The sequence below is a fragment of the Mesoplodon mirus genome (assembly GCF_964341445.2).
Source record: "Mesoplodon mirus genome assembly, chromosome: 18".
Lineage (NCBI taxonomy): Eukaryota > Metazoa > Chordata > Mammalia > Artiodactyla > Ziphiidae > Mesoplodon > Mesoplodon mirus.
This window is the reverse complement of record NC_138994.1, coordinates 18,263,196-18,331,376: the sequence shown is the minus strand read 5'-3', so window position 1 is coordinate 18,331,376 and position 68,181 is coordinate 18,263,196. Positions and strand designations below refer to the sequence as shown.

The window sequence follows — 68,181 nt, the reverse complement described above, 5'->3', positions numbered from 1 at the left end:
TAAAAATTATAAATGTGTAGGGAATTCCCTGGTGGTCCAGTGGTTAGGGCTGCACCTTCATTCCCGAGGGCCTGGGTTCAATCCCTGGTCTGGAACTAGGATCCCACAAGTCGCACAGTGCGGCCAAAAAAAATAAAATAAAATAAAAATAAGTGGATATTATGAACAACTTTATACCCCCCAAATTTTTAAATTTAGAAGAAATGGACAAATTCCTAGGAAAACACCATTTACCAAAATTGACACAAGAATAAATAGACAACATAAGTTCTGAAAGAAATTAAATATGTAATTAATAACCTTTCCACAAAAGATTTTCTGGGCCTAGGTGGGGTTTTTTGTTTTTGTTTTTTTTTTGTCTGAGTGGCATGTGGGATCTTAGTTCCCTGGCCAGGGATCAAACCTGCGTCCCCTGCAGTGGAAGCATGGAGTCTTAACCACTGGACCACCAGGGAAGTCTCCAGTCCTAGGTGGTTTTACCAGTGAATTCTACCAAACATTTAAGTTAGAAGTAATATCCATCTTATTATTCCGCATAAGTGATAAAGAACACTTCCCAACTTATTTTATGAAGCTATCATAGCTTAACACCAAAACTTGATACGGACATTACATAAAAGGAAAATTACAGGCCAATCTCATTGGTGATCGTAGTTGCAAAAATCCTAAGAAAATAGTAGCAAATTGAATCCAGCATATATAAAAAGCACAGCATGTTATGGCCAAGAAGTGTTCATTCCAGAATGCAAGGTTCGTTTAATAATTGAAAATCAATAAATATAAATTCACCACATCAGCAGAATAAAAGAGGCAAAGCTTATAATCATCTCAGATGATGCAGAAGAAGAATTAGATAAAAGTCAACAGCCATTCCAGATGAAATCTCTTAGCAAACCAGGAAGGAAAGGGAGTCTACAGAATCTGATACAGGTATCTACAAAAAACTTAACAGCAAACATCATACTTAATGGAAAAATGCTGAAAATGTTTCCTCTGAGATAAGGAAATGAGAAAAGGATGCCTTCTGTTTACCATTCCTATCCAATAAGTGGGATCAAGCTAACATTTTGGAGGAAAAGAGTGATATATTGTAAACTTTTCAGGGCATGTATCCTGTTGGGCTGGAAGGACTGGGAAACAGAAACACTGACAAGAAGGTATCACAGTGATAAGAGTCTTCCGCTTCATTCATCCCTTTTTTCCTTCTGAGGATCAGAGCCACAGTGGGAAGCGACAGTCTTCAGGATGACCAATCAGATAATGTTTGGATCACTCAACTTCAGATCAAGGAGACTTGAAGTATCTTCTACAACAACCCTGTTGATTCACAAGAGAACCATGGTCCTGAGAGATTAAACCAGTTGCCCGAGATCCCACTGCCACTTAGTCGACATCTTCCCTCTCTGGTTGGTAATGCGAGTCCCCCAAGTCCACTGCAAGGGGCCCCAGGTGCAGCAGTGGCTCCGCCTCCTGGGATGAAGCCTCTGGAGCAAAGAATCTCTTGGGCGGTGCAGAACGCATCAGCATTGCGGAGTATCTGGTGGCACACCTTTTGCCCTGCGGACATCACAAGCAGAATGCTGGGGCTGGTCACGGTTGAATTGTGAGAGCAGGGAGCAAAATTGCAGGCAGTCTCGAGGAGGGGGGCCAACTTGATGGGGAGACCGCAAAACAGCAGCCACAGGGAAAGGTGAGAAGGTGGTCATCAAACCTCAAGAGATGTAAAGGGCTGGGGTGAGGGCACACTGGACTGGTGGGGATCCTCCCCGCACTGGTGAAGTGCGGGCAAGGCCCCTACGCCTGAATGCCCAAGGGTTCTTTTCTCTCCCTCCATAGGGCAGCCAAGCCTCTGGCTCTTCTTGACATACAGAGAGTTTCACGTAAGTACTTGTGTTTTGACCTTTCTTCTGAAGGGCCAAGGAAGTGGTTCCTTTCCCTTGTCACGATGTGACTTCTTCCTCCCATCCACCTTCTTGTCCAGGAATTAGAACAGGGACAAGGAGAACACAGGCCCCAATTTATGCCCCCATGTGGGTTGACCGATGGCACAGTCCCTGTACCCCGTGGGCAGACAGCTGCTTCCGAGAGAAGAACTGGTGTGTCTCTCAAAGGGCCCGTCAACTCCTGCCTTGGCTTCAACACAGCTTTGCTCTATCTTCCCAGGGCCAGTCCAGGACCAAGTCCCAGCCCTGCAGCCCCCTGCCCAGCCCTCAAGACGTCCCCAAGGCCAGTTCCTGATGAATGACAACAACAATCTCCCCACATTGGAGGACCAAGTTCTCTGCCCCATTTACCTGGAGGTGTTCTGCAACCCGGTCACTGCTGCCTGCGGGCACAACTTCTGCAGGACCTGCCTCCAGGGTTTCTGGGACCACCAGGCAGCTGTGGGAGAGATGCTGTGTTGCCCCCAGTGCCGAGAGAGCTTCCCCTCCAGACCTGTTTCACCCAGGCCAAGGGCCAGGCCTTGGGGTCCTCACAGAACCTGGCCGGGCCCAGAGACATGCCCTGCGACTTCTGTGCCCTAGAGAAGCTCAAGTCAGTCAAGTCGTGCCCGCAGTGCATGGCCTCCCTGTGCGAGAAGCACCTGCGCAGCCACTTCGAGGACCAGGTGTTCCAGGGCCACCAGCTGCTGGAGCCCGTGTGGGACCTCAAGAGCCAGCTGTGCCGGAAGCACCGCAAGCTACAGAGGCTGTACTGCCGCACGGAAAGCTGCTGCGTGTGCGGGGCCTGCCTGCTGAAGGAACACAAGAACCACGACACCATGCCCCTGGAGGAGGAGCGTGCCAGCAAGGAGGTGAGGCCGGAGCTGGGGGGCTGGGGGGAGGGGGAGGGGAGGAGCCAGGGCACTCGGGAGTCCTCTGTGGAAAGTGAAAGTCTCTCAGAAGCTCTGGGCACCCCTTTCCTCGGAGGAAAGTTATGCAGCCATTACAGCGATGGTCACGATGGGGCTTCCCCGGCGGTCCAGTGGTTGACACTCCACACTTCCACCGCAGGGGGCACAGGTTCCACCCCTGGTCTGTGAACGAGGCTCCCACATGCGGCGCTGCGTGGCCAAAAAAAAAAAAAAAGATGGTCACAAGGGTCCTGCCAGGACATGAAAAGTGCTGGCAAGTTGAATGAATAAGGATCCAAAATTATTTGTGATGAATCCTATTTAAATTTTTTTGCACAGAAAAAGGAAAGGCTGAAAGAGAACATATCAAAATACAAACATGTCATGTTCAGTTGGGCGAATCCCTTCCTTTTTTCTTATTTATTGATTGATTGATTGATTGATTTTTGGGCTGCACTGCACCTTCGTTGCTGTGCACGGGCTTTCTCTAGTTGTGTCGAGCGGGAGCTACTCTTCATAGCGGTGCACGGTCTTCTCATTGTGGTGGCTTCTCTTGTTGTGGAGCACAGGCTCTAGGGCACACAGGCTTCAGTAGTTGTGGCTCGTGGGCTCTAGAGCGTAGGCTCAGTAGTTGTGGCGCACGGGCTTAGCTGCTCCGCGGCAGGTGGGAATCTTCCCAGACCAGGGCTCGAACCCATGTCCCCTGCGTTGGCAGGTGGATTCTTAACAACTGTGCCACCAGGGAAACCCCCTTTTTTCTATCTTCAAATTTTGTTTACTGTATTTGTATTGCTTTTATAATGGAATACTTATATTTTAGACATTCTATCATGTATATTCTAGAACTGTGCTATTCCAACGTAGCCACCTGTTGATGGTCCCTGGCAAGAATGGAGCTTGTGCCCGAATGTAAGCCAACTCATCACACTCTTCAGTTCAGCTGATGCTTTTTTCATAGCAAGACTTTCTCAACAAAGGAAGCAGCGCGTTGATTTACAGTCTGGCAGGAGCTTCTTCTGTTGTTGTGGGTCAGCAACAGTTCATAGACAGGCCCTTGGAATAGCACTGTCCTGTAGTAGATTGTGAAACATGACAATGCCCACCTCTGGAATAGGTGAGACTAAAGGCTTATGTGGAACTTGGAAACATAATGCTGCTTGGGCCTGGCAGCGCTGCCCAGGGAGCCAAGTGCTCCATATCTGATGGGCCCCTCCTCGCCCCACTGCCTCTCAGGCTTCTCGAGTCACTGAACCCTCCACAGCAGCTTCTTGTGATCTGAAACCCCATGGTCATCACTGTCAGGAACAAAGAACCTGATACCTAAGAACGAGGAGAGAGTCTCTCAGGGAGTGAGAGAACAGGAGCAGAGGGGTGGCCCTCAGGGAATTCCCTGGTGGTCCAGTGGTTAAGACTCCACAATTCCATTGCAGGGGGCACGGGTTCGATCCTTGGTCGGGGAACTAAGATTTCACATGCCATGCCACGTGGCCAAAAAAAAAAAAAAAAAGAGGGGGTGGCCCTAGGCCATCTACCCTTCAGCTCTGCCCATCCTCATTCTCATTCAAACCTCTTAAGAATGTAAGAGGTGAGGACTTCCCTGGTGGCACAGTGGTTAAGGATCCACCTGCCAATGCAGGGGACATGGGATCGATCCCTCGTCTGGGAAGATCCCACATGCCGCGGAGCAGCTAAGCCCTCGAGCCACAACTACTGAAGCCTGCGTGCCTAGAGCCCATGCTCCGCAACAAGGGAAGCCACCGCAGTGAGACGCCCATGCACCGCCATGAAGAGCAGCTCCTGCTCGACGCAACTAGAGAAGCCTGCGCGCAGCAACGAAGACCCAGCGCGGCCAAAAATAAATAAATTAAAAAAATTGATTCTTTAAAAAAAAAAAAGAATGTAAGAGGTGCGTCTCTTCTGGGCTTGACGTGGGACTGCTTACAGAAGGGCTTCTGCTGGGGCACCTCTCTGAATCAGTGGCTCTCTCCTCTTCCACCCCACCCTCTCACCCAAGGTCAAGGTTCAGAAGGTCCAGGCCAACGTGGAGAACCAGATGCCGGTCATCACCTCTGACAGCCAACAGCACCGGGGCCAGGTGGCTTTTCTCTCGGTAAGGTTGGTCCACCCCCAGCCCCGGCCCAGACTGAGGGGACCTCTCAGGGCTTGGAGGGAATGGGGTGAGGCCAGGAGGACAGAGATGGGATGCCTGGGCAGAAGACAACGGTGGTACCGGCTTGGGGCTCAGAGGTGCCTCTCTATACGCCTTCCACCCCCCCCAGAAATTGATCCAGACAGCTCGGGATGAGGTGAACACCTGCTTTATGGAGATCATCCATGAGATCAAACAGATGCAGATGAAGGTCTTGGATTTCATGGAGAAAGAGGAGGCGGCCGCCCTGGGGAAGCTGGGCGGCTCCATCCAGCAGAGCCACGACCGCCTCCTGAAGCTGGAGGGGGACAGCATCTGGCTTCACACCCTGCTCACCAACCAGAGCAACCAGCAATTTCTGCAGGCAAGGCCCCACCCTACCCCCACCTCTGCCCCAAGCCCATCACAACCTCCACTAGGCCACAGTGGCTGTGCCTTTGACATCCCTAACCTAAGATGTCCAGAAAACCAGGAGGAGGGGAGAAAGATGTCCAGGTTTGAACATGGGCAGCTTTTCCACCTGCCCCATGGTTCTGGGGACCGCTAAGCCCCTGGCATAAGCAGGAGTTCCTGGAATCTGCTTGGGGCCTGGCTAACAAGTGGTATTGCCAGCCCTGCCCTGCATGCAGGAGTTCCCCAGGCTGAAGCACTTCCCGGCCTGCATGGAACCCCTGATGGGCACCAAGTGTGAGGAGAAGCAGAGCTTCCTCCAGCTGCCAGAGACCTTGGCAGAGCTCCGGACCCGGCTGGTGAACGTGGGTCTCAGCTTCATCAACCAACTCTTCCTGGAGGGTTAGTTAGTACCTGGTTGCCTGGGACTCCTGGAGACTCACCTGCATTCTGGGTGCGGGCCGGCCCTACAGGGCAGCGGTTGGGATTCCAGGCACCTGTAGAGAACCCTGCCTGTCTGTGTGCACCTTCCCCAGGTAACTCAACCTCCTAGAAGCCCATGCCTCTCTCTGGAAAGATGCTGGGCTGTGAACGTGTCCTCAGCAAAGCCCCTCAATCTTTCCCAGGCATCAAGATGAACTCCTGTGAGGTGCTGCCCCCAGTTGTGGACAGGGAAACACTTCTCAAGTGTGAGTCCTCAGTACTGGGGTCCAGCCCCAGGGGTGGGAAGGAAAGGAACAGGGCCCTTGGGTGCCTTGACTTACCGAGCCCCACCTCCATTCAGGCCAGGGCTCCAGAGAGGTGCCAGCTCTCTCCTGCCCTGACCTCGCACTCTGGACTGGAGACCTCAGAAGGACTCGGCCCGTGACTCCAAGGCCCTGATAGGAAGGGGAGAAGGCTGTCCTGTCCCACCCCCATGGGTGGGCAAGGCCTCACCTACTACCCAGAGGCCAGCTCTGCACCGCCCCCACCCCCCGTGGCCCTGATATGGCACAACCTCTGCCCTCAGCTGGGTGCCTGCCGACCTCCCCTGGACTTTAGCCAAGCCAGCTTGGATGACCCAGCCCATTTCTTCCTCAGCCAATTTCCCTTTTCATTTAATGTCCCTGCAGCCCCTCTCCCAGGTTGGGCTAGGGGCCACGTGATTCTCTAAGAAATAATCGGTGATTTCTCTGAGATCTCCAGGGTCAAGGTTGCATTGCCTTCGATGAACCTCCTTCAGGAGCTCTTGACTCTCCCGGAGTCCCACTCAATCTTGTGTCCTGAACAAACAAAAAAGATTATGTTAGGGTTTTGGCAGAGGCGGGCAGATAGGACTCTTGGTTCTCAGCTTCTCTAGGAAGGCAGACCTTTGGACAGCACCCAACTCATCATTCCTCCCGACTATGTCCGCACCCCCAGGGGGCCACAGTTGGAGACTTAAAGGGGGGGGTATAGAGGGGCCACTTCTGGGAGCTGGGGGCGGAAGCATTTGGTGACTTCTGTGCAAAAGCCATGCGGCTTCGGCCCGTCCCGCTCCGGGCCTCCAGCGCTCTGCGCCCGGGGCCAATGACCCTGGCCTCCTTTCCCATCCCCCTTGCCCCAGGTTATTGCAACCTGAACTTTGACCCCGCCACGGCCAGTGAGGAGCTGCTCCTGTTCAAGGAGACCCACTCGGTGCTAAACTTGGGCATCCTACTGGGGCCCTTCGCCGCGGGCGGCCCCTTCCCGGGCGGCTTCAAGCAGTGGCCTCAGGTGCTGTGCTCGCGCGGCCTGGCAGAGGGCCGCCACTACTGGGAGGCCGAGGTGTCCAACTCGTGGGTGTGCCTGGGCGTCACCTACCGCCGCATCCCCCTGCTCAGCGGCCGCCCGCGCCGCAACATCATCCACCTGCTGGGCCGCAACCCCTACTCGTGGTGCCTGGAGTGGGACTCGCTCAAGTTCTCCGTGTGTCACAACAGCACGCAGACGGTGCTGCACAGCGGCTACCACCGCACGCTCGGCGTGGCGCTCGACTGCGGCGCCGCCTGCCTCTCCTCCTACGGCGTGGCGGGCGGCGTGAGCCTCATCCACCGCTTCCTGGCCTCCTTCCTGGAGCCGCTCTACCCCGCGGTCACGGTCAGCAGCGGCGCCTCGGTCACGCTCAAGCAGCGCCCGGAGGCGTAGGCGGCGGCCAATAAAGCTGGACTCGAGCGCTGGCTGGCCCGCTGGGAGGGGCGCGCCGGGGAGGGTGGCCAGCCCTCGGGGACCCCTGGCCCGTGGTTGAGGGGTGGGCGGGGAACATGCCTCCCGACCCGCTGCCTGGACTTGACCTGCGGCGCCTGCCCAGTGGTCCCGGAAGGTCCTGGGAATCCCAGAAAACAGGCCGACCCCTCTGGCCTAACCGTCATGGGAGAAGGGCTCTGAACCAGAATGGAGAGCCCCCGGGACTGGGGACAGCCCTGTGGCCTCCGGGGCGGCGGGGAGTTTTCCTGGCCAGGATGCACGGTCTCCCCCGCCCTTGAGTTCCCAAACCCCATCAGAGGTTCTCCAGGTTGGTCCTGGCTACTCAGCACCAGGGCCTTGTTGCCCGAGAATGGGCGGGGCTCGGACCAGGTGGCTTCTCGCCGGCTCCTCCCCCGCAGCAGTCCAGACTGAGAGTTGGCACCTGACCCACCAGGGCAGAGGTGTTCTGTCTGTGTTACTGGCTTAATTGGAGGCTGGGAAGTTAAGCCAAGGAATCCATGACTATCCCAGACCCCATCCCACCCCACCCCCGAAAAAAAAGGCTGAGGGACTAGGTCCAGGCGGGGCTGGGGCCCCTGACCCTGCTGCCCAGCAGACTTTCTCACACAGCAGGTGTTTTACAGCATGGAGAGGATGTGGAACTGAGGCTGTCTGGGTGGGAAAGCCTTAACCACCCTGCACCCTCCCCAGTGTTCCTGAAAGCTCTTTTCCCCGCCCCCATCCCTAAGCAGAGGGCACTCAGCTGCCGTGGGTAGCACTGCCCGAAAGCAAAGGGGCTTCGTCCACATCCAGGCCTCTGACGTCTGACCTGCCCAGCAGGGTGTGTAGAAATCAGCAGGAGAGGCTGGGCCTGGGCTGGGCCCCTGCCCTGTGATCCTGGCAGGAGTGTGACTGGGGACCCGGCCCCTCTGGGGAAGTAGCCTGGGCATTTATTTCCAGCCTCAACCAGTCACTTGTTCCTGTGGCTTCTCATGTGAGGGCCTCGGTAAGGTTAATGATTGGCTCTGAAGAGGAAATGATACAAGTCACGGGGGAGAAAATCCCTGGGGCCACATCATCCAGAACCAGGATGTGCCTGAATTCCATCCCCGCCTGGCCTGTTCTCAGAGAAATTAGTGACCCTAGTTTCTCACTGGAGGGGGTGCCGTCATTGTGGAGCCTGGCAGGGCGGCTGCGCAGCAGGTGTTGGGTGCGCTCTGATGGCCTCGCAGGGTAGGGTGCCCTTTGGCTGCCTTGAGCCTGGGCTGCGGCTCATGTTGACCTTCCTCCCTGGAGGCTCCGCTCAGCACCAGTCCAATCACTTTCATCCTCACAGGCTGCTACTGGTGTGTATGTGTAGGAATGAAATCTAAACTTTTTCCCGTTCAACAGAAAGCTTGCACGCCAAAATGCTCAAATCTTGCCTCCCCACCCCCAAAACTTATTCCTCCTGGGCAAGAGGCTGCACGCTCTTCCTAATCTATGGGCTGAGGTCAAGAAATGCTGAGGGGACTTCCCTGGTGGCACAGTGGACAAGACTCCTTGCTCCCCATGCAGGGGGCCTGGGTTCGATCCGTGGTCAGGGAACTAGATCCCATGTGCAAGCTGCAACTAAGATTTCACATGCCACAACTAAGGAGCCGGCAAGCTGCAACTAAGGAGCCCACCTGCCACAACTTAAGACCTGGTGCAACCAAATAAATATTAAAAAAAAAAAAAAGAAATGCTAAGAAGGTAACTGTGTAGCTGCGTGGATCTGAGTCCTTCCCCATCAGGGAGCTGATGAGGGGGGCTACCCTCTCCAGTTCCTCCTGGTTCTGAGGGACACTTCACGTGGTGCATGATGCTGGAACGGTGATGCCCTCAGGCACACATTGGTGTGAAATCCATATCAGAAGCATGTCATTTGCTTTCTTAAACAGTTCCTGATTTGAAGTTCCTAGGCCCCTAGGGATCCACAATGGTAGTTCTGGGGGTCGTCAGATACTTGCCAATATTTCAAAAAGCCAAATGGCAAGTAGGCCTGCATGTCAGTGAGGCTGGCCAGCAAACCAGAATGTCAGGGTTCCTGGCTCAGCATTTGCCTCCAGGGGAAAGTATCAAAGCGGGAGCTTTGGGATGCAGGATCAGCCAGTGCTGATAATCCACATTGGTGAATCCTGGCCTTGCCCTTTCCCCCACTGTGGAGAGAGCAGGGAGGGGATTGTCCCTGGAATGCCACCCACACACTTCTCATGCCTTCCTGCTCCTGTCTTAGCACTCAACTAATATGTTTTTCAGGGACTTCCCTGGTGGCGCAATGGTTAAGAACCCGCCTGCCAATGCAGGGGACACGGGTTCGAGCCCTGGTCCAGGAAGATCCCACATGCCGCGGAGCAACTAAGTCCGTGCGCCACAACTACTGAGCCTGTGCTCTAGAGCCCGCGAGCCACAACTACTAAGCCCGCATGCTGCAACTACTAAGGCCCATGCGCCTTGAGCCCGAGCTCGGCAAAAAGAGAAGCCACCGCAATGAGAAGCCCGCACACTGCAACAAAGAGTAGCCCCGCTCGCCGCAAGTAGAGAAAGCCCGCGTGCAGCAATGAAGACCCAACGAAGCCCACCGCAAAAAAAATTTTTTTCTTTTAATGTGAATCCAGACAGGCTGTAAACTAATCTCTCCCCAAGGATTATTTCACTTAAAAAATTCCCATGTTATTCCTTACAAGAAGACTGTGTTCCTGTATTACTTGGATAATTTTTTTTTTTTTTTTTTTTTTTTTTTTTTTGTGGTACGCGGGCCTCTCACCGCTGCGGCCCCTCTCGCCGCGGAGCACAGGCTCCGGACGCGCAGGCCCAGTGGCCATGGCCCACGGGCCCAGCCGCTCCATGGCACGCGGGATCCCCCTGGACCGGGGCACGAACCCGCGCCCCCCGCATCGGCAGGCAGACTCCCAACCAATGCGCCACCAGGGAAGCCCTTGGATAATTTTTAAATTAACCTTTTTGCATATTCTATAAAAGTAATTTTGCTTTTTTTTAAAGAATAATCTGTATTTTTAAAAAATATTTATATTTGGCCATGTCGGGTCTTAGTTGTGGCCCGCAGAATCTTTCGTTGCTTCTCTCTAGTTGTGGCATGCAAGCTTAGTTGCCCCACCGCATGTGGGATCTTAGTTCCCCAACCACGCATCGAACCTCTGTCCCCAGCATTAGAAGGCAGATTCTTAACCACTGGACCACCAAGGGAATTCCGAAAGTAACTTTGCTTTTATTTAACAAACACATAGTGCCTACTACGTGCCAGGCCCTGTTCATGGCAAATATGAACTCATTTAATCCTAACAACCCTATAAATAGGTATTAATTCTCCCCACTGTATGCAGGAGGAAACTGAGGATGAGAGGCTAAGTGGCTTGTCCAAGGTCTTGAAGGTACCTAAATTGGAGAGCCAGGATTTGAACCCAGACAGTCTGCTTTTTCAATCACTATGCTATACCACCTCTTCTATGACAGTCATTATAGAAAATGTACACAATATAGAAACACAAAAGAAAATAAAATATCCCTATCATGATCCTACTGAGGCAGGAGATAGGTGGGCCCCAAGCTAGACATTTATAACTGGCCTCCTATTCACACTTCTTGAAGTGAGAAGAAGATGGGCTCCAGGCCAGACATTCATTACCAACCCCCTGTTTACATTTCCTGAGGCAAGAGACATACGGGCTCCAGGACTACATATTTATTTACCAGACTCCTGTCTATATTTCAAGATCTGCACTTCGATATAAGAAACAACAGGTATAGGGTAGATAACTGGACATTGGACGATTTTATGGCAGGGACAGAGAGGGGCTAAACCCTGTTAAAAGATCACGAGGTCATATATTTCCCATCTTTGGGGCAAGGGAAACATTGCACATGTGCAGAAAGGCTCCTTGGGGGTCAAAGAGGAGGGAGCACCACTCCATAATATGTGGTACTAAGGCCGTCCCATAGGCCCCTGGGCTGTAATCCATCTTGGCAAAAGAGTTGCGCACGCATGTTGGGGAGGGTCCTAGGGCAGGGCAGGTGTGGTGGCTGGGATTCCTGGTTTTCATCCAGGCTACCCAGGTTCAATTCCTGGGCAGGGAACTAAGATCTCACTTCATGCCACCATTCACTGCTGCCTCTCCGAGATCACCTTCCCCCAGAGATAACCGCTCCTGGAGAATCTCCTCGCAGTCTTTTTTTTTTTTTTTGGCCACGCTGCACGGCTTGTGGGATCTGAGTTCCCAGACCAGGGATCAAACCTGTGCACCCAGCAGTGCAAGTCCTAACCACTGGACCACCAGGAAATTCCACCTTGCAGTCGTCTTCTCTTATACAGATGTAGATGTTGAAGATGTAGATGGCTAAAAGATACTTACAACTCGTATCGTGCATTTTCCAAAGTTACTTTCAAAATACAAACATGGCTTGTTCACTCACTGGCTGCATAATATTACATCCTACACATCTGTCCTATATCTTTGTTTCGTCTTTAACACCTTCCCTGATTCCCTCTAGAGGTGGGTGGCAAGTGGCAACCCAGCCAAAGCCACAGATGTTGCTTCCTGGATGTCACCGCAAGTTTGACTCAGGAGGGGAAGGGTTAAAGTACGGAGCTGAAGGAGGCTGGCAGCATCAATTGTTTCCATCGTCTCACCATCCCATCCCACAGGTGAGGACAGAGCGGGAAGCAGGATCAGATGGCAGGAGCCTTGGGAAGGAGCCTTAACCCTTCCCTCCCCCAAGAGAGGGTGTGCTCAGGCTGGAGGTGGAAGGGGGAGGATGTTTGTGGGAGCCTCTGGCAGAGGCCCTGCCTGGCACGCAGTGGGTACCTGATGCTGTCGGGAGCATCTCACCCAAGAGGGCTTATGCTCAACTCCTCCCTCTTCCCACGAGGAAAGCACCTGGTGGTAACCTGGACCAGGTCCCACCCGCTCAGGAGAGGTGGACCGTCTCCAGCCTTCCGTGCTAGCCCAGGCCCACCCCACCCCACCCCCGCTCCTTGCCAAACTTCAGTCTTCACTAGTTTTCATGGGCTTCATCACCAGCCCCCACTCCATTCTACTCTCCAAAGCGCTTGCCTCCTGGCCTTTGCACCTGCCATCGCCCCTGCTGGGAGCCCTCTTCCACCCTCATCCCCTTCCTTACTCCTCCTCATTACTTATTACTTTCTCCTCCTTAGTCCTTAAGTCTCAGCTAAGACGTGCTGCGTCACAGCCACTCTTGAACCCTCCTCTCCCTAAGCCAGGTGGGCTTCCCCCTCTCCTGCCATCACCTTCTGCATGCATCCCTCCTCGCACCCACCTTGTTTCATGTGGGAATTCCCCATCAGACCAGCGCCAGGCCGGGTGTTTCATCTCTGTCTCCATTGCTTAACCCCTGGAGGGTCGGAGGCCACTCAGATCCTCTACTGGGTCAGGCCAGGCTGGGTGCAAGTGGCCCAGGCATGGCTGCTCACCTGCTTCTCCCTTTGCCATCCGTTTGCTCCCTCCTGAAGCCAGTTCCGTGCACCCACTGCATCCAGATAGATGCAAAGGACCTGCCTATTCCTCCCAGGTTTCCATCTCGATCTCCCCTCTAGCCTGAAGGTTCTTCTTTATATTTATTTATTTATTTATTTATTTATTTTTGGCTGCGTTGGGTCTGCATTGTTGCGCACGGGCTTTCTCTAGTTGCGGTGAGCGGGGGCCACTCTTTGTTGTGGTGCGTGGGCTTCTCATTGTGGTGGCTTCTCTTGTGCAAGCTTCAGCAATTGTGGCACGCCGGCTCAGTAGTTGTGGCTCACGGGCTTAGTTGCTGCGCGGCATGGCATGTGGGATCTTCCCAGACCAGGGCTTGAACCCATGTCCCGTGCATTGGCAGGTGGATTCTTAACCACTGCGCCACCAGGGAAGTCCTGCCTGAAGGTTCTTTGAGGCTGAGGACCCTCCAGCAGGTGTGTGAGAGGAGAGACACAGACCTCTCCAGCCTCTGTGTCCTGATCTATAGAAAGGAATGGATTGGGACTTCCCTGGTGGTCCAGTGGTTAAGGCTCTGCGCTTCTGATGCAAGGGGCATAGGTTTGATCCCTGGTCAGTGAACTGAGATCCCACATGCTGTGCAGTAAGGCCAAATGAATGAATGAATGAATAAATAAATAAATAAAATAACATTTTTTAAAAAAGCATGGATCGAGATATCACCCATATTTGCTGAAGATTATATGGTTCCCAGGGCTTCTCAAACTAGGTGGTTAGGGAACAGGGGCGTTTCAGGTAGAGCCAGGACTAGGGTGAAGCAAGTGAGACCCTCACCAAGGGCACAACATTTAAGAGCAGGTGCCAAAAAACTCAGAAATCAAAGTAAATGATATTTGAAGGCAATATATGACAAAATCAAAATTAATGCAAAAATCCATGATAGAATATCAAAATTGTAAATAAAGACCCATCTTTTGGGAATTCCCTGGTTGTCTAGTGGTTAGGACTCCGCTCTTCCACCGCCAGGGGCGTGGTTCAGTCCCTGGTCAGGGCACTAAGATCCCACAAGCCGCACAGTGTGGCCAAAAAGAAGAAGAAAAAAAAGACCCATCTTTTATGACCTGACCCATTGCTTGTACTACCTGTTCCGTACCCCTCGCACTAATCCCAGCCCTGATTCCAACAAAATTTTACTCATGAAACCAAGTGACCACTCCATTGGCCATACTTTATTGGTCTGATTTTCTAAAAATGTTACCTTTACATTATTATTAGGTTATCATTTATCTTGATTACTGAGTTTTGCTGGTGTCCCAGTAAATTTTGAGCTCCAGGCAGGTGCTTCACTCATCTCACCCCAGACAGGGTGACACATGTCTGGAATTTCATAGCTGGACCAGGGCGAGGTGTCAGGGATGCCAACTGTCCTGCAAGCTCAGAACAGTCATGCAGCAAACGCCTATTATGCCCCGTTGTTAGTAATGTGTATGTACACCGATGCTTCAAATGATAAGTAATGTTTGCTTAGCCGCTCAGCCTTGCCAATATCGCAATCGAAGTGTCAGAAGCCCAAGCGCACCCATTAAAAGGGTTTTGGTTCCCTGCCAAGTGTTTCTGAAAGCTGAATCTTCTTCATTTACAGCTACAGATGCTTCCTGCCTGGAGAGTATGAGCCTTGGTGCCTTTTGTGTTTTACATGCAATTGGAGGTGACACCAATGGTTAGGTTTCTGCCCAGTTTGTTCCAGTGCTCCACAGATGTGTCTTGTGTGGCTCCTGTGCGCTAGGCACAGGGCTCCTGGGAGGAGAGGGGCGGAGGGGGTGGTGGGAAGCAAGATAGACCCTGTCTCTGCCCCGGCACAGCTTGGTGGGTAGAGGGGACAGACCCTAAGTTCAGTCATGGTGGTAAGTGTATCTAGCCACAAACTGAGATTAAGGCTCCTCAGGGGAAGAGATGACCAAGGAGCCATCCCACACCAGGTGTCCCTAAAGAAAAGAAGTTGACCTGAGATGGGGAGGGTGTGCCAGGTGGAAGGGGGGTAGTGGCTGGTGGAGGGCGGAGACCGGTTTTATTGCCACATCGTTACTGAGCTTGCACCATGACAGTCCTCAGCAAACATGATGTGCTGGTTAAGCATCTGGACTCCAAAGCCAGACGTCCCGGGTTCAAATCCTGGCTCTGCCACTTACAGCTGTGTGACCCTGAACAAGTTACTTAACCTCCCTGTGCCTTAGATCCATCATCTGAAAAAAAGCAAAATAACAATAGTACCCACCTCTGTATTTTAGGAAGCAAAGAGAATCCCAGCATGACAGGAGCTTAGGGAGAGAGGCTGAGAATGGCCGAAAATGAATCTGAGGAGGTGGGTGGAGCCAGATGGCGCACGGTCTTGTAAACAGCCTCTTTGGACTTTAGGGTTTATCCAGGATCAGTGGGAAGAAACTGCGGGGTTTCAGCAGGAGATAGCTAAGCGGATCTGGACAGAGCGCTGGCCTGGAGGAGGGAGGGGAGCATCAGTTAGAGCAGGAAGAGTGGTCAGGAAGCTGATGCAGCCGCTCAGGGAGAGATAGAGACAGCCCACTCTGGGCTGGGCAGGATGGACGGAGATGCTGCAGGTATGAATGGCCAGGAGGCAGCATTTGATTAAGTGTGTGTGTTGGCAGGGGTGGGGGGTGAGGGGTTGGAGGGGGCGGGCCAAGGGGAGGGAAAGGGCCCCAGTGGCCCCAGTCTTCTATGTGGAAGGCAGCACTGTTCTCAAGGACAGGGGAATCCCAGAGACAGCAGGTTTACAGGCAGCATGTTGAGTTCACTTTGTAAAATGATGCAATATTTGATATGTACAGAATAATTGATGTCCAATATACATAAGCAATGGAGTGAAATAATAAACACCCAACTTGAAAAAAAAAAAACAATAGTACCCACCTCAAAGAGGATTTAGCGAGTCAATCTACATACCTGGCTATTTTTACTCATTCAGCAGATATTCAGTGAGCTGAGGTGAGGGGTGGTAGAAAAAGAGGGAAGAATATTCCTCCCATAGGTCAGACAGTGGGGACAAAAGGGATGAGCTGAGACAGACTCAGTCCCTGCCCTCACGGAGCCTATGATCTAGTGTTGGCAAGAAAGAGATTAATCACAGAATTGTTTAAATCCAGAGTCGGTACACTATGGCCCATCGCCTGTTTCTGTACAGCTTGTAAGCTAATAAAGGTTGTTACATTTTTTTAAATGGGGAAAAAATCAAAAGAAGAATTAGATTTGGTGACACCTGAAAATTAAATTACATTCAGGGAATTCCCTGGCGGTCCAGTGGTTAAGACTCAGCGCTTTCACTTCTGGGGCCCGGGTTTGATCCCTGGTTGGGGAACTAAGATCCTGCAAGCCAGGCAGCACGGCCAAATTTAAAAAAAAAAAAAAAAAAAAAAAAAGATAGATAGATAGGTGACATTCAAATTTCAGTGTCCATAAATAAAGCTTTATTGGAACACAGCCATGCTCATTTGTTTTCATATTGTCTGTGGCTGCTTCTGCCCACGATGGCAAAGTTGAGTAGTTTCGACAGAGGCTCTCTGGCTTGCAAAGCCTAAAATATTTACCTGTTGGCCTTGAAAAAGTGTGTAACTCCTGATTTAAATCAATATAAACACACCGTGGTGGACAGGGCCAAGCGGAGCAGTAGACCTGTTAGGGGAAGGAATAACCAGTAGCACCAGCCCCAGCAGGGAAACCAAGGAGGGCATCCCGAAGGAAGTGACGCTTGAGCTTCTATCTGAGCCTCTATCTGAGGACCCAGGCACAGAGGGTCAGGATGGGGCTCCAAGCAGGGGGGAGCAGCAGAGGCAAAGACCCCTCAGCTGGGGGAACATGACAAGCAGAGAAAGCTCAGGTGTCTGGAGGACATCAAGTGAGGGAGAGCTACTTGGGGCTGGAAGGGTGGGCAAGGGCCAGGCTTTGAGGGCCCTGTGGCCACACCAGGGGCAGCGGGGGCCAGCGTTGATGGCAAGTTCTGGCTGATGTCGGGCTTTAGGGTTGTTGAGGCACACACATGAAGGTGCCAGCTTGGATATATGGGCTGGACATAGAACATGTGGAGTGATCAGTATAAAGGTGGTGGTTGGAGCTACAGATGGGGAGTGAGAAGAGGAGACGGTGAAGGTCAGAGCCTGTGGGACTCGGCCATTTAAAGGTCAAGAGCAAACAGCACGAGTGGCCAGAAACATGGGAGGAAACCCAGGAGAGAATGATGTTCTGCAAGCCAAGGAAAGAGCAAATTTCCAGGAGGGAGGGATCACTGTGGTCCGATGCTTCAGGCAGATCAAGACTAAACATGCTTATTGGATGTGTAACATGGGAATGACCAGAGGGGCAGAAGTTTTCCTTAGAGGGCGGAGGGGGAGGGGAGGTGTGGACCCAGTGAGAGGAGATGCTGCTCCCACCAAGTCACGTGGAGGGGTGGGGGCGGGAACCCAAGGGGGATATGAGGGGAGGGAGGGTAGATTTTTGTTCTTGTTTCATTTTAGGAGAGACTCGAGCTTGTTTAAATGCCATGTGAACTCTTAGTTGCGGCATGCATGTGGGATCTAATTCCCCGACCAGGGATCGAACCCGGGCCCCCTGCATTGCGAGCATGGAGTCTTAACCACTGTGCCACCAGGGAAGTCCCCCCCCAGTTTGTTTTTACATGGACAGTTTTGAGGGTATCAGGGCAGCCCAGGTGGGGAGAACCATGTGTGGCCTGGGCACCAGGGCCAGGCTGAGTGGGAGTGAGTGGAAGTGTGCTGGAGGTGAAGTGAGGACTCGGGAGGGGATGGCGTAAGAGCAGAAATTCACACGGGGGGGCCTCCCTGGTGGCGCAGTGGTTGAGAGTCCGCCTGCCGATGCAGGGGATACGGGTTCGTGCCCCGGTCTGGGAGGATCCCATATGCCGCGGAGCAGCTGGGCCCGTGAGCCATGGCCGCTGGGCCTGCGCATCCGGAGCCTGTGCTCCGCAACGGGAGAGGCCACAACAGTGAGAGGCCCGCATACCGCAAAAAGAAAAAAAAAAAAAGAAATTCACACGGGGAAGGGATGGGTGAGGAGACGAACCCCAAGGGTGAGCTGCCAGGCACGTGGGCTGGGAGTATTGGGAAACGAGTGTGCAGAGCGGAGGCCTGCCAGGGTGTTGGCAGAGTGATCTGTGAACTCAGAGCCGGAAGGCCTTCCAATGCAGCCCTGAAAAGTGGTGGTGGTGGGGGGCTTTTGCAAGATGGATCTGGTATTTCAGGCAGGGAGGCTGAGGAGAGAGATCTATCAAGGCTGAGTGTGGTCCTGGAGTGGCCCCAGCATCAGGAAGAGAGAAGACAGCTGAGCAAAATCGCAAAGGGAAGAGTCTGTAGAATTGCGATCAGCTGGATATGAAGATGAAGGCCGAGGGGTGGGAGGGAGGCCCTGGATGGGATCGAGTCAGAGAACAGAGGAGGGGCCTGGTCTAAGGGGAAGATGGTGTGAGCAGTATGGGGACAGGCTCAGTTCCGGTGACAGTGAGAAAATCTCAAGGAGAAGAGCTTGGAGCTCCAGAGAGGAGGGTGGCACGGAGGAGACAGTCTGGGTAAGACAGGCAAAAGGAGAAAGAGGGAGAAGGAAGAGGGGACTCAGAGTGAGGGGTGGCCCAAAGCACTGGGGGTCTCGGAGCAAGGGCTGTGCCCAGGTGATGGTTCTAGCAGTGCCTGCCTGCCTGATGACCACTGCCCCTTCCCACACACCCGAAATCAGGGCAAGGCTCAGCACAGGGATGATCCCAAATCAGGGGGCAGGAGGTCACCCTGTGGTTTCTCTTGTCCTGCTCCCCACGCTGGCCCCAGCATTGGGCGATCTGCTGCCCCTCGATGGGAGCCATCAGGGCATCTCTGCTCCCCCAGGAGGTGGGGGCTGGAGTGGAGGAGGCCGGGGTACGATGTACCCTAACATTAGGCCCGCAGCCATGGCCAGCCCTGGGAGAGACTGTGCACCTCAGATCTGAGTTCAGGGGGTCTTTTGGGGAAATAACCAGCTGTGTGGCATGGCCTAGGCCTCTGGGGCCAGCTGACAAGCTGCCGCATGCCCTGGCAGAGTAGGACAAACAGGCAGAGGGGTGTGACAGGCAGAGGGTAGAAACAGGATAGAGCTGGTGGAGAAGGAAATGGGCCCTCGAATAGGAAGGCACCCAGGGGCCCAGAGCCAACAGCATCCAGAAAAGCCTGCACAGACTGTCCCCCTGATCCCAGCAGTCGGCACTGTGTCCATGTCAGGGACACCACAGGGTCACTGCCGGAGGCCAAGACCTGGAGAGAAGGGCAGAGGGGCCAGAATCACATCCTGGCGCTTTCCAGTAATTAAAATATTTTTAAAGGATGCCAGGTCCTGGGCTTGGGGTGATAAGATCCTAGAATGGGGGAGTGACTTGGACGGGCAATACTCCATTCCTTCATTCAGCCAATGAGGCAGTATCTGGACAGCACTGACAACCTCCATCCATACGTGTTGACCCTTCTTTTTTTTTTTGTGGTCCGCGGGCCTCTCACTGTTGTGGCCTCTCCCATTGCGGAGCACAGGCTCTGGACGCACAGGCTCAGCGGCCGTGGCTCATGGGCACAGCCGCTCCGTGGCACGTGGGATCTTCCCGGACCGGGGCATGAACCTGCGTCCCTGGCATCGGCAGGCGGACTCTCAACCACTGCGCCACCAGGGAAGCCCGACCCTTCTTATTTTTTTATTTATTTTTTTAAATTTATTTATTTATTTATTTATTTATGGCTGTGTTGGGTCTTCGTTCCTGTGCGAGGGCTTTCTCTAGTTGTGGCAAGCGGGGGCCACTCTTCATCGCTGTGCGCGGGCCTCTCACTGTCGCGGCCTCTCCTGTTGCGGAGCACAGGCTCCAGACGCGCAGGCTCAGCAATTGTGGCTCACGGGCCCAGTCGCTCCGCGGCATGTGGGATCTTCCCAGACCAGGGCTTGAACCCGTGTCCCCTGCATTGGCAGGCAGATTCTCAACCACTGCGCCACCAGGGAAGCCTGACCCTTCTTATTATAGTTATTATTGTCCTGTGCTACACACTGTGCTAAGTGCTGGGTGGTGTTGACCAACTGGGCAAGAAAGCTCCTAAGCCTCAGGGAGCTTAGTGGGGGAGATGCACAGCACTCAGCAGATTAATGCCTCAACATGGGAGGTCTGGGAGGCCATCCTGGAGGAAGGAGATTCTAAGCTGACACTTGCAGGCCAACCAAGGGCCAACCAGGTTAAAAAAAAAAAACAAAAAGGATCATCAGGACAGAGTGTTTCAGGGAAGGGGAACAACCATGCAGGTGTAAAGATCTCAGGGGGTTTGGCAGATGAGCAATGAATGTAGTGGTTGTTATTCTTAGAGATGTATGGCAATTGTGTTATTAACTACTAATTACTTACTATTGATTCTTAAAGATTTATGACTTTGAGTAGGTGCCTCCCTCTCTCTTTGAGCAGATGCCTCAGTTTGCTTCTCTGTGGATGAGGACCTTTCCAACTCTGAGTCCCTTTTCACCCTCCCCTCACTGACAGCTGTCATGGGCCCTAACAAAACTGGGCCTGGTGACCAGGCTGTGCACTCAGACCAACACTTAGGGTTCAGAGTCACGCACTCAGACCAACACTTAGGGTTCAGAGTCACAGAGGAAGGCTGGGGAAGGCTGTGGGGACTGCCTGTGGGAACCACAGACCCTGGCTCTGGTCTCTGCAGCCACAGTGACTATGCCCCAACCTGGTGGGAGCTTCATTCTGGAGAAGTACCCAGAGTCCAGGGTGGTGGAGGGGGTATCCCCACAACTCTCAATTTCATCTTGATGAGTAGAGGTTGAATATTAGGGTGGGGCTCCCTAGGGAATAGTAAAGTCCTGGAAAACTTCTTGGTTTGATTTTTTCAGAGAGGGTAAGAGCCTCCAGGAAGTCCCTGGGTATTAAGTCCCTGGGTCCCACCAGAGTACCCAGGGATGGGGTGGAGGGCTACATCCAGCCTGTTCTGAGTACCTGGGGCAGGTACTGCTGTTGCAGGAGAAGGGGGCACGAGAGAATAGTTGAGTCCCAGGTCTCGGGCAAATTCCTGGGACGGGCCGCCAAGGGAAGGTCCTTGGCTTCATGCAGGAAAGAATTCAAGAGTGAGCTATAGTAAAGTGGAAGCGAATTTATTTAGAAAAATACACATTCCATAGGCAGAAAGCAGTCCCTCTCAGAAGGTGAGAGGGGCCCTGGGGCATTGGGCTGTTAGTTTTTATGGGCTGGGTAATTTCATGGGCTAACAAGTGGGAAGATTATTCCAGCTATTTTGGGGAGGGGGTGGGGATTTCCAGGAATTGGGCCACCGCCCACTTTTGGCCTTTTATGGTCAGCCTCGGAACTGTCATGGTACTGGTATGTGTGTCATTTAGGCTGCTAATGTATTACAGGAAGTGTATAGTAAGGCTCCAGGTCTGCGAGAAGTCCTTGGGCCTAGTTGGTTCTAACTAGTTTTTTGGTATCCTCAGCTGTGTCATTCTTTTAATGGTTGTGCCCTGCCCCCTTCCCTCCTGTCTTACTGCCACTCGGTACTGGGCCAGGCTGAGATAAGGGGTGACGAGATGGTGCAGACCCTGGAGTATGATCCCTGTTGTCCCCACACTGGACCTCTCAAGGCCTGGGACCATCCCTATGGGATCATGGGATAAACCTTAATCCCCTCCTCCCAAAGTTTGTATCCAGGGAACCTCAGGCTAAGCTGAATATGCCCCCAATAAGAGGCAACCCAGCGCAGCGACTGTTGGCAAGAACATGAACCACAGTTACAACAATGACTTATGTTTAAAATGGACTCACAACCTGATAGGGTATCTCCTACATCATTCATCCAGAAGTTAAGCCATCCCAGTGGGTGGGAAGCGGTACCTCATTGTGGGTTTGATTTGCATTTCCCCGATGAATAATGATGTTGAATATCTTGTCATGTGCTTGTTGGTCATTTGCATATCTTCTTTGGAGAAATATCTATTCATATCCTTTGCCCATTTTTTTTTTTTTTTTTTTTTTGTGGTACACGGGCCTCTCACTGCTGTGGCCTCTCCCGTTGCGGAGCACAGGCTCCGGACCCGCAGGCTCAGCGGCCATGGCTCACGGGCCCAGCCGCTCCACGGCATGTGGGATCTTCCCGGACCGGGGCACGAACCCGTGTCTCCTGCATCGGCAGGCGGACTCTCAACCACTGCGCCACCAGAGAAGCCCTCCTTTGCCCATTTTTAATGGGGTTAATTTGTCTTTTTACTGTTGAGTTGTGAGAGTTCTTTATATAGTCTCAATACAAGTCCCTTATCAGATGTATGATTTGCAAATATTTTCTCCCATTCTGAGGGTTATTCACTTTCCTGATGGTGTCCTTTAGTGCACAAAAGTTTTTAGGTTTTTTTTGGGGGGGGCATGCCACGTGGCTTGCAGGATCTTATTTCCCCGACCAGGGATTGACCCCGGGCCCTTGGCAGTGAAAGCGTGGAATCCTAAGCACTGGACCGCCAGGGAGTTCCCCCAAAGTTTTTAATTTTGATGACATCCCATTTATGTTTTTTTCCTTTGTCACTTGTGCTTTTGCTGTAGTGTCTAAGAATCCATTGCCTAATTCCAAGGCCGTGAAGAGTTACTCCTGTGCTTTCTTCGACAGAATTCAGTGATTTCCCTGGTGGTCCAGTGGTTAAGACTTTGCCTTCCAATTCAGAGGGTGCAGGTTTGATCCCGGTGGGGGAGCTAAGATCCTACCTGCCTCCCAGACAAAAAACCAAAACATAAAACTGAAGCAGTATTGTAACAAGTTCGATAAGAACTTTAAAAATTGTCCACATCAAAAATCTTTTTAAAAAAGTTCACAGTTATAGTTTTTACATTTCTATCTATAATCCTTTTTTTTTTTCTTTTTTTTTTCTTTAAATGGTATGAGGTGGAAGTCCAGCCACAACCACTTTCTTTTACATACAGCTACCCAGCACTGTTCGCTGAAAACACTAATCTTCCCACCCCGGATCGTCGCAGCACACTTACGGAAAATCAACTGACTGTAAATGTAAGGGTTTATTCTCAATTCTAGTCCACCGATCTATATGTCTACCCTTATGCCTGTACTGGTTACTGTAACTTTGTACTAATTGAATACATTTTAAACAATGCATATCAAGGGCTGGCTAGGTCGGGGAGAGGCGCACGCGGAGGTGGTGGGCGCCGTCTGACCTGCCCCAGGGTTGAGGGGTCCACGCTCTTGTCTGCTCCGCACAGCTGCCTGCCTGGGCTCCCCTGGATGTGGCCCTCAAAGCTCTAGGTTTTCATTGGAAGGACTCCTGGGCAGCTAAAGCCCCCAAAGAAAGAATCCTGCACCCTGGCCTCCCACCCCGCTGCCGCTGGGAGGTGGAGTCTCTTATCACACGCTTTCTCCCTTCCACTCCTGGCGCCCCTAGAACCCAGAGCGGGAAAATCGAGAAGCCGCAAAGTGACAAGGAGGGCTACGCAAATGACATGCTAACGACATGCAAATAAACCCGCCGAGCCGGGGTCGGGGCCACTCAGACGAGGGGGCGAGGTTGACAGAAGCGGCTGCGGGCCCCGGGCACGCCCCTCCGCCCCGCCCGGAGGCCTCCCCGCCCGGCTCCCTGGAGACGCGGAGGTGGTCCCGCCCACCGGAGCCCTGCGGCCCGCCCCTCCGGTCCCCGCCGCCGCCCGGCGTCCTGCCGCCTCCACCGCTAGCGGGCCGGGCCGCAGGAAGCCGCGCTCCGCTGGAGTGGAGCCGCCCCTCCGCCGGGCCCGGGCGAGCCGGTGAGCAGGCTCCCCCCACAGTCCCCAGGGTGCCGGGGTCCCTGTGAGCGCCGTCGCGGGGCCGCCCCGCTGTGGGCCTCCGGGGCCCCTTCCCGCCTGTGGGGGGAGAGGATCCAGAAAAGCCTCTTGTCCGGGTCCTGGGCCGCCCCAGCCTGCGATGGCCTGAGGGATGAGGGGACAGGCACCAGCCAAGGCCTGCGCTGAAATCTCCACGGGGACGCCGCCTGGACGTCCCAGAAGCCCCACCCAGAGGAGATCCATCCTGGGGTGGGTGGGAAGCCGAGTGGAAGGAAACTAGATCCCGACAGCAGGGACTGAGCCAGGGTGACAAGAGGTCAGGAAGTTCCTGCTGCCTATCCCATCCCCCTTCCAGGCTGTGGTCAGCCTGCTCCTGCCCAGATGGCGGGGCACCTTTGGAGGCACAGAAAGGAGGAGGGTGGCTGGCCCCAGCCGGCCCCTGCCAGGTGCAGGGATGTGCGGGGTTGCCAACCGCAGGCTCAGGCTGGTTCTTGCTGCTCTCCTGTCCAGCAGGAAACCACACTGCTGCCTGTCCTGTGTCCTGGGCTTCAGGCCCGGGATCCTGCCTGATGTGGGGCCTGGGCAGAGAGAGGGTCTGCAGGGTCTGGCCATCCTTCCGCTGCTGGTGAAGCTGGTGATTCCTTGTTTTCCTCTCACCAGCTCTCCCACCACGGGAAGGGGGCAGAGGGAGAGGAGGCGGCCCCTAACCCCAAAGCCCTGTGTGAGAGCATCCGCTCACCCTTTTGCCCGTACCTGCAAGCTCAGAGGGGCTGGGATTGGATTCTGAGGGCCTAGCTAGGCCTCTGTCATCAGATGAGAAGCCCTGAAAATCAGCCCAGGGACTGTGTGTGACGGGAGGACAAGAGGTGTCATGTGAACTTCTGCCCTGCCCACAAACCCAGCTTCAGGCCACCTGGGCATGAAGATGGTCTCACTCAGGGTGGGGGACCCCTGAGGGCTGAGGTCGGCAGCTCCTGCGGAAAGCTGCTCGCCTCCAGTCCCGGGAAGGGAGAGTGAGGTGTCTCCAGCCGCGTCTCCCTCCTTTGCCCCAGCCACGCACCAGGCGGTGATTGTGACTCCTGGTTGCCGGTACCAAGGGAAGACCACTTCTCTGCTGGGGCAGAGGTGGAGCCGGAGCCCCCATCTCTGCTCTGCTCGAGTCTTCTGGAATGGACCTCCCTGCTGGGAAACCAGGTCACCCTTGTTCCTGGGCTTGCCTGCCCCCCGGAGAACACAGGTGGGTCATATTAATGTTACATTTTGTGCTCAGGTGGAGGCTGGGTGCGGGGCTGTGAACAGGTCCTGCTGGTGGTATGGAAGGTGGGGAGGAGGAGGGGGGCGACAGTGCTAAACAAGGGAAGGACCCACTCCAATGTGGTGTGAGAACTACTATTACAGAGAGAAATACAGGAAATGCCTAGCCTAGCCTGGGGTAGGGGTCAGGGTAGCTTCCTGGAGGTGCTGCTGGAGCCAAATCTTGAAGGACCAACGGGACTTCTCTCTGGCTGAGGATTTTGGAATCTCGGCAGCCAAGTTCCGGAGGGGGAACCAGCTTGCTGGGGGCAGGGGGGCTGGGGGACAGAAAAGCTATGTGTGTGACCCAGGAATTGGGGGTGTATGGGAGGGGATAGCCTCCTTGTGGAAGGCCAAAGTCTTCAAGACAGCTCCCAGAGGGAGGCCAGGGCAAAGAGAGAACAAAGGTGCTTAGGGTTTCCTGGGCTCTGATTGTCTGGGGGACCTGGAGGGAGGAGAGACTAGCTCCACTGAAAGGTTCAGAGGGAAGGTAAGTGCAGAGCAAAGGTCAGAGACCTGGACTAAGGGCACAGAAAGAGACCTCTCCATAGAGGGGCCAGACAAGGGAGGAAGGAGAGGGGACCAGAGCGGGGAGGGGCTGGGGAGTGCCGGGGTGGGGCACCATGGGGGGAGCGGGAGGAAGTGAGGGTGGTGGAGGGAAGGCTGGCGGCCCTTCTGGGAGGACCGAGGGGCCGGGATGTGTGGGGAGGGGGTGAGCAGTAGAGCAGGGTGGAGAGACTTGACATTCACAGAGAGGATCAGGTGGCACCAGTGGCCTTTTCATTTGCCAAGGGAACAGAAATCCTGGAAGGGGCGAGAGCCAGTTTGCTGGAGGAGCCTGTGTCTGAGGTTTGCCCAGAGCATGGCGCTGAGCTGGGAGAATCGGAGCTGGGGGACCTCTAGGGCTAGTGTCATGTGCAGGAGCTAGGAGGGCAGGAGGTGCTCCCAGCCCACACACAGGACTCGAGGTCCCCCCCCAACACACATGCCCCACACCCTCCGGGGGCTAGGGATGAATGGGCTGCTCCCCTTAGCAGGGCCCCTGGGGGTCCTCTGGGGAGGGAAGAGGCCTTGTGGCTGGAGAAGGGATTGGAGCCCGCGAAGGAGGCAGTTAGGGTGGATCCGGCTTAGGTGCTGTGTTAAAGCTCCTGGGCCCTGGGGTGGGGTGCTGGGCTTGGCAGGAAGGGGGTTTCATATTTCTGGTAGTTTCCTGAGTTTCCATGGATCTTCGGGGCCTGGGGCTAAAAGGAGGGAGGCTTGGGAACAGGAGCTCCTGGGATCCTTTGGCTCTTTGGAAAGCCAGGATGGAGGGGACTGGAAAAGGGCTCAACATCTGGGGAGGGGGCTGGGGCTTTGCGGCCTGGTTAAGGCAGCTTCTGTGATGGGGAGAGTGGCCTGGGTGGTGGCGAGGAACCAAGGTAGGACTGAGTCAAAGATGTGAGGGTGTGTGTATCTGTCTGCAGAGCGTGCGACCCTGTGAGTTTGTGTGTGTCCTTACGTCTGTGTAGCATGTGTCTGTCAGTGTGCATTTGATTGTATGTCTCTAGGCTTGTCTGAGTTTGTCTCTTTAAGTATGTATCTGCGTAAGTGTATGTCTGTTGTGTCTCTGTATATGTCTGTGCGCATCTGTATGTGTGACTGTGTCTGTGTGTCTCTAGACTTTTCTGTATGTGTCTATATAAGTGTGTGTCTGCATATAAATCTGTGTGCCTGGGTGGTTCCATGTGTTTCTCTCTGCTTGTCTGTGTGGTGTGTGTCTGGGTGTGTCTGCATGTGTATCTCTTTTTTTATTTTTGGCTGCGTTGGGTCTTCGTTGCTGCGCACGGGCTTTCTCTAGTTGCGGCGAGCAGGGGCTACTCTTCATTGCGGTGCACAGTCTTCTCATTGTGGTGGCTTCTCTTGTTGCAGAGCACGGGCTCTAGGTGCGTGGACTTCAGTAGTTGTGGCGCGCAGGCGCTAGAGCACAGGCTCAGTAGCTGTGGCTCATGGGCTTAGTTGCTCCGCAGCATGTGGGATCTTCCCAGACCAGGGCTCGAACCTGTGTCCCCTGCATTGGCAGGCGGATTCTTTTTTTTTTTTACATCTTTATTGGAGTATAATTGCTTTACAATGATGTGTTCGTTTCTGCTTTGTAACAAAGTGAATCAGTTATACATATACATATGTTCCCTGCAGGCGGATTCTTAACCACTGCGCCACCAGGGAAGCCCTCTGCGTGTGTATCTACGTAAGCCCTCGTTTAGCTGTTCTGTGTACACTCCTGGGGGGCCCCAGCCCTGTCTTGTTCACCTCAGGCATCACGGCAGCACGGACAGTGAACCTGGCTGTTGATGTGGCATTGCAAAAGCCCGTGTTTGTGAGCAGGAAGCCTGGTTATGAATGGAAGGTATCCGTGTGTGCCTGTGTGCCATCGGGGCTAGGCTGGCTCAGACGCCTGCTCCATTCTGTAAGCGATTGTCGAGTGCTTGCCACGTGGTGTGTGCAGGCGGGCCAAGGCTGGCTGGGAAGTCCCACCTGCTGACCACTGAGTGATATAACAACCAGAAAGAATTCCACCCACCTGCCTTGTCTCACTTATGGCTCACCTCCTTGCCCCTCCTGTCCCTCCCTCCAGGCTTGCTCTGGGAAGTAGGTGAAAGGAGATGCCAAGGCCAGCGCATGGGCCTCTGGCCACCTCCCAGGGGGCAGTGCCCCTCTGTGATACCTGGTGCTGGGGCAAGAGGAAGGGACGGTTTCCAGCACCCAGGGAAGGTGTCAGGTGGGCCAAGGGAGGGCTGGCAGCTCCATTCTGTCCCTTCCCCAGGCGGCCCGGGCAGTAGGAGCAGTGGCCGTGAGGCTGTGGCAGCAACGCTCGTAGCCGAGGATGCCCCAGGCCCTGGAGTGTTCGGAGGGCTGCCGGGCCTGGATGGTGCTCCTGGCCTCTGTGGTGACCCAGGGCCTCACCCTGGGCTTCCCCACATGCATCGGCATCTTCTTCACTGAACTGCAGCGTGAGTTCCAGGCCAGCAACAGCGAGACCTCCTGGTTCCCCTCCATCCTGACAGCCATGCTCCATGCAGGGGGTGAGCAGCCAGGGGAGGGATGGAGGGAGGGTTGAAAAAGAGCCTGGGTCGGGGAGGAAGCCACAATCCCCCTGGCCTCCTGGGTCCCTCTCTCTGAGGCCACAGGTTTTGCCTTGTGCTGTGTATCCCTAAGACCTCCTCTGATTTCAGCAGGGCCAGTTCCCCTGCCTGGAGTCTGGCGGGACTGGGCTGGACTGGGCTGGGGAGGGGCAGAGGGTGGAGAGGCCCCTAAGATGTAAAGCCGGTGCCCTTGATGACCGTGGGAGGATGGATCCAGACTGTAGGCGTGCCGGGCACTCAAGCACAGACTGGAGGAGGAGTGGCTTGGGGTCCTGCTGGGTGATCTCTCAGAAGCTCAGTTTTTTCCTCTGCAATATGGGAGTAACGCCCAGTATCCCATCCTGCCCACCTCCCACACAGGATTGGAGAGAAGATCACATGAGGTCCCGGCCAGGTCTGAGAGCTAGGGCAACGGAAGAAGCTGTGAATTATTAGTATTTTGGAGACCCTCATCAGGGCTTCAGGATGGGAAGTGGGGCTCAAGGAAGACACCAGGAGCAGGATTGGGGCAGGGCAAGAGCCCATCTTTCACCAGGAAGCAGAGGGGGTTTTGCAAGGGCTGGGGAGACGGAGGGAGGGCTCCTCCAGGGATGTGAGCACCTCACCCTGACCCCAGGGAAAGGGAAGGGCAGGGGCTGCTCAGGAGGGTTCTCCACAATAGCCTTGGGCTCCTGGAAGATCTCCAGGGAGAGCTCCACAGGCCGTTCCCTCAGAGGGGCCTGGTCAGCTAGAGCCAGACCTCACAGCCCGCCGGGCTCTCCCCACGGGTGTGTTTGCCTGTCTCAGCTGATCCATCTCCCTGCTTACCTCCTGCCCTGCCCTCCACCTGGCACCAGCAGCCTGCTTGTTATTCCAGGTCCTTCCCTCAAATGGAGAGGGAAGTCAGACTGGGATAGAAGCCACCCTCACTGCAATGACCCCTGAGCATGCTGCCTGGCAAGGAGCAAGGCCAGGCCCAGCCCAGACCGCATAACCTTTTTGTCAGCAAGGTTGGGCAGAAGTGGGAATCTCAGACAGTTCCTTCCCTGCAGCCAGAGAGGAGTCTGGGCCAGGGGCTGGGAGCCAGGCATTCGCTGGGGACCTCACTCCCGCACCAGCTTTAGACTCATGCCTAGCAGGTGTGCCAGCATCTCAGTGGGCCCGGGACTCCTGTCTGTCTGTCTGTGTCCCCCCCCCCCCACACACCCCTTTAGCCCACACTCATTCAGAGTATCATGGAAATTTTAAACTTCAAAGTGTCCTTGATCCTAAGTACCTCTCACCCCCACACGTTTTAGAGGTGAGGAAAGCAAGCACAAAGTACAAGGCCTTGCCGGTGTTGCAGTGAGTTCAGGGTGGAAGCAGAAACACCTTGCTTCCCAGCGCCCCACCCCACGCCCTTGGCTGTCTCGGCTGAGCTGGCACACATCCCAGCCCCTCACTCACAACTCGATGACGCAGGGCTTTCCTCTGTGTCACCTTTCCAAAGTCAGGCCAGAGTATGAGGTGGGAGAGATGTGTGAGTCAGCAGTCATGTCCACTTCAAAGCCTTGCCTCTCCCTCTATGGCTGCCTCTCCTTGATTACCTCTGAGGACGGGCCGCTCACTTCCCATGTTCGCTCCCATACTCGTACTGGCTCACACCCACACATCCTCTCTCCACGCCAAACACACAGACACACACCGAGTGCACACACACACTTTCCTTGTCCCTTTGGCTGCTCTCTGGTAGAGCAACTCTGGAGAAACTCTGCTGTGTGTACTCGGGGGCAGGGTACTTGGTGAATGGGGCCCTGTGAGGTGTTAAGAGCAGGCGGCCAGGACAGGCTCACTTCTACTCTGGGTCTGCACTGGTGAGAAAGCAGCTCAGGGTGGGGGTGGGTGAGGGAGAACAGGCCCCTCCCTACCAGGAGCTCAACATCTGGGTGCAAGACTTTGGTGGTGGCTGGAGGGGGTTGGGGGGAGAGGGTACCCCACCTGCTTTTCTCCAGAGTGCCCCAGAGGCCAGAGCCAGTGGGTGAAGGGTGGCCCAGGGCCCCAGGCTGCCCACCCTGGACAGGTTGAAGGATGGTGGGAGGGCTGTGGCCAGTCTTCTTGAGGATGGGGGAGGGGGAGCAGGGGCTGGAGGCGGCACTCACCATGATTTAACTGCCCTGGGACCCTCGTCCACCAAGACAGACCCCCATGAGGGGCGTCCACCCACGTCACAAGCCAATCCCATTTCACCTGGACGGAAGTGGCCTCAGGTCAGTGCAGTGAACGGCCTCAGTCTGTACCTCCGGGGATCCTTGTCAGGGTCAAACGGAATATTTGCAGCACCTCACCTCACAGCTGGCCAGACATCACCCAGTCTGACCCCTCAGTCTCTGGGGGAGGAAACTGCAGCACAGAGAGGGATTGGCGTTGCTTGGCCCGTAGCCAGTCTGTGGCAGGGCGGGGCTCGGAACCCAGGTCTGTATGTTCCGGGGCTTCTGCCCGTTAAGCCACCTGCTAGTTCCTGCTGGAACCCCCTCCCAATCCCACTGTCCCCTTCCCTCTGACCTTGTCATTCCGCTGCCACCTGCCGGCTGCCTCCTCTGCACAGGACCCTTGTGCAGCATCCTGGTGGGACGCTTTGGCTGCAGAGCGACGGTGATGCTGGGCGGCGTGCTGGCCAGCCTGGGCATGGTGGCCGGGTCCTTCTGCTGCACCCTCGGCCAGCTCTACCTCACGGCAGGCTTCATCACAGGTGACTGTCATTCCACGTCGAGAATTGCTGGGTAGCTGCTGGGTGCAAGGCTGAAAAGGGCCAGGCACAGTGAACAGGGCAGGCGAAGCACCAAATCTTCTGGGGCTGCCTCCAGTCACAAGAGGGAGAGGAACAATGAACAGAGGAGGAAGAGGGATCATATCTGATCATGACAAGCACCTGAGCAGACAGGACTGCTGATGTGATCGTGTCCCGGCTCAGTTCAGGGTGGGGGGGTAGAGATTAAACAAGTAAAGAGGTTGAATAACTAAAACAGCCAATGCGGAAGGTAAAGCAGGGTTGGGGGAGGTTGCTGATTTCAGCAGGGCGGTCGGGAAAGGCCTTGCAGAGAAGGTGGCATTTGGGCAGGAGGAGGTGAGGGCGGCTGCCAGGAGGCTGTCTGGGGAAGAGCATTCCAGGCAGCAGGAACGGCAAAAGCAAAGGCCCAGAAGTGCTCAGGGAGCAGCGCGGAGGCCGATGGGGTGGAGGGGCATGAATGAAGGGTCAAAGGGGTGGGGGGGTGGGGAGACCAGATACAGGTTTAGTTCCTAAAAGGCTGTGTAGTGAGATGGGGAGCGATGTGAGGGGTTCGGGCAGAGGGACATCATCCAGCCGCTGTTTGTGAAGCACTGAGCACTGCTCTGGCTGCGGTGCTGAGAATACACCATAGGGGGCTGGGCTGGGAGCAGAGAACAGGCAGGGGCATGGTCACCACCCAGCCGGGAGGTGGTGGTACCTTCAACCAGGGTGGTATGACTGGGGAGATGGGAAGTGGTCGTGTTCAGGACGGCATGTGAGGTGCAGAGAAGGACCCAAGGATGACCCAAGAGCCAAGAAGGGTGACCCCAAGGGGAGGATGGAAGAATGCAGTAGCCACTAACTACAGTGGGACACTAGGGGAGGAGCAGGTTCTCGGGAGGATGGGAGGCTTAGGTGTGGACACATCCAGTCTGGAGTTCAGGGAACAGGACTGAGCTGGAGCGGGCAGCTGGGGGATCCTGAGATGGCTGGTACTCGTCTCGAGATGAGATATCGCCTTGCTGTCACTAAGGGAACAAGGGAGGGCGGATGTAAAGGACTGAGGCCTGAGGCCCAGGACACGGACACTCCAGTGGTTAGCGGCCTGGGCAGGAAGAAGTGACAGAGAGGGAGTGGGGTTTCTTGAGAAAGGAAGTGAGGAAAGTGCACAAGCAGGAGGGAGGGAGCGACTGTCAAGCCACTGATGGATCAGACCGAGTGGGGATCAGACTCCATCTTCGGCTTTGCAAAGTGGAAGTTGGCGGCTTTGATAAGAGGAATCCTGGAGCAGAGGTAAGGATGAAAGCCTGATTGGAACAGGTTCAAAAGAGAACAATAGGGGCGTTCCCAGGTGGCCTAGTAGTTAGGATTCTGGGCTTTCACTGCCGTGGCCCAGGTTTGATCCCTGGTTGGGGAATTGGGATCCCACAAGCCACGTGGTACGGCCAAAAAAAAAAAGAGAGAGAAGAGGAGGAGGGAGACTGGAGACAGTGGAGATAAACAGTATTTCCAAGAAATTTTGATATAAGGGGAGCAGAGAAATGGACCAGTACCCAGAAGAGACTGACGTCAAGAGTTTTGTTTTAACGGGAGAAATAACAATGAAGGAGAATGATCTAGTAAAGAGGGGATAATGGATGCCACAGGAGAAAGAAATTGCTGGAGGGATGTGCCTTCAAGTAGACAGGATGCAGGGCAGAAGTGGAGGGTTGCCTTTGACTGGGAGCACGGACTGTCCATTGTCACAGACGGGAAGGTAGGTGGTCAGCTGGCAGTGAGGGAGGTGTCAGGGTGCTCAGAGGACGGAGGCCTGGTGGTCATCTAAGAGGGGGGAGAGTACATGGTCGAGGGAACTACAGTGGCACCGTGGGTGGCCCGAGGGCCTGCCTGAGGCCAGTGGTCACAGCGTGGTTGTGAACTTTCTCTCCAGCACGTTCAGCTGTGCACGGAGTGCGGGGGGAGGTGGCATCCAAGCTGAGTCAGGAGAGGAAAGTCTGAGGGAAGCATATTCCAGGCAGAGGGAATGGCAACTGCAAATGTCTGAGTAGGTGGGCAGCTTAATGTCCAGAGGAAGAGAAAGAGACTGACGGGGCTTGATCATGGCGAGTGACAGGGAGAGTGGCCTGAGATGGCACCCAAGAGGTGGCCAGGGGCCAGACCGTGCAGAGCCTTCCAGGGCATAGTAAATACTCTGGTGTTTTTTCTAGGTGTGATGGGAAATCTTTAGAAGGTGCTAAGCAGCAGAGAGACTTAACCTGATTTAGGTTTTTGAAAATCCCCCTGGTGCTGTGCCAGCGGGAACAGGTGTGCCCCTGGCAACCTTGAGAGGGCAGATCTGAGGGGTGGGATGCTTCTAGGGAGGTGGTGAGGTAGGCTGATTCCATCTTAAATCCCTGGGGACCTGGAAGTGGGTCTGCGCTGGAACGGAAGGAGAACAGACCTGGGACATGACTCCAGGGTCCCTGCACTGGGTGCGCCCTGGAGCTGGTCCTCCCCTCTCCTTCCGCAGGCCTGGGCATGTGCTTCAGCTTTCAGTCAAGCATCACTGTGCTGGGATTCTACTTCACCCGCTGGCGGGTGCTGGCCAACGCGCTGGCCTCGGCGGGCGTCTCCCTGGGCATCATGCTCTGGCCACTGCTCTCCCGCTATCTTCTGGAGGACATGGGCTGGAGAGGCAGCTTCCTCATCTTCGGCGGGGTTCTCCTCCACTGCTGTGTCTGTGGGGCCATCCTGAGGCCCGTGCCTGCCAGTGTGACCCCTGAGACCAGAGATGGCCTCCCTCCACCTTCCAAGAGACCCGCACCAGGCTGCCCGGCAGCATGCGGTCGGGCCGTCCAGCGCCACCTGGCCTTCGATGTCCTGCGGCACAACGTGGGCTACCGCGTGTACACACTGGGAGTCGTCTGGATGATCATGGGTTTCCCGCTGCCCCACGTCTTCCTGGTGCCGTATGCCATTTGGCACGGGGTGGATGAACACAGGGCGGCGCTGCTCATCTCCATCATTGGCTTTAGCAACATCTTCCTGCGGCCCATGGCTGGACTGGTGGCAGGCCGGCGGGACTTTGCCAGTCACCGCAAGTACCTGTTCAGCCTGGCAGCCCTGCTCAACGGGCTCACCAACCTGGCGTGCGCAGCGTCGGCCGACTTCCGGGTGCTGGTGGGCTACTGCCTGGTGTACAGCGTGTCCATGAGCGGCATTGGTGCTCTCCTCTTCCAGGTCCTCATGGACATTGTCCCCATGGACCGGTTCTCCAGCGCCCTGGGCCTCTTCACCGTCCTGGAGAGCATCTCCATCCTCATCTCCCCGCCACTGGCTGGTGAGGCCCTGGGAGGGAGGGCAGCCAGGTGTGGCCTGGGCAGGGCACGGGGTGTGTGTGTGTAAATAGGAACAGTCTGGAGATTTGGGCCCCCTCCAGCATCTCAGGGTTAGAGACTTGGAATCTGTGATTTTCTCAAGCACCTCAGGGGACCGGCTGTAGCCTGTTCCGCAGCTGGCACTCGGGGTATGAACAGTGAAAAATAAGGATTTTCATACCAGACTTATCTCAGTCCTTTTTCTTCCCCTCTGTACCTCTGGTTTCTTATCAGTAAAGTGGGGATGACAACAGGATCTACCTCATAGGCTTGTTGTGGGGATCCCAAGTGTCATATAGCCAAGAGCTTAGTAGAGAGCCTGGCACACAGTAAGTGCTATGCACGTGTCTGCTGTCGTTAACATCCTCTGCCTGTGGGGCCCGGGCAAGTCATTTTCCTTCTCTGAGCCACAGTGTCCTCTGCAAAATGCAGACGAGAACACCTGCCTTACCCATCCCTACACCTGTGCCAGTCACGGGGTGGGCAGGGCTGAATACAGAGAACTAGTCCCCACCTCTCAGGGCTTACCTTCTGGTGGAGGAGTCGGGGATTAGAGCAAAGAGGCCCCTTTGCGATCATAATGGTGATTTGTGCCGGGAGGGAAACGAACAGATATGGAAGCAGAGACCCACAGGAGTGGACTTGCTGGGCAACTGAGCGTGTGACATTCAGAGTAAAAGGGAAGGTTTGTGAAGCCCGTGGTGCTGGGGGGCAGTCAACAGACGGCACGGTTATTACAGTCAGACAACGGGGACTTCTCCCAAGTGTGGCATTGGAAGTCCCAGTTTCCAAGGGCGTTCTCCAAGCCGACAAGCGGGGAGAGCAATCCAGGAGGAGGTATGGTGGGCCTGGGGTAGGGCTGAGCAGATGTCCCAGACGCCACTGGCCCTTGAGTCCTTGGCTTCCTGCCACCAAGGGTAAAGGAAACATGCCCTTAAGTGCTCATGTGGCCTGCCCAAGGGCTCTTCTTGCCCGGACTGGGGCTGGTTTAGTGTTGCCTTTCCTTTCATTCAACAAATACCTAATGAGTTCCCACTAGGTGCCAGCCACGGTTCCTAGTGCTGGGGATGCAGCAGAGACAACAATAAAATCCCTGGTCTCACAGAGCACACAGTTTAGCAGGGGTGGGGGGCGTGGGCGGGAGGCCTGGTAGCCAAGGGCAGTGGCCTAACTTGCTCTCTGTCCCCTAGGACTCCTCCTAGACACCACCAGCAACTTCAGCTACGTTTTCTACATGTCAAGTTTCTTCCTCATCTCAGCCGCCCTCTTCATGGGTGGCAGTTTCTGGGCCCTGGGGAAGATGGAGAGGCAGGGCCCGCAGGCTGAGGTGCAAGGAGCTGTAACAGAGGCTGCCCCAGAGCAGGACCTCACTATGGAGGACACAGACGGTCCCAAGAAGCGGCTGCGCATGGAGATCATGTATGTGACCAGTGTCTGAGCCCAGGGATCACTCACATGTGTGACCGGCATCTGAGCCCTGAAGTCAGTGAGTCCTGCCTCAGCCCAGGAATGTCCAGCTACTTCGCCAGAGGCTGGGGTGAAGGGCTGCCCAGAAAGCCTGAACCAAAGGCCGTCTGGGTTCTGCACATCGAGACTCAGCCAGGAGTTGGGACCTTAGAGGCTGACCTCCAGAGACTTGGGGTCCCTTCTAACCAGCAGAATCCAGGAGCGGATCCTCCTGACTTTTTTGCTGGGGCACCAGAGTACCTGGGGCCCAGAAAGGTGGGTCTGAGCTCAGCTCAGCTCTGTCACAGCTGGCTTGGTTCGGCTGGCTGCCTACGCTGCTGCTACAGCTCAAAACACTGGACCCTCAAGTCCAGCCTGGGTGCCTCCCATGTGATCTCTTTGTCCTTCACCCTCTAGACAGCTCCGAAGAGCTCAACCCTCCTCCGAGTCTCTCCTGCCCCCCTTCTTCCCAGGTGGCCGAGCCCTTGCCCGCAGGGCTGCCCCCAGCACAGGTTGCTGGGCCTCATGCTACCTGGAACCTCGGGAAGAAGGGCTTTGTGAGAGAATGTGTTGCAGTGGTGGAGGGCCAGGCTGAGGGCCCGTCTGGATGCAGGATTGGGACAGATTAAATGTCAGGTGGACATTTAATGTCCTGGGGACAGTGCAGAGAACTGGAGGGGAGCCCCTGGCTTGGGTCCTAGAATCAGGGAAGTCTGAGGGCCCCCTGCACACTCAGCAGGGCCTGCTCTAGGGTCTCCTCTCTCCTCTGCCCCATCCTGTATGTTGGCTGGGAAGATCAGTGCTGCGGGGCACGGGGGAGCCACACATCAGACCAGGGGAGGAAGGATTGCCTGGCAGGGCCCCAGGACCTCTGTGGAAATGGAGCTGCTTTTGCAGCAGAAGCCCTTTCACTCCCCTCTCCTGTCAGCCTTTTCTCCCTGCTGTGTCAGAGGTGTCAACCCTGGGATAAGTGGCTGGCTGGGCCAGCTGCCAGGCCACCCTGCTCCCCACTGGCCTGTGCGTCTGGCCTGGAAGTCAGAGCTTCTCCCCCAGACCCGCCGCCACATACTCTTTTTGCTGGTGCCTTCCCTGAGGTCATCACCTGGGGGCTGGCTGTCATCAGCCCAAGCTTGTCCCAACAGTGTACCAACTGAGTGAAAGGAAAAACAGAGTTTGTTTGAATTACACACAGAAACACTTTCTGCAGCGGGTTATAAACCCTGTGAACTAACGAAGCTAGAAAAGAGGCCTGGAGTAAGTTTTCCCCCATCCCCCTTCAGGGCTCCTCCCACCAAGGACCTTGTTTGTTGATTCAAGCTCAACCAGGTTTCAACAAGAAACCCTTATCAGGAGAATTGATTTTATGACCCGACTTCAGCCTTCCTCCTGCAGGAGTCCAACTGGCGTGAGTCAGCATCCTTGGGAATGTTGTCTTTTCCAGGACTCATGAGTGCCCCCTTCTGGCCAAAAGAGGTAGTATGGAGGTGAAGCAAAGGGCTCTGGGCTGGAATAGAGACCTGAATTCACGTTTGACTCTGCCATAATTTGCTTTGTGACTCTGGACAAATTTTCCACCATCTCTGGGCCTTGAAAAAGGAGGATGTTGGCCTAGATAAGTTAAAGTCTCTTCCAGTTTGAAAAGTCTGATCCTGAAGACCCCCCATTGCCTCCCTGCCCCCCCCATCCTGTCCTGTACTTGGTCACCAGCCATAGCTTATGCACTGAATGGGGAATCCACAGCTGGACACATTTTACCAGGTCCTGCCACCTTCTCCATCTTAACTGAGCGGAAAAGCAGAGTTGGGGCTGGTGGGTAGATGAGTAGTTTTTGGCGCTAGTAGCCACAAGCCTTTGAAACGTGTATCCCCTTTTAGGCCCACCTCCTGAAAACTGATTTCTTTCAAGGAGAAAAGATATTAGTAAACATTTAGCATAGGGAACGTTGACCTCCTCTGCCCCCTGGGCAAGAGTGGTGATAATCTCTGGGCAGAATTCCTTCAGCAAATATTATTGAGCATCTACTGTGTGTCAGGAACTGGCAGAGAGGAGTTAAGACCTGGTCGCTGCCCTCAGCACAAAACCAAGGACTAAGAATTCTTCCCAAATATGAGGGCCTCTGAAGCCTTAGGAGGGGACAAATGAGGGAGGCTGGGGTGGCCCCTCTGATTCCAGAACCCACACTTAGCTGATCCTGGGATTCCTCTAGAGAGGATCTAGAGCAGTTCCTGACCAGGAGCTCACTTCCATCCTGTCCCCAAGCTCTGAGCTCCTGGCCCCCAGGCCTTTACTGCTCTGTCCAGACAGAAGCAGAGAAGCCCCCTGGCCACCTTGTGCTGAGATATACTTCCCCAAGTCGGATCAGCTCCCCTCAGAATGTGAAGGGCCTGGTGAGGGGCTTGGGGCCACTGTCCTGCAAGAAGCAGCCAGGGTACCCAAGCACCCAGACTATGGTCATAACTCCTGCCCCAGGGGTGTGTGCACAGGGCAGGGGCTGATCACAGGGACCTGAGCCCACCACGGAGGTGGAGGCTGCTCTCAACGGGGCTGTGGTAGACTGGAGTGTGGCAGCCACTCTGCCCTCATGCCAGGCCCAGGGCAAAAGGAGCATGGCCCTTGCCCTCAAGAAGCTCGCAGCCCAAGCCCCTTTCATCCCCACATTTTCGAGCACGACTGGAGTCTGGGAGGACCACCCTCCTCCCTGGTGCTCTGGCCCCTGTGCCTATGAGGTCTGGTTCACACGCCCCTTTCCTGAGAAGTCCCGAGAAAGTAGTGGGCAGAAGGTCTTCAGCATCAGAAAACCGCCAAAGCGGTACAACTGGGCTCCTTCTAGGGCCCGACGGTGCTGCCCCTGGTGCTCCCTGTCCACCTGGCTGATAAAATGCTTTCCAGCCAGAGGTGGCAGACTCAGCTCGGGACTGGGAAGCAGAGGGTACCAGGCTCGCCCGGCTTTTATTTTCATTTTGGCCGCGCCATGCGGGATCTTAGTCCCCCGACCAGGGATAGAACCCATGCCCCCTCCATTGGGAGCGTGGAGTCAACCACTACTGGACTGCCAGGGAAGTCGTCACCTGGCTTTTGGGAAAAGCAGACCAGAAGGTAGTGTCAAAGTGTTACCGAACCCAGGTCCGGCTGCTCGCCGCTCGAAAGCCAATTCTTGAGAGACAAGTGTTGGTAGGAAAGGAAAGGTTGCTTCAGAGGCTGGCAACCGGGGAGAGGGTGGAGTCCTGTCCTAGAACTCCCGATTGCTGTTCAGGGGACAGGGGCTTTTAAAAGGGAGTTTCAGGGTTATATAGGCGGAGGGAGGGAGCAGAACAGCATAGTCAGTTCTGACAGTCATCTTGAAACCAGTAATGTGGTGGTCTGATTAGTGTCATCTTTGTCATTTTAAGTACGGTTAATCTTTAGTTCCAGGGTTTGTTCCCATTTCTTTGAGGCCAGTTCTCGGAATTGTGTGAAGTGGAGTAGCTTAAGTCATGGCTTCCATTTGGTCATCATGTAGTCATCTTCCTCCACCTGGTGGGGGCTTCAGTAGCTGCAAAACAGCTTACAGGATACGGCTCAGAATGTTATCTATAGCCCTTAAGGACGAACTAAAGGTCCTTGACTATGCTAAGGCCTAAACTATTATTATTTGGTCTCCTTTGTTTTCCTCTATTTCTGCATTTTTTCACTTCTCTGATTAAACTTATTCTTTGGCTAAAGTTTTTCCACAGACAAAAGGCAGGCTGAGGACATGGGGGGCAAGGACCCTAATAGGGTCCTGCTCCGTTTCAAAAGGACCCACGTGGGGGACACAGGGAGCCGACACTTGCGTTCCTGGGGGCCCTTGGTGTGTGTGGGGGAACTGCACCCCTCCGTCAAGTGAAGGGGCATCTGGAGGTGCTTCTGCCCCGACAGCCCCCCATATAGGCGCGCCGGCACCTCTGAGCTCCTAAGGGCCCTAGAGGGGCCCCTCAACGCATCCGCAACCTTCCATGACCGCTTCCATCACGATGCGGATCGCCACCTGCCTGAGACAAGAGGCTTGAAGCGCCCGGCGTAAGCACCCGAAGCAAGCTCAGGGAGCTCAATGACAGCCCCGCCCCTCACCCTCCTCGGCCCGCCCCTTCCGCCCCCGGGGCGGGGCTAAGCGCGGCTTCCCCCGGAAGTCCGGAACTGAGCCAAAAATTAAGCCCAGCTGAGCGCTGCTCCTCCCTCCTACGGCGCGCAACTGCGTCCTGGTCTCCTGCTCCCCAACTTGGATGTTCACTCCCTACTCTTACGAGGTCCTGAGTTCCCACCCCATTTCCCCAGCCCAATTTCAGCTGCAAATTACTGCAGAACCTGAAGCCAGGAAAGGAACCTTACTGCAGAACCTGAAGCCAGGAAAGGAACCTATTTCCCGCTCCGGTCTGCCCCTCTCCGGACCCGGCGAGGCCCAGGTGAGGTTCTCGCCCGCTTTCCAGCGTCACCTTCCACACTCCCCTGCCCGTCCCCCGGGGTTCCTCCGCCGCCCGACCATGGCCCAGAAGCCGAAGGTAGACCCCCACGTCGGCCGGCTGGGATACCTGCAGGCGCTGGTCACGGAATTCCAGGCGACCGAGAGCCAAGGTGAGAGCGGCAGGGTGGGGAGCAAGGTACCAGGCAGGGGTCTGGCCGCGATCGCCGCCCCGGACCTGGCTCCAGTGCCGCTTTTCCACTGCAGACGCCAAGGAGCAAGTACTGGCCAACCTCGCCAACTTCGCCTATGACCCCAGTAACTACCAGTATCTGCGGCAGCTGCAGGTCCTGGATTTATTCCTCGATTCACTGTCGGAGGAGAATGAGACCCTGGTGGAGTTTGCTATTGGTAAGGATGGGGCCGCTCTCCTAGATGCCTGATGGGCTGTAATGAGATAATGAGTTAGAAGTGAGTTGTTGGGAAAGCAATCTCTTAGGCAGTCCCTCAGCTGCGAAGGCAGACTTTCGCGATGTCTGTTTAGCCTCCGCGGTTCACACATCGTCCAGGTCACGGCTCGCCTGAATCAGGTTTGGAACTCCCAGGGCCCCCTCTGCCTGTCTAGCTTCCCTCCCGCTTAGAGGTGAGATCAAAAATGAGGGAATGGATTGAAGCCCCACTGGAGGGAAAAAAGTTGAGTGCCCTTTTTAAACATCTTTGACTTAATGTTTTACCATCGGACTTCCCTGGCGGTCCAGTGGTTAAGACTCCGTGCTTCCACTGCAGGGGGCACGGGTTCAATCCCTGGTTGGAGAACTAAGATCCCACATGCCTTGGGGCACAGCCAAAAAAAAGTTTTACCATCAAGAGAAGTAGCGGTGACTTGGAATGGCTTGTGACTCCTGTAGTTGTTATGGTCTAAGACCTACTGAATTATTCACTGGACAGATATTTATTGGGCGTATATTGTGCGAGCAAGGTATTGTTCTAGATGTTGGAGAGATGGTGAACAAGTTGGGAAAAGGGTCTTTGCCCTCAAGGAATTTACATTCTAGTAGGTGAGACAGATGGTTGACAAACAAGAAAGCTGAGGCTCTGAAAGAAATAAACAGGGTGATGAGAGAAAGCAGGGGAGGGAGGGGCTACTTCTGGTTTGGCCATTATGGGAAGGCACAGCGTGGGCAAAGACTCTAGAGCAGAGCTTCCCTGGTGGCGCAGTGGTTGAGAGTCCGCCTGCCGATGCAGTGGACACGGGTTCGTGCCCCGGTCCGGGAAGATCCCACATGCCACGGAGCGGCTGTACCCATGAGCCATGGCCGCTGAGCCTACGTATCCGGAGCCTGTGCTCCGCAACGGGAGAGGCTGCAACAGTGAGAGGCCCGCGTACCGAAAAAAAAATAAAAGGAAAGTCCCTGTGGTGCTTAGAAGCCTATTTTATTACTCTTGCCGTTTTCTGTTAATGTCTATGGTGCTAAATGGGAAACACTGTCAGTGCTTATTCTGTGCTGGGCTTTGTAGCTTTGAATCTTTTGTCTCTGGTGGCAGGTCTGAGATGGTGATCTCCATGAGATCAGAGTCCTTGCTTATCTTTGTTATGTCTTGAATGCTCAAGCCTTTTGGCCTGGGACGAGGATGGGGCCGGGGAATGTGCGCAGAGTCCTGGCCATGACTTCGTGCTGCAGCCCTGAGTGCGTTTGGTTCTGGAATAACTGCTGGGTTAGATTGCCCATGGCCATGGTTTGGCCGAACTAAAACCAATGTTGGTTTGTTGCCAAGGAATATAGGGAGTTTGGTAAGACTGGGGCTTTGGGGTCAGGCAGGCCTGGGTTCAAGTCCTCACTCCCCGACTTAACTCTGGGCATGTGATTTCCCTTCTCCCATCATCGGTCAGGTGGGGGAGGATCAGTACCTGCCTCACAGAGTTGTTGAGAGAATTAAATGAGATAAAGTGCTTGCAGCTGCAAGGTCCCCTAGGTATCCAGACCCCTTTGAGGATAAACAGTTCCCGAGTCTCCCAGAGAGGTGAGGTAGGATGGGATAGTGTCTTATCACCCATCTGTTCCAGGGATTCAGTCCTTCTGGAAAAAATCATTGAATGATAGGAAAAGGTATGAAAGTTGATCTTTAGCCTCACAGTGGGTGTCCGGGCAGTAGTAGGAGGAAGTACCACGGGGAGACAGGCACTGGTCAGGCCAGAGCCACCCTCATTTGGGATGGGGGATAGGAAGTGGGTGAATTATCAGGAACCAGATAAAAAGCCAGGATCTCAGTAAATACTTGAATGAGCGAGAGAATTCAGAGCTCATGCCCCAAATAAAAACTCTGGCAGGCTTTGGTATTAATTTAGGAGTGTTGGACTGAAGCACCATTGGTTGATTCTCTGGTGTCTTATATGCTGTGTGTGCACACCTGCACCATTCTGGATGGTGTATGGAGATGTAAAGGAACCAGAAGATAATTCTGTGCTTTCATGAAAACTGGCTGAATCCTAGTATGTCACGGAATACTCGGCAGTTTTGTTACTACAACAGAATGCAAGTAGGTGGCCTCCCACGATTCAGGTTAAATCGCTTTCCTCTGTTCTATTTCCTGCAATACCTGTAGCTGCCACCAGATGGTGGTGGTGTACTGAAAAAGGCTGGTAGATGAATCCTGAGCCGCCTCTCTTTGGAAAATAGGATTTAGTAAAATTGAAGATAGGCATGCCGCGTGACCCAGCAGTTACAATCATAGGGTTAGGTACATGCACGTCCAGACGCATGCAAAAATGTCACCAGCAGTATTGTCTGTAACAGTCCTAAACTGGAAACGGTCAACAGTGGAATGAATTATCAATATTGTGGATATTCATACTGCTTAGCAAGGTAAATGAACAATCTACAGCTCCTTGCAATTATCTTAAAAACATAACGTTAAGCAAATGATGCTAGACACATAATAATATGTACAGTGTGATTCCATTTCTATGAAGTCCAAAAAAAGGCAGAATTGAATTATAGTATTTAGGGGTGTGTGTGTAGTAAAAATTTTTTTATTAAAAATTTAAAAGGTCCTGCTTATTAATTTAAAATTATTTTATTGCATTGCTTACAAGTCAGGAAGAGGTTCACCTCTGAGAAGGGGAGAGAGCTGAAACAGGAAAGAACGTGCAGAGGCTTCTGGACTGATGACAGTGTTTCAGTCTTTGACCTCAGTGCTGGTTACGTGGGCACTTGCTTTCTCATTGTTAAACCCTACCTGTATGTGCCAGCCCTTTCTCTGTGTGTAGGTTGAAGATATGCCCTGTGCCAGCCTCCGAGGCTATAAACAAGTGCATACTGGGTTCATATCTACTGTGTGCCAGGGAGGGGTCTTACATTATTTAATTCTCTCTTCCCGTTTTACTGATAAAGAAACCTAGGCTTAGAGAGGTGGAGTTGCTTGCTCTGCTCATCCGAGTCCCCTGGGGCATTCCTGGGATTCTAGCTAGATCTGCCCACCACAGAGCCCTCGCTCCATCCTCCGTACTCTCGGGTTCCCCTGTACCTCCTTCTCTCACTGATCATTTAGTGTCCTGGGGTCACACATCTTTCTGCTTAAAAAGAAATTCCTCAGCCATCCACTTGTTACAGGAAAGAGGTGAATTCAAGGTCCTCACCCCACTGCTCCCTTCCACACCAGCTGGGAAGGCTGGCTCCAGGCCCCTCCGCCCTCCCTCCCCGACTGGCAGAGACCAATCCCCCTTCCTCTCAGTTCTAGGCACAAGCAGGGTGTGCGTGTGTGTTTTATTAATTTATGTGACTACATAATTGACTCACATGGTACAGAATTCAAAAGGGTAGGTAATAAACAGTAACTCGGTCTGTAGCCTTTTCTGGAGGCAACCACTGTTACTAGTTTCTTGTGTATCCTCCCAGAGATATTTTAGGGGTTGATAAACAAATACTTATATATTTGTTTGTATACTATGTATACCTTTTTGCGTATCCTACACATGTTGTAATATACTGTATCTATATTCTGTCTTTTTTTTTTTTTTTTAACTTAGCACCATGTCTTGGCACACCTGCAGTATCAGCCCATAAAGAGCTGCCTGATTCTTTGTAAATGCTGCATGATGTCCACTGCATGAAGGGACTAACATTTAGCCGGCCCCTGAGGATGGCCATTTGGGTTGTTTCCATTTTGCTCTCATGAGCAGTGTGACAGTGGGTACCCTTATTTGTATGTCATTTCTTACTTGTGGGAGCGTACCTGTAGGATAAAATTTTAGAACTGAAATATAGGTCAGAAGTGTGAAAAGACATGATTTTTAAGAATTTAATTTGTTTTTTTTAACTTATACAAAACATATCTGTTTAAGTCAAAACTGTATTACCAGTATGGTCTCACTACCATTCCTATCCCTTCCACCCTGTTCCCCCCTCATATGGAACCAGCAAATGTGAGCATATACATATATGTATATTTGTCTCCTACCTTCTTACATATAATAGTAGCTTTCTCTATATGCTGTTCTGTCCCTTGAATGTCTGTCCTGAAATTTCAGAGAGAACCATCTTCAAGATACTGAAATAAAACCCAAGAACAAATAGCCTCCAGTGAAGATTTTGACCTGGGATTGACCACGGCCAGCCCAGTACCCTGGGGCGGGCGGGTCCTCGGGCGGATCCTCAGATGTAACGGTCTTGAGCCACTGTCTCCAAGGACTTGCCCAGCCCTCTCAGGCACCAGGTGCTGGCTAAGCACTTGTCAGCATGACCTCATTTAATCCCCAGGACAATACTTAGACCCTCCTGTCCCTTCCAGCACCAATGCCCTACTTGCTCTGTGACCTGAGATCCCCTACCTGCCCTCTCTGATCCGCCAGCTTTCTCATCCCAGACTGCACTAGGGTTTTCTCTTTTGTCTCTCCCGAGGGTTTCTGTGGCTCCCCACACCTAGAAGGGCCCTGCCTTTGCCTCTTGTTCTCTTTCTCTTTATCTTGCCAGGTTTGTCCAAAATATGTTCATCCGCCAGTCAGAACTTGTTCTCCTTTTTGTCTGGTAACCAGTTTTTAAATTGCAGCAGGATTAGCATACAGTGAAATGCACATAGCTTAAGTGTCAGTCTGACGAATATTTTGGTTACGCGGGCCTCTCACTGTTGTGGCCGCTCCCCTTGCGGAGCACAGGCTCTGGATGAACAGGCTTAGCGGCCGTGGCTCACAGGCCCTGCCGCTCCGCAGCATGTGGGATCTTCCCAGACCGGGGCACGAACCCGTGTCCCCTGCATCGGCAGGTGGACTCTCAACCACTGCGCCACCAGGGAAGCCCAAAGGGTTTCTTTTTTTTTTTTTTTTTTTTGCGGTACACGGGTCTCTCACTGTTGTGGCCTCTCCCGCTGCAGAGCACAGGCTCCGGACACGCAGGCTCAGCAGCCATGGCTCACGGGCCCAGCCGCTCCATGGCATGTAGGATCTTCCAGGACCGGGGCACGAACCCATGTCCCCTGCATCGGCAGGCAGACTCTCAACCAGTGTGCCACCAGGGAAGCCCTGATGAATTTTTAAATTCATTAAGGTATATGTACATCAATATAACTAGCACTTAAATCAAGATACAGAATGTTTTCATCTCCCCAAAAAGGTCCCTCGTACCCTCGGCCAGTTAGTGTCTTCCACCCCGAGGTAACCATTATTCTAACCTCTATCCCCATGGATCAGTTTTGCCTGTTCTTGACCTTCATGTAAAAGGAATCATACAGGATATAGTATCTGGTTTCTTTCACTCAGCATAATGTTTCTGAGATTCATCCAAATTGTTACAGTATCATTAGTTCATGTCTTTATATGAATAGGCCGCAATTTGTTCATCCATTCACCTGCTGATGGAGATTTGAGCTGTTTCTAGTTTGGAACCTTTATGAATAAAGCTGCTGTGATAATTTTTGTACAAGTTTTCTTGTATACATAGGTACTCATTTCTCTCAGGTAGACTCCTTGTATACATATGTGCTCATTTTTCTCAGATAGATTTGGGTAGGAGTGGAATTGCTGAGTCGTAGGGTAGATGTATGTTTAACTGTGTTAGAAGCTGCCAAATAGCTTTCCACCGTAATCACGATGTTACACTCCTCACCACCAGCATATGAGAGTTCCAGTGGCACTCCCTCCCCGCCAACACTTAGGATCATCAGTCTTTTTTTGTTTTAGCCATTATGATAGGTGTGTAGTGGCCTCTTATTGTGGTTTTAATTTTCATTTCTCTGATAAGGAATGTTGAGCACATTTTCATATATTGACCCTTTTGTGCAGAGTTTATCGAAGTCTTTTGCTCATTTTTTATTTTTTATTTTTTTTTTTTATTTATTTTTATTTTTTTGTACGCGGCCCCCTCACTGTTGTGGCCTCTCCCGTTGCGGAGCACAGGCTCCAGACGCGCAGGCCCAGCGGCCATGGCTCACGGGCCCAACCGCTCCACGGCATATGGGATCTTCCCGGACCGGGGCATGAACCCGTGTCCCCTGCATCGGCAGGCGGACTCTCAACCACTGCGCCACCAGGGAAGCCCTTTTGCTCATTTTTTAAATTGTGTTGTTCATCTTTTACTGATATGTAGGAATTCTTTATATATTCTGGATATGAGTCCTCTGTCAGAATCTATGAATATTTTCTTCTTTTGCTTTTTTACTTTTTCTTTTTTTCTACTTTGGTATGAAGAAAAGAAGTGAAGGTGGTGAGGGGAGGGCCTCTTGGGGAGAGGGACTGATTAGGGTGGTCATGGAAGGCTCTTAGAAGAGGTGACATCATTTACTGATTGATTGATTGATTGATTGCTGCATTGGGTCTTCGTTGCTGCGCGTGGGCTTTCTCTAGTTGTGGTGAGCGGGGACTACTCTTCGTTGCAGCACGCGGGCTTCTCATTGCAGTGGCTTCTCTTGTTGCAGAGCACGGCCTCTAGGCACGCGGCTTCAGTAGTTGTGGCACGCAGGCTCAGTAGTTGTGCCACAGCATTTCTACTTGTCCCTGCTCCTGGCTGAGCCTGGCATCTGCCCATGGTAGGATTAGTTGTCCTTGTGGTTTCTGAAGGGACACCCTTTCCCATGGGAGTAGCAAAGGGCTCCCCATCATCTGGGACTTTGGTCAAGTTACTCAACAGCCTCAGCTTCTTTCCCTTAAATGGGGGTGGTGGTAACTCTTCGTGGGGTTCAGTCATGTTCCCAGTATGTGTCCAGCGAGAATCCTCAGTTGCAGGCTCCAGAAATACAGAGGTAAATCACTACCCTGTGGTGCCCAGTGATGGGGGGACAGCAAGTAAAGAAGGTAGTCAGCAGGATGACCCCAGGTTGTGCTAAGGGCTCCACTGGGGTGAATGGGTGCTGAGGTAGACACTGGGAGGGACCTCTCCATCGGTGCCTGGAGTCTGCCTCCTGCTGCCCATCTTCCTTGGTTCAGGAGCACCACTCAGCCTCTTCCGTCCCTCAGAACTGCAGATGTCCAAGGTGCGCAGGGTCCCAGGGAGCCATTCCATCCAGCCTCCTGACCCTCTGCAGTGCAACCCTTTTCCCCTGCTCACTGCTTTAAAATCCTTCCAGCAAATATTTGCGGAGCGCCCCCTGTGGCAGAAACCCAGGAAGTCTTGGGAATAAGACAGCCTAGGTCTTTTTTTTCTTTTTTTAAAATAATTAATTAATTAATTTGGCTGCGGCGGGTCTTAGTTGCGGCACGGGGGCTCTTCGTTTTTGCGTGCGGGATCTTTAGTTACGGTGCGCGGGCTCTTAGTTGCAGCACGTGGGATCTAGTTCCCTGACCAGGCATCAAACCCAGGCCCCTTGCATTGGGAACGTGGAGTCTTAACCACTGGACCACCAGGGAAATCCCAAGACAGCCTAGGTCTTGACCTCATGGCACAGTACCTTCTAGTGGGGCTCAGCGGTCAGTGAGCAAGAAAATTCCACGAAGATTTCTCAAAGTTCTAAGCATATGAAGAAAATGAGACAGGGTGATGAGGGAAGTGCCTGGATGTGGCAGGGAGTGGCTAATGGGGTACTCCAGGGAAACCACACTGGCCAGGGAGCAGTGACGTGCTGGTTACTAGCAAGAGGGTGGCACCATGCAAGGATCCCAGAAGGGAGTTTGGATTTTATTCCAAATGCAGTGGGAAGTCCTTGGAGGCTGAATGGGTAAAATGTCTCCCTACCCAGGTACTGCTAGGGAAGGGGTGGCTCTACCTACCTGGAGTTGGCGGAGATCCTTGCCAGGCCTGCCCCACTTCCCTGCACCTGTCCCCTCTTGCTGGGAAAGAGGTCCTAGTTGGGTTTTGCCGGTCGGTGGGGGAAGGTCCCCTCTTTGCTTGTTTCTAGAGGTGCCTGGGAAGTGGGTGGGCTGTAACTCACTCCTGATTGGACACTCAGGACTGGTCGGCCATGTTATGCAAATGAGCTAAAAGTTCGTTCTCTACTTGGAGTAGGAACCTAAGGGTGAGGGTGCCCTGATGGCAGGAAGCTCACTCAGGACCCACGAAAATCAGCTTCCCACATCGAGTGCTTCAGGCCTGACGGGAGAGAATGAGGGGTCCGGGCATCTTACCTGAGCAGTGGTTCTTAGATCCAGGACCACGGGTCTCTCACTCTGTCCTTTTCTTTTGTCCCCCAGATTCCTACTAATAGTGATGAGGGAATGATGCTGAAATGCTTTAAACTCTCAATTATGCTGTTTCCATAAAGTGGTGGACTGCACAGCTATTAAATGATGCCATGATTGTAGATTTATTGGCATGGAGAGATGTTCACAGGACATGGTTAAATGAAAACAGCTGGCTTACAGAATAAGAGTATCACATTGTTATTAAATATTTACATGTAGTCACATATTTAAAAATTGTGGGATGAAAAACATGTTAAATGGGTGGTAGGATTAAGATGGTTTATATTTTGACTTCTAATATTTTTGACAGCTTTATCGAGGTATAATTGACACATAAGTTTTACATACTTAAAGAGTATAACTTGATAAGTTTTGACATATGTATATACCTCTGAAACCATCACCTTACCTATATTTCTTTTTTTTTTTACATCTTTATTGGAGTATAATTGCTTTACATTGGTGTGCTAGTTTCTGCTTTATAACAAAGTGAATCAGTTATACGTATACATATGTTCCCATATCTCTTCCCTCTTGCGTCTCCCTCCCTCCCACCCTCCCTATCCCACCCCTTACCTATATTTCTTAATTCTTCTAAAGTGATGATACACTGTGGGTTTTGTTTATGTTTTCTACTTTAAAAAAAAAAAAAAAAAGGAAAGCCTATCAGTCATTGAGCTGGCTGAACCAAGAGGGAAAGGGATCAGTGCCCACTTCCAGAAGGCTGGGCAGCGGAGGTCAGGCAGGCCTTTCTGGAATCTTGAAAGGGAGGGCTGGAGATCAGAATAGACTTCAGATCCCTTGTCCCTGGGCCACCTTCTCAGGCCTGGACCTTCCCTGGGACTCAGTGGGCAGAGGAAAGATGGAAGGAGGCCCAGGGCTAAGGCATCCAGACTCACCTTGCTCTTCCCCAGGAGGCCTCTGCAACCTGTGCTCAGACAGGGCCAACAAGGAGCACATCCTGCAGACTGGGGGCGTCCCACTCATCATCAACTGCCTGTCCAGTCCCAACGAGGAGACCGTGCTGTCTGCCGTCACCACGATCATGTACCTGAGCTCGCCGGGCTCCAGCTCCCACCCTGAGCTGACTGCCATCCCCGTGATCCAGTGCATGCTGCGCTTCTCCCTCTCAGCCAACGCGAGGCTCCGGAACCTGGCCCAGATCTTCCTGGAAGACTTCTGTTCCCCCAGCCAGGTGGCCGAAGCCCGCAGCTGGCGGGCTCACTCTGCTCTGGGGATCCCACTGCCAAGGACTGAGGCCCCGCAGCAGCCCTGATCCAAGGAGCCCTCAGGCCGCAGCACCGGCACTGCCAGAGACAAGACCAAAATCCCGGTGGGGACTCAGGAAGTGGGAGCAGCGAAGCTCCCACTGTGCACATTCTCCCCAAATGGTGCTTTGTCAGCCACTTTAAAGGCGAGTTTTCTGTGTGACAGATGTTTACACTGTGATGAAAGGCACCAGGAGATGAGTGAGGAAGCCAGACTTTGAGACACGTGAAGGAAATCGAAGGGTGCCGTTTTGACACGCTGCCGCTCTCAACCAGCTAGAGGCGAAGGTCCTGCCTCCTGGCCTACCCCGCCACCAAGCTGTCACCCTCGTGTGAGAAGCAACAGGTCCCTAGACCCAGAGGCTCTACAGATGGTGTTTCTCCTGAGGAACAGCTGGGCCTGGGGCTTAGGAGAATTGCCTGAGCTTGAGGAAATAGGCATCATCCCTTAACAGAAGTGTCGGGAGTAATTCTGAGAAATAGAAATGAGAAGCCTTGTTGTTAAAAGTATTTCGGGGCCCTGGGAAGCTGGGGAAGTGTTGTGTCCACTGCTGTGGAGGCTGGGTACCTGTCCTGCAAGCTCTCCAGGCTGGGTGTTGGGCATGGTGGATGCTGGCCTGGAGAACTCTGTGGCCCAGGATTAACTGTTTATCCACACAGGCCTATCAGCCAGGCACCATGTTAGGGCTTCAAAGATGAAGACGTGGTCCCTGATCTTGAGTGTCGCAGCCCAGTGACTGTTAACATGGCCATCAGGCATTAAGACGGAGGCCATGAGGGTAATGACACATTAGAATACAGGCACAAACTCTTCGAGCTGTTGTCTTTTCCCTTCACCACCCCATGGTACCTGCCTGGAAGCCCTGGCCTGCCTTCTCTGCCATCAGGGTTAGTGAGGGGGGGCAGTCCCTGTCCCTGGAAATCTGTCTCAGGCTGGCTTCAGGGATACAAGAGAGGTGCTCAAGGGAGATGGGACCAGATACTGACAGCAAGCGAATGGCTCAGAGTCTAGTGTCAGCTGCTCAGCACAGGGGAAGGGGTGTGGGCCCCCTTGGAAAGGTGGGGTTTAGGAGCAGCGGAAGGTCCTGGCCTCCCTTAAGGATGACCTCTTTTTTTTTTCTTTTTTAAAATTTTATTTATTTTTGGCTGCGTTGGGTCTTTGTTGCTGCGCATGGGCTTTCTCTGGTTGCAGTGAGCGGGGGCTACTCTTCATTGGGGTGCACAGGCTTCTCATTGCAGTGGCTTCTCTTGTTGCAGAGCACAGGCTCTAGGGCGCGCAGGCTTCAGTACTTGTGGCATGTGGGCTCAGTAGTTGTGGCTTGCGGGCTCAGTAGTTGTGGCTCGCGGGCTCTAGAGCACAGGCTCAGTAGTTGTGGCGTGTGAGCTCAGTAGTTGTGGCTCGCGGGCTCTAGAGCACAGGCTCAGTAGTTGTGGCCCAGTTGCTCTGCGGCATGTGGGATCTTCCTGGACCAGGGATCGAACCCGTGTCCCCTGCACTGGCAGGCAGATTCTTAACCACTGTGCCACCAGGGAAGCCCAAGGATGGCCTCTTACATGGCCAAGGAAAGGCAGATTCGAGAGGAATGGTTTCCAGGTGGATGTAGGGGTGGGCAGACTGTGGAACTAATGGACTAAGGAGACGAGAGGGAGGGAGGCGAAGGCCTCCTCGTTGGCCCCTGTCCCAGCTGCCCCTGTGGGGCGCCTGTCCCTTCGCCTCCCCCAAATAAAAGGCCTTAAGAGAGCAGTGAGCCAAAGTGTTTTATTAAAAAGGTTCCTGATCTTCCCACCATGTTTCCAGGCCAGCTCTGCCAGGAGGGTTCAGGTGGCTGGCACGGTGCTGAGGGATCATTGCCACGCTGCCGCCCTGTCGCTCAGTTCTGCCCGGGTTCCCTGCTGGTCTGCCTTCCCTTCCTTCCGCTACTGTCCACGGCCATGGCCCCTCACCTTATTGCTGGGGCAGCCCCAGGCCGGTTCGGTCCCGCTGCAGGGCTCCCCGCTTGCTGTCTATAATCTCCTTCCAGTTGTCCCTCCAGGAGAGCAGCCGTCTCCGTGGGGGGGGCAGGGGCAGGTGCTGGTTGTGGCAGCAGGTGAACAAGATGTGCTCCCAGCTTGGGGTCTCCTCTTGGCCTGGGACGGGACACGGGAGGAAGGCAGGGAATCACTCTGTAATCTGGTTATTTTTACTCCCTCTCCTTAATCCCAGCAGGCTAGATGCCTGGAGGTTGCTAGGGAAAAGGGCTCCCACCTTGAATGGTGTCCTTGTCATCAATGAGCAGGTCCCCCAAGACCACCGTCTTGTCCCTCGTCAAGATAATGCGCTCCACAAACTGGGGCCCCAGGTGCTTCTCCACCCAGCGGTACTGTGAGGTGGGCATAGGTGGGTCAGTAGGGCCTGATGGGCCCTTGAATTCAGGGCCAGTGAGCAAGTAGGTGTGAGGGAGGGTCTACAGCAGCTCATGAGAGATATGGCTCCCCTCTACCCCCCCCACCGCCCGACTGTCTCTGTTTCTGCCACTTTCTTTAAAAGATCAGGACTTAGGAGCCTAAGTCTGCGGGTGAAGTGCTGGGGCAGCCGCACCTTCTCAGGCACACAGTGGTCATACTTCTTCAGAGGGCTGGTGCAGATGAAGACCTCGGTGCTGCAGGGAGGCGGGGGGGGGGGGCGCGGTTAGACAGGGTGGTGCCAGCCCCTGCTCCTCACCCCCCTCCCTCCCCGCCCTTCCTCACTCCTGCATGTCATTCATCTCCCGCATTGCTTCCAAGGCTCCAGGGATGGGCTCCAAGTCTAGGAAAAAGCCTGGGGCTTCATACACACTGGCCACTTTGTCCTGAAAGATACAGTGTTCCTGTCCTGGCTCTGATCCCAGCAGACCTCTCCAGCCCCAGCGAGGACTCTCAAAGTGAAGTTCCTGGGGGACTTCGGTCCCCAAATCAGAGTCTCAGGTAGAGGACTTTGTTCAGGGGTAAGTACTCCCCCAGGCTGTCTAGTCCCGAGGTGAACTGTGGATTCTGAAGTGAGAGCTTTGTTAATTTTAAACAGGAAGGTGTCACTGGACATGGAGCAGAGACAGTCCTGACCCAAGGGGAGATCTCCCCGCTCCCAGGTGTCCTGTGGGGTCGGGGCTCCCCGCTCCAGGGCGGCCCCGCACCGCCCCCCGCCCCAACACACACTCCCTACCGCCAGGTCCGGGCGCAGGGCTCGGTACTGCTCGCAGGCGAGGAAGCCGCGGCGCTCCTGCAGCGGCACGTGCGGCTCCCCGGGGAAGCTTCGGCGGAAGCCCCGCAGGAGGCCGGCCTCGAAATCGGCCAGAACGCCGTCCATGTCCACCAGCACCCGCACTGGCCGCCCGCGCCGCGCAGCCATCCGCATCGCCATCGCTGCGAGGCAGGGGGCCCGGCGGCGGAAACGTGGCCCCGGGAGACGCCGCGCGGAGCTGGGCGAGGGGACTGCAGCTTCCGGAGCCGTGGGGTGGGCGGGCCCGACCGCGGCTGATTTGCATGGGCGCCGGGGTGCCCCGCCCCGCGGAACTGCGAGGCCTTCCCCCGTTTCGGGGGGGCCGGCGTGGCGATGGCTTGGGCTGCTTTTCTGGTCTGAGGAGGCACCTACGTGCACATCAGCAGCCTTCCACGCTGTAGCAGACGTCCTCGCTCACCCCGAATGTTACTCGGGGCAGAACTTCCAGGGGCCCGACAGGAGGGACTATCCTAAATGCTGGGAAGCGTCGTCTAACAAGGAGTCGAGCCTCCTTAAACCTGAGACTCCATACCTGCTCACCCTGCTGTGGGGACCCGGAGCAGCGCTTCCGCCCCGTCAAGGCAGCACCAACCCAAGGCCCGAATCACGGGGACTCCCAGGAACCGTCTGAAGTGAATGAATCTGCTGAAGACAACTGGTTCGTGTGAGCAGAGCTCCTCAAAGACGAATTCATAAACCAGAGTTGGCTTGAAACATGGGAGCATCTGCTTTAAACATCCAGTTCCACCTGAAAGAGGCGATTTTTCCACCAGGCTCAGGTAATCGGGGCTATCCTTTTTGTGGAACTGACAAGTCTCTACAATCGGCAGTTCCATCCTCCTCTAGAAAATGCTTAGCATTGCTAAGTTTTGTTGACTCTCCTTTTTGTAGATTTCACGCAATTTCCTGACTACATGTAAATATATTTACCTACAAACTAGATTCAGATTTGAGTGAGTGACCCATCTTCCTGTAGTTCCCCACCTCAGCACCCCAATACGTCTAAACCCAATGGAACAGAAACATTAGGAAGGGGAGCCTGGCGATCTAATTTTAAAATGCTAAAGAGGTAGAACGGACATCAGCAATAAACACCAAGCCACTTAAAACACATAACTGTGGGGCCTCCCTGGTGGCGCGGTGGTTGAGAGTCCGCCTGCCGATGCAGGGGATGCGGGTTCGTGCCCCGGTCTGGGAGGATCCCGCGTGCCGCGGAGCGGCTGGGCCCGTGAGCCATGGCCGCTGAGCCTGCGCGTCCGGAGCCTGTGCTCCGCAACGGGAGAGGCCACAGCAGTGAGAGGCCCGCATACCGCAAAAAAGAAAAAAAAAAAACAAAAAACAAAAAAAAACACATAACTGTGTAAAAAGTCCACACTGTCAACAAAATGCTGATTCTTCTGCCATCATCATCATTTTAAGATCATTCAACTTCATCTTCTAAACCCTAAGCTTTCTAAGTGGAAAATTCAACACTCTTAGCAAACATGTTTACATAGAATTTTCTAAAATTTGTAATAGTACCAAAATGACTGGCAGAACACCTTTAGGCTAGGCACTTACCTTCACAGAATAAACAACTAAAGCCAAGTTACAAGTTGTGACACAAATCAGGGACCTCTCTTGCCCAGGAGCTCCACCATTACTGAGAGAGAAGGGTGCAGGTTCCCTATCTCTGGTCATGACAAACCGTAACTCAGGTGATTGGTAGGGCTCACCTGTTCTGGTGAACCTGGAAAGACTGCGTAGCACAGCTGTCGATTCTCCATTTTGCAAATACTTTACACAGTAAGGGAGAAACACTTAACACCTCCACAACCTATGGTCACCCTCATTCTTCCCAAAGAGATGCCCAGTAAGTCAGAATAGCTGGTGGTTACACACTAGGTTTGAGTCATTTCAGTCATGGGAAGGTTTTTAGAGGTGACCTCATTCAAAAGTCTTACTTTTAAGTTAGGAAACTGAGCTCCCAAATGACAAGCCCAAGGAACATAGCTGGTCGGTAGCACAGCTAGACCTAAAAAGCCGATTTACAGTGCCCAAGTTGGACATTTAATATAGCATGTTGATCTGGAACTTTCTGCCTAGAACCCAGTGATCTTTCTCCCATCTTCTGTCTCCTGTATCACTTGAGAGGACTCAGATGACCCTGTCCCCTTCTATCTACGTGGACCCTTCCTTTCTTTGGAGCCTTCTTCTCTGACCACCCACCATTGAGAAGCACCCTACAGGCATGAGAGGACTTGAAATTTTGAATGTTATCACCCAGCACAGGAGGGTAGGTGGTAGAAGAGTGTAAAGTGTATTGGCTAATAGTTATTTTGGATACCAATTATCCATATTATTCCTGTATTTTATTACCAGATAGCCATTAATTTTCATTTTGGCATCTGAACTCATGCTCTCTGACTTTAAACCTGCTTTTAGAGAGAAGCCCACTTCTCTCTGGGCCTTCGTTAGTGTGTTTTAACTTCAATGGCTCACCAAATCATTGGGCAACAAGGTTGATAGTAACGACTAAGCAGGTGGAATTCCTGAAACAATCTCAAAAAGATGACACAGGACACAGTGTTTCAAAATTTGTACATTGTTTACTTTAAGCAACAGTCCAGGATTGTGAAGTACAACACACATTTTAAGGATGAGACTTTCTTTCATGGTCAAGCACCAGCATCATGCACACAGCTTCAAGTTATCTAAGAAGAGCACTGCCCCCGGGGCGGGGGGTGGTGGTGGATCCCTTCACCAGGAAGTCCCACTTCCATGTGGTCCCCACCCCTGCTTCACCACCTGGAATTCGTCAGTCTGAGTGTACAGCGAAGCCTTCCTCTGCATGGGAGCAGCAGGCTTTGCTCAGCCAGTCAAGTTAGTATCTGGCTTAAATATTTCTTAAGGTTCAGAAATAAAAGGCAGTTGTTTTTTTTGTTTTTTTTGCTTTGCAGGCAGCAAGGCATGGGGCGCAGGCCTCTGTCGCTCCATATGGCACAGGAAGATGCTTTTTGCAACGGGCACTGACAAGTTAGGGCAACACCAGGTAGGTTCAGCATCAAGACAACCTTGTTTGGGGGCCTGAAGGGACAGCGCCTGTGGACTGTTTACTGGTCTGTCCGATCCAGGCTTGGTAAACCCTAGTAAAGCTGACAAGAAAAGGGTTTTAAAAACCTCAGTACAAAAGATCCTCTAACACATTTGAAACCAATTTATCTGTTCTTAAAAACACGGTACTAAGTGTCACAAAGCTTTCCCTCCAATCTACTACTAGAAAACACTCATGCCAAGGCCTATAGACCCAGAGGAATCAGGACAGACAGAGAACCTGTTCTTCCAAAAAAAAAAAAAAAAAAAGACAGCAGTACATAAAGTGCTTCTTTTTTAATGAAACAAATCCAAAACGTGTACAGTCAGGCTCAAGTTGTGCAGTTCACAAGCATGGAGAAAACAAAGAAACGAAACGACAGAGTTCAGGGCAGACGGAGCTAACCCAGGACGAGGCTGGACTTGCCACCAGGGGGGTTTCTCCGGGATGGCACGGGCGCCGGTGCCACTGGGCTGGGCACAGGGGCTGCGGGCACAGGCTTCTCCTCGCTCTGCCCCAGGCTGGCCTGCACGTCTGTGTCTACGTTTTCTAGGAAAACAGAAGGAAATTAAGGCTAATAACTATTCCCAGTGAAGATGAAGAGTCTAAGTTTTTTGGCTTTTGGTTGTTCCCTTGTTCCCCCCACCCCCACCCCGTACGCGGGCCTCTCACTGTTGCGGCCTCTCCCATTGCGGAGCACAGGCTCCGGACGCGCAGGCTCAGCGGCCATGGCTCACGGGCCCAGCCGCTCCACGGCATGTGGGATCTTCCCGGACCGGGGCACGAACCCGTGTCCCCTGCATAGGCAGGCGGACTCTCAACCACTATGCCACCAGGGAAGCCCTGGGGTTTTTTTTTTTTTGAGGATGGTTCAGATCATACCTAGAGCTATAAAGAAGAAACCAACAATTAATTACCAACCATCTGGCAGCCACTATCCAGAATTAACCACTGTTAATGTTTTGCCATATTTGTTCCCAGATCATTTTCTGTGTACGTTCTTTTCTAAATTACAGAAATATATGAAGACATAAATATTTTAAATGAGAACGTTACAGATAAGCTCTAGGTCCGTCTTCCCTGGTGGTCCAGTGGTTAAGACTCCGTGTCCCCAGTGCAGGAGGCCCGTCACAATATCAGGTCAGAGAACTAGATCCCACACACATGCCGCAGCTAAAACCTCTAGGTCCCTGACCACCGCTCCACCTCTATGTGGGTCTCCTCTCCCTATACACAGAGGCCCTACTACCAGTTGTGTGCATTCCTCTAGTCCATTTGTTTATGTATATTTTGTGTATTTTATTTCCAGCAAATTACATAGAATAGTGTTTTTGTTGTATTTAACATAAATAATATCAATTTCTTTTTTTTTTAACTTTTGGACATTTACCCCCACTTACACACATGGTCATGATTCCCCTTGCTTAATTAATTGCTTTATATTATGTACAGAGTATATATATGATTAAGCCTCTACCAATAGCAAAAAATTGAAACTAATCCAATCATTCCAAAACTGTAATGCGCACACTCTGGAACGTGTGCCCATGGGGACACGAGCTGTCATCTTCAATTTGAACAGATTACACACCACCTTCCCCAGTGGCTGTAGAAATTCTACCCCACTGCCCTTGTCAGAGTATGCTCTCCCCACATCTTTCCATTTCCACCACTTGATGACCATCTCACCTTAATATTTGCCGAACTGATGGGTGAAAAATATTTTTAAATTCCTGTTATATGTTACATTTTCATGATTAATGGGTGAGGTTGATTTTTCTTTTAAACCATACAATATCCAGTTGTACAGACATTTATTAAAGAATCTACCTCCCCGCTACTGATTTGTAATATATTAACCCAGTCACTCCCATCATGTTAACCCGGCAGTTTCCACATTAAAGTCTTAAGAATTAGTGTATTATGATCCAATATCCTAGATATTGCTTGATTGATTCCCTGACTGATTTGTGAAATTCCCAACAAGCATATATCCTTAAACAGGTAGATTCCATTGATTCAAAGTCAAGAGTGACTGCAAAAGAAAAAACGCTACGGACTTCCCCAGTGGCGCAGTGGTTAAGAATCCATCTGCCTAATGCAGGGGACACAGGTTCGAACCCTGGTCCAGGAAGATCCCACATGCTATGGAGCAACTAAGCCCGTGTGCCACAACTACTGAAGCCTGCGCACCTAGAGCCTGTGCTTTGCAACAAGAGAAGCTACCACAACGAGAAGCCCGCGCACCGCAACTAGAGAAAGCCCACGCGCAGCAACGAAGACCCAACACAGCCAAAAATAAATAAATGAATAAACTTTTAAAAATAAATAAATAAACTTCCTGGACCTTTTCCCTCTTTCTTCAAGATTTCCAAAGTCCTCCCTGTAGCCATTCCTGTATTTAATTACCCAAAAGATGATGGCAATGTATCCAAACAAAGTATGTTTTATTTCAACTGAGCAGAACAGCTTGGCTTTGCAGTGAAATTGCCAACAGAACTGGGGTCAACCTTTACTCACCAGACCTGTACTGAATGATTATGCCCTTGTCATTTTATGACAAATGAACTGAAAGTAGAAGCAGTCAGGAACACAGAATAATCAGGTGGCAAAACTGATGATCATTTGAAAAAAAAAGGAAGGACTTACACTATACAACTCCATGTGCTATTCACCTCAAGGATCTATAACACTGAGCTGGGGGTGAGGGAGAGAATTATTAGCAAATGACTTATCTTTTCCTAACTTCAGGGCTCTCACTTCTCTGGGCTCCCCAAATTTCTAGTTATATCCATTGGCCAAAATTATGGAAAGATTAGCTGATTCTTGCTAAAGAAGGTCTGACATTGGAAGTACTTCAGAATATGAAAAGCAGCAGAATCAAAAAGCCTAGATTTTCTTTACCTCTAGAACAATCTTTTTAAATGGAACAAGTTGGACAGGAACAATAACTAATACACGTTCAGTCCAGTGAGAACCTAATCTGTCCGTGGAGGGAAAACCCAGGTAATGCTCACAATGGTTCAGAAGATTCTCCTCCCGTCATGCCCAACAAGAAACAATGAGAGGACAGAAGGGGAATGTGATTCTTGTTAAACATTTCTGTTTCCCTGGAAGATTGACTCGCAAAACGTAATGGCAGAAAAAGGCCTTGAGGAAGCGGCTTCATCCTCCTAGATCAGAGCGCCCTGTGACGGCTGCATGTCACTGAGTCAACTTTAACCTGACCGCTACTGGCCGACATGCGTAAACCTCTCATCACACGCACCGGCAGTTCTCTGGCACTTGTTGAAGAAGTGCCAATAAGTACTTCAAAGGTTTTAAATAATTAAATGATTACAGCTCATTTCCACATGTAATTGGTGATATGGGTGCTAAATGAAAACTTCACCGGCCCGCTAAGTCATCATTCACGAGATCACAGGGTTATAGCACCTCAGTATAAAATCAAATTTTTTAAATTGAATGCTGAGGGCTGACTTGAAATGCTAGAAACTTTTACTAAAAAGCTCTCATTGAGTGTAACAAATACCAACCTGATTAACGCCCGTCTGTTCTTAAAGGATTCTCCAGTGGTTTTCCTTTCTAGTAAGTTTCTAGCATTGCTCTCACTGCTGGCCGATACCAAATGTGGCCACGCTTGCTAGCTTTCCAGTTTCATTTTGCTTTCCTCTCCGGGGTAAAGCCAGGTTCACTCCCCAGTCTCCTTCCCCAAGACATGACTTGAATACAAATTCCAGGCTATTCTAACATTTACAGAACCAGAAATTGTGATACTTTGTCAGAAGTACTCACCATGAACATCACCTTCTCCCTGGACCTGGAAAAGAAAAAAATTAACAATTTACTTCAGATTTTAATTTTGCCACACACAAAGAAAACAGAGTTCAGAGAAGCTACTGTCTATTTGAAGCCAAATGTGAAGTTTTGTTTTGATGTAGTCAAGTTCAGGGTCACGCTGCCATTACAATACACAACCTTTATTCAACCTGGGACAATGCTACACAGAAATGCTGCTGGACAAATTGTCCCAGTGCCAGTAACATGCCCAAAACACCAAAAAACCTTAACATTTACGCTGATGACCTAATATCAATTAGCATTTCAGAGGATCTTTTATCAGAACAGGAAATTGGTAAACCTGTCCTTCCACTCCCCCCCTCCTTTCTCCTAATCTAGCTGTTGAAGGGCCTCCATCAATTCCAAAGCCTTTCTACAGGTCTCCCCACACCCAGATGGCTGATGCCTCCATGTGCTCTGAGGTCCCTACTCAGGGGGACATCCTATCAGGCTTTCCAAACACACACCTGGGGCTCACAGGCCGTGATCACCTGCAGACAAAGAATGGTAACACCATGGTATACAGCCTCCTGGAGTTCAGCTCAAAACAACTGGGCAACATTTGCCAACAACTAAAACAGCCCTTGAGCTCAGATATGCTACTATGTGTGAGATACACAGGGAGTACGAGTGATCCAGTTTCAAAAATCAATACTGAAGGACAGAGACTAATCCTAATGGTAGCAGAGACATACAAACAGACCAAGATTCCCATTAACTCACCTTTCTGACTGACTGTCAATCTTCCATCACCAGTATGGTTAGTCCCTTTCCTAACTACCTCTATGTAAAACTCCAGTGGCAGGTCTCAGTACAATGGGGGGTGGTGCAGGGCAGGTGGAATTAACTTCTAAACTGTATAAACCTCAAAGCCTGTCTTTCCCCCCATATTGTCACACTGACCTTCAGATCTAAGAAGTCTCCAGGGCTTGCTTCAGAAGAGTTACTTCTCTGGGGTCCAGATGACTCAGAATCTTCCCGGTCACCGCAAGACTTGGCACCTGAATCAAAATATACTTTCTTAAGGAATACAATGGAAAGACCTAAAGCAAAACACTATTTAATTAGTTAGTCTCATACGACAACACGAGCTAACAGCGTTAGGGGGTGACAGCTTAACAATGCTACAGAGGGGCTAAATAACCCAGCCTGACGGTTGTCCTTATTATTTCCCATTTCTTAGTCCCCGTCTCTCCTCCCATGACAAGCTTTAATTGTTGTCTCTCATGATTAAGCTAGATTTTACTCATCAGCACAAAACCAGCTGTGGTGGTTCTGCTGGGTCCGTCCCTTTGACCAGGGATCACGGATACTAGCAGTACCTGCCGACTTGGCCCAGGAAGGGGGATTTTCCTCAGGTGTCCCAAAGATGCTAGAGGCCATTTTGTTCCGCCTCACAGGTTGTTCTGTTGGTTCATCAAAACCTAATGAAAAATTGGATCCACCACCTGGAGGCCGCAAAACCCTAGGAATGATGGCAAAACAATGATTTCAGATCAGATCAAAACATTTCTTGGCACACTTCTTTTCAAATACCTTTCATTTCTCTCAACCACTCATTCCACCTACTCCCCCCACCACACACACACACACAAAAGAGAGCTGCTAATGGGAAAATTAGGAATTGATTTCATCGTGGTATAAATTCAGTGCTGGATGTTAAGGTATAAAATCCCACTCTGTAGTATCTGTGGCAAGCTTGTGCATCACACACAAGGCAGCTGACACGGCCTGAAAGCACCCACGGCAGGCTGGTCGGCATCCCATTTTCAGAAAAGGCAGAAATCTAATGGATGTTGTCTATTGGGCTCAGCTGGACACATGTGCAAAGAAGTTTAGAAGCACATCTTATTATTTATTTTAAGAAAAACTGTTCGGGGGACTTCCCCGGTGGTCCAGTGGTAAAGAACCCACCTTCCAATGCAGGGGACTCGGGTTCAATCCCTGGTCAGGGAACTAAGATCCCATATGCCCCATAGCATAGCCAAAAAAAAAAAAAAAAAGTTCCATTTTTATTTTCAACGAAAATTTTAAAATGGAAGAATATACATATAAAAGTTGACCAATTTAGAAGCCCAAGGAAAGCTGGTAATAGTCTCTCCCATCTTAGCATGACTCACAAGCCCTGTTTATACACTTGTACCTCACTATTCTCGCTAATCATCATGAGTGATCAGCCACAAGGAGAAAGTCAATGAGAAATTTAGGACTCCATGGCATGCTGTAGATCCATGCACCTTTAGATACCATCTACAGCTTTTTTGTTTGACAAGGCAATACAGCACATTCACATTTCCAAATCTTCTTGACACAGGTTGACCAGTTTGTCCCCTCTGTGGAAAAACTCAATTGAATTTGTGCTGTCACCACTCGAAACATAGAAAATGGAGATGGTTTCATGGAAAGATTTTCTAACTACAGATTCACTTCCTTTATTGGTGAGCAGAGTGGTCTGTTTTTCTATTAAATCATTTTGAGTAAGAAACATTTTTCTAGGAAGGTGTCCATTTCATTCAAGTTTCCAAATAAATACGATTGTCATTTGTAAACTCAGCTCTGCAAGTTTTCAAACATAAGGTCTTTCTAGTTCACTGATTTCCAGCTTTTCATTACAACACAGATAACAAAGTCTGTGTGACATGTTCCTCTGAAATTTGATAAGATGTGCTTTATGGCTTGGTATGTGGTCAATTTTGTAAATCTTCTATATGTGCTTGAAAAGAATGTGTATCTGCCAATATTCTTTGTGTCTACCAGATAAAGCCTGTTAAATGAGTTGTTCACATCTACTGATGATTAAATATGGTTTATCAATTACTGAGATTTCTGTTATCAACTTCTACTACAATAGGGGTTTTGTCAGTTTCTCCTCAGGACTCTGTGAAGACAGAGTTCTCTCTCAAAAAGACCACCACTGGGGAACCGCACTTCCACTGCAGGGGACATGGGTTCAATCCCTGATCGGGGAACTAAGATCCTGCAAGCCACGCGGTGCAGGGGGAAATAAAAAAAGACCACCGCTGCAGTATTTTATTTAGTTTGGTAGGGAGAACTGCATTGGGTTAACTGGCTAGTCATTTTGATTAAAGGAACAAAATATATATTCTTAACGCACTTCATTTACCAAAATAAATTCCAGCTAGGTCAAATATTTCAATTTAAAGCGTAAAACAAAAATATTGGAAGAAAACATGTACGAATATGGTCCTAGTCTTAAAAAAAAAGGGCTTTCCTTCTAAGCACAAGATGAAAGCCAGAAACCATGAAAAATTGACAGATTAAACTTGGCAAAAATACACATTTGACAAAGGGTAATATAAATGCTTTTAAAAATAATTTTAAAAATCGAGAGAAAAATGGACAAAAGGTAAGCAGACAATTAAAAAATATGGATCACATCTAAACATTGAAAATTCAAATTCACAAGCAAATAAATGAAATTTAAAACAAAAGGATATATTTTTTGCTTATTAGGCTGGTAAAGATGAAAAAAATGCCAATTTCCAGCATGAATTAAAGTGTGAGAATATAAATTTGCACAAACTTTCTAAAGAACATTCTGATAAAACGTATCAAATGTTTAAGTTTGCATCTTATATGAACCAGCGTTTCTACTTCCAGAAGTTATCCTAAGTAGATAATTAGACATATGTACAAGAATACTTGCAGACGTAGGCTTGGTTACACCTAAGCAGAACACAAGGAAATCGAGATAAACTTCGCCTCTCAACCATATCTAGTTCGTACCATCTTCTCCAACCCAGTCAGGCCACTTTCTTCACTGTTCTGTGAACTGTTCTGGCTTATCTCCACCTTGGAGTATTTACTCCCATATTTCCTCCTGCCCAGAGCACTCTCCACCCTTTCCTTGGCTATTTCAAAATCCAGCCCATTTCTTAAACCTCCACCTCGTCTATGAAGCCCTCCATGACCTTGAAGAATGACAAGTAGAACACTGAGAGGAAAGCATGTTACACACCCTCCTTCTGGTCACCAGCTCTTTCTGTAAAGGGCCAAATAGTAAATATTTTTGGCTTGTGGTTCATTTGGTCTTTTGCAACTGTTTAGCTCCATCACATAGCACAAAGGCAGCCATAGACAACAGAAAAACGAATGAGTGCAGCTATGTTCCAATAAAACTTTATTTCTGGACACTGAAATTTGATTTTCATGTCCTTTTCACAAGTCATGAAAGATTCTTCTTCTTGCCTTTTTCAACCATTTATCAATGTAAAAATCAGGTGCCAGCTGGGCTTGGCCCTCCTCTATCTAGTTCAGCAAATAGCCTCATTTTTTAAGAGAATGAAGTCAGGCCCTGAGAAGTTCTAAATAAATTGCCCAGCATTAGTTAAGTAACAGAGATGGGGCCAAACCCCAAATCCTCTCTCCCTGACAGGCACATAAGACATGCTCAAAGTGCTGAAATAGGGGAACCACTCTAATGACATTTTTCTCTTTAAACTACCTACCTATGTGGTTGGTGCTTTGATTGCTTTTCTTGTTTTCTAGCCTTAGACTGAAGCTATTTCTTATATACGTCCTCTAGCATCCTCCCCTAAATCTAATATTCGTGTCTGTGTCCATAATAAAATTCAGTACTCAATTTATACTAAACTAAAATGTCATTATTTTCCCCATGGGGGCAGGGAAGACCCGCTTTTATAACATGTAAGACATTAAAAACCCCACTGTTTCTAAGTCTCAAATATTAAATATCCACTTAGATTAAATTCATTATATGAATTAAGATAAATGTGTTCAGGCATACCTCTTATAAAGATAATTTTAGGTTTGCTAATTATATTGTTTAAATAATAATTAAAGGTATGTTATAAATTCTTAATAGTCATTCTCTTATGTTAAAGTTGGAAGTGACTAGGTTTTTATCATTTGTACCTCAAATCAACAGACACCTGAAATACTATAATCAAAATTAACCTGCTTCAGGGAATAACCTGGTGGTCCAGTGGTTAGGGCTCCACGCTTCCACAGGATGAGGCACAGTTTGGGGAACTAAGATCCCAAAACAAAAAACAAAATTAACTTGCTTCACTGGCATCCCCTTCATTCCCTAGAGATTAGACTGATTTTTTTCCTTACTATCATAATTAAATTCTCATGAATTATTTCAGCAAGATGAAGATCTTCAGAACCCTAATGGGCCAGGAAATTTTTTTTTGGCTTAAAAAAAAAAAAGACACTAGAACCCAATCACCAGCTTAAAAAGAAAGTCAAAGCTCTGACCGGACCAACTTTTTAAAGGTCTGTGTTCCTCTTGCAGTAGCAGGTACTACCTACTCCGATGACGTCAGTGTTGGAGAGCCCATTTGTAACAGCAGTACATCCCCAAACAAAGGATTTGGATCATAAGACTGAAATTATTTCAATTTTATTTTTTAAGATCCTGCTGTTTTTTCTGAACTACGCATATGACTAGGTCAGGATTACACATCCGAGGCTCAACAAAAATGTGTCCATGTACTGTGGATAGCAATTTTCAAAAAATTACTTTTTCTTTCTTCTCTCTTTAAGTCCCAGAGTTCCTCTATGATCTTTGCAGGTCATTCCCTCCCTATCGAACTAAATTTATAATGTGTTTATGGAGCCAGGAAAATGTTACTGGAGAAAAGAAGTTTAAGAGAATTAGGTAAGATTCTACAAGAAGGAAAGGTAGGAAGTAAATAAAAGGACAATGCTACAGTCTTGAGATTACAATACTGGAGGGAAACTGATGACAACAGGCGAATTAAAACATTTATTTTGCAGACCCAAAAGTCATTTATGTCTCACATTTCAAAGATACACATCAAAAAGCTAGTGTGAGGATTCATTTGACCTGGTTACTTAAATTCTTTATGAAGCACTAAACTGCACTCAACCCCAAAGGATAAAACCTCAGATTTTTTAATATAATGTGTAAATTTTCACATTCCAATCACTACAGTATGACCAGCATAAAGTTGGCCTCATAGCACAAAATGAAAAACCGAGGTTCAATTTGTTCCAGTGTCCTCTGAAAAAAAAATGATCTCACTGGAAGGATGACAACAGAAGAGGGAGTGACCAGTGTTTTCGTTGGTCTATCCTACTCAAGTTCCCCTTCCTCCCAGTAACACACTAATTTAGTTTTTTAAATCTTTCCCATTCTTTTCTACATATTGAAAGGGAAAGGAATGAGTTGAAAAGGAATGTCATTTCCAACACTCCCTCCTAAGACTCACTGCTGAGGCCTGCTTTTTGTCCCCAAGGACTCCAACCCTTGTGAGACACTGCTATTTCACGGCTGTCTTCTTAGCCCCACAAAATGGCTCCCTTTGTGCCACTTGCCCAGGACCCCAAGGCTGGCTACACATGACTTCAGGTCATGATCAATGAAGAAGAGATGCTCAGAAAAAGTGGAATCTAAGCTTCCTCCACGCCTTGAGCAGGATCCCTGAGATGCCTGTATCCCACCTTAAAGAACAGCGTGCATGCACTTAGCCGAGACAATGTAGACATCTACCACCGCATCCAAACCCTTCCACCAAGTTAGGCAAGGGCTTGGAAAAGGGACCCTCCCAGTCCAAACACCGTGCCCAGGGCCCCCTTCCCCAAATACAGTGGCATGAGTGGCCAGAAAGGCCCCGGCTACGCAGGTGGAGATAGTACGGAAGAGACAATGGATGTCTCCGGCCCCGCCCAAGAACAGGAAACCTCCTCCGGCAGGGGAATCGCGGCCAGAGGTGAACTCATTTTGCATACGTCAAAGGGGGAAGCGAAAGAGGTGGGTTCCAAACACCGAGGTCCGAAGGTCTGAGCGCAGAAAACCCACTCGGAACGACTCGCTCCCCCCCCCCCGTTCGGAGGTGGGCGCGGGAGGGGAAGGAGCAGGGGTCTTTCCTTTGTTAGCAGAGGGGAGGCACTTCGCGGAGGGCTGACGGCTGGGTCCTGAACGGGGGTGAGGGTCGCGACGACCAGCCCCGCCCGAACACAAATGCCACCTGACGGGCGGACCCGAGTGGGTAGGAGCCCGCCGGGCCGATCGCTGCGGCTGCAGGATCTGACCGCCACGCCGGGCGCGGGGCCACCACCTGCCCCGGGCCAGAGGCACGAGCGCGTGGGCGGGGGTGGGACAATAGGGCCGGATCAAGGTGCCCCGCGGGCTGCCCGGGCACCCGGGGCCCAAGACCACCGCCCTGGGGCCGAGCCAGCCACGCCGCAAAAGGGAGAAAGCGAACCCTCTCGGCACGTCCCGACTAACGAAAACCCGCCGCGCTGCGAGCGCGAGCGGCCACGGCCCTCCCCAGCCCCTAGCTCCGGGGAAGGAATGAATGGAAGAGGAGCAGGAATCGGGCGGGGCCGGCGCGTCAGGTTCGCCGGCGGCACAAAGACGGAGCCGGTGGCAGAGCCCCACCGCTCGGCCGAGCGCGAGAGCAGCGCCCCGGGCACGTTACCGCCATCGACCTGCCGCCAGACCCGCCTGGCCCCCTGGGCAGCGGCCCTCCAGCCCCCGAGCCCCCGAGCCCCCGAGCCTCACCGGGAGCTATTCCTGCTGTTGGGGTCGACGCCCTTGAAGGTGGTGGTGGTGGTCATGGCGCCGAGGAGCGAGGTAGGCTGGCGCGGGAGCGGAGCGCTGAAAGGGTCAGGTCTGAGGAGCGTAGAGTACCACCGCAGCCCAGAACCGGCGACCGCTGCAAAAGCCTCCACCGCTGTTTGCCAGCCGGACCGCAGCCTTTATAGGGCTCACAAACCCCGCCCCCGCCCCGGCGGCATTGACCAATTCAAACGGGCCTCTTCACTCCTATTGGCTTCCTGGAGTGCCAAGCATCCTGAGGCTTCACGACGGGCTGAGGCGGCCCCTGCTCAGCCTAAACCCACCCTCTTCCTGGTCAGGGAAGGTCTAGGGAAGTTTCCCCTCCCCCACCCTCAAATCTCGGAGATGATTGGACAAAGGACAAACCTGC

General features: G+C 52.0%; 5 protein-coding genes across 13 annotated transcripts; 3 read left to right on the top strand and 2 right to left on the bottom strand.

The window, feature by feature from the left end:
• Positions 1-2,042: 2,042 nt before the first annotated feature.
• On the top strand, positions 2,043-7,517 carry LOC309793364 (E3 ubiquitin-protein ligase TRIM65-like; the record flags this gene model as incomplete). Its single annotated transcript, XM_082603841.1, is given in 7 exon segments — positions 2,043-2,433; positions 2,436-2,794; positions 4,848-4,943; positions 5,113-5,346; positions 5,612-5,774; positions 5,999-6,061; positions 6,958-7,517. Coding segments are annotated over 7 exon segments (1,866 nt in total).
• Positions 7,518-23,738: 16,221 nt separating this feature from the next.
• SLC16A5 (solute carrier family 16 member 5) lies at positions 23,739-37,326 on the top strand. 6 transcript variants are annotated; one of them, XM_082604022.1, is made up of 5 exons: positions 23,739-23,840; positions 24,911-25,095; positions 30,837-30,980; positions 33,508-34,317; positions 35,545-37,326. In XM_082604022.1, the coding sequence occupies exons 3-5, from the start codon at positions 30,887-30,889 to the stop codon at positions 35,790-35,792; spliced, it is 1,152 nt and encodes a 383-aa protein (XP_082460148.1). In that variant the 5' UTR covers positions 23,739-23,840; positions 24,911-25,095; positions 30,837-30,886; the 3' UTR covers positions 35,793-37,326. The 6 variants fall into 6 exon arrangements, with proteins under 6 accessions (XP_082460148.1, XP_082460143.1, XP_082460146.1 ...); XM_082604017.1 differs by lacking the exon at positions 23,739-23,840 and adding an exon at positions 23,851-24,107; XM_082604021.1 differs by lacking the exon at positions 23,739-23,840 and adding an exon at positions 24,017-24,174.
• Positions 37,327-39,605: 2,279 nt separating this feature from the next.
• On the top strand, positions 39,606-51,745 carry ARMC7 (armadillo repeat containing 7). 3 transcript variants are annotated; one of them, XM_082604023.1, is made up of 3 exons: positions 39,606-40,390; positions 40,485-40,628; positions 49,737-51,745. In XM_082604023.1, the coding sequence occupies exons 1-3, from the start codon at positions 40,042-40,044 to the stop codon at positions 50,096-50,098; spliced, it is 855 nt and encodes a 284-aa protein (XP_082460149.1). In that variant the 5' UTR covers positions 39,606-40,041; the 3' UTR covers positions 50,099-51,745. The 3 variants fall into 3 exon arrangements, with proteins under 3 accessions (XP_082460149.1, XP_082460151.1, XP_082460150.1); XM_082604025.1 differs by having other exon boundaries at positions 40,485-40,564; positions 49,737-49,986; XM_082604024.1 differs by lacking the exon at positions 49,737-51,745 and adding an exon at positions 48,832-49,236.
• A 90-nt stretch (positions 51,746-51,835) lies between these two features.
• On the bottom strand, positions 51,836-53,741 carry NT5C (5', 3'-nucleotidase, cytosolic). Of its 2 annotated transcripts, none has more exons than XM_082604027.1 (5): positions 53,269-53,741; positions 52,818-52,918; positions 52,669-52,729; positions 52,336-52,450; positions 51,836-52,260 (listed from the first exon to the last, which is right to left on the bottom strand). In XM_082604027.1, exons 1-5 carry the CDS (start codon positions 53,464-53,466, stop codon positions 52,031-52,033), a joined length of 705 nt encoding a protein of 234 aa, XP_082460153.1. In that variant the 5' UTR covers positions 53,467-53,741; the 3' UTR covers positions 51,836-52,030. The 2 variants fall into 2 exon arrangements, with proteins under 2 accessions (XP_082460153.1, XP_082460152.1); XM_082604026.1 differs by having other exon boundaries at positions 51,836-52,217; positions 53,269-53,592.
• Positions 53,742-56,235: 2,494 nt separating this feature from the next.
• JPT1 (Jupiter microtubule associated homolog 1) lies at positions 56,236-67,938 on the bottom strand. The gene is made up of 5 exons (XM_082604029.1): positions 67,755-67,938; positions 61,561-61,703; positions 61,142-61,239; positions 60,194-60,218; positions 56,236-56,947 (listed from the first exon to the last, which is right to left on the bottom strand). Exons 1-5 carry the CDS (start codon positions 67,808-67,810, stop codon positions 56,799-56,801), a joined length of 471 nt encoding a protein of 156 aa, XP_082460155.1. The 5' UTR covers positions 67,811-67,938; the 3' UTR covers positions 56,236-56,798.
• Between the last annotated feature and the right edge of the window lie 243 nt (positions 67,939-68,181).

Coding starts and splice junctions, on each gene's coding strand:
- SLC16A5 (XM_082604017.1), top strand. CDS start 24,010: ATGAGGGGACAGGCACCAGCCAAGGCCTGCGCTGAAATCTCCACGGGG. Junction 24,108..24,910: donor CAGAGGAGATCCATCCTGGG/GTGGGTGGGAAG, acceptor CCTTTGCCCCAG/CCACGCACCAGGCGGTGATT. Junction 30,981..33,507: donor CACGGCAGGCTTCATCACAG/GTGACTGTCATT, acceptor CTCCTTCCGCAG/GCCTGGGCATGTGCTTCAGC.
- ARMC7 (XM_082604023.1), top strand. CDS start 40,042: ATGTTCACTCCCTACTCTTACGAGGTCCTGAGTTCCCACCCCATTTCC. Junction 40,391..40,484: donor CCAGGCGACCGAGAGCCAAG/GTGAGAGCGGCA, acceptor TTTCCACTGCAG/ACGCCAAGGAGCAAGTACTG. Junction 40,629..49,736: donor CCTGGTGGAGTTTGCTATTG/GTAAGGATGGGG, acceptor GCTCTTCCCCAG/GAGGCCTCTGCAACCTGTGC.
- NT5C (XM_082604027.1), bottom strand. CDS start 53,466: ATGGCGATGCGGATGGCTGCGCGGCGCGGGCGGCCAGTGCGGGTGCTG. Junction 52,919..53,268: donor CCCTGCGCCCGGACCTGGCG/GTAGGGAGTGTG, acceptor TGTATCTTTCAG/GACAAAGTGGCCAGTGTGTA. Junction 52,730..52,817: donor GAGATGAATGACATGCAGGA/GTGAGGAAGGGC, acceptor GCCTCCCTGCAG/CACCGAGGTCTTCATCTGCA.
- JPT1 (XM_082604029.1), bottom strand. CDS start 67,810: ATGACCACCACCACCACCTTCAAGGGCGTCGACCCCAACAGCAGGAAT. Junction 60,219..61,141: donor GAGACTTCTTAGATCTGAAG/GTCAGTGTGACA, acceptor TTTCTTTTCCAG/GTCCAGGGAGAAGGTGATGT. Junction 56,948..60,193: donor GGGAGAAGGTGATGTTCATG/GTGAGTACTTCT, acceptor CTGTTTTCCTAG/AAAACGTAGACACAGACGTG.